This window comes from Thamnophis sirtalis, unplaced genomic scaffold, assembly GCF_051295495.1.
Source record: "Thamnophis sirtalis isolate CommonGarterSnake01/CBP01778 unplaced genomic scaffold, rThaSir2_p1.2 scaffold_1, whole genome shotgun sequence".
Taxonomy (NCBI): Eukaryota; Metazoa; Chordata; class Lepidosauria; order Squamata; family Natricidae; genus Thamnophis; species Thamnophis sirtalis.
Window position 1 is genome coordinate 178,832,295 of NW_028261381.1, and position 72,089 is coordinate 178,904,383.

General features: G+C 41.4%; 1 protein-coding gene across 1 annotated transcript; it reads right to left on the reverse strand.

The window, feature by feature from the left end:
• Window positions 1-12,224: 12,224 nt before the first annotated feature.
• LOC148049931 (vomeronasal type-2 receptor 26-like) lies at window positions 12,225-43,060 on the reverse strand. The gene is made up of 8 exons (XM_087705518.1): window positions 42,958-43,060; window positions 39,758-39,785; window positions 27,039-27,330; window positions 25,772-26,608; window positions 24,474-24,671; window positions 15,034-15,044; window positions 13,338-13,629; window positions 12,225-12,302 (listed from the first exon to the last, which is right to left on the reverse strand). Exons 1-8 carry the CDS (start codon window positions 43,058-43,060, stop codon window positions 12,225-12,227), a joined length of 1,839 nt encoding a protein of 612 aa, XP_087561644.1.
• Window positions 43,061-72,089: the final 29,029 nt, after the last annotated feature.

The following is a 72,089-nucleotide window of genomic DNA, read 5'->3' on the forward strand; positions in this document are numbered from 1 at the left end:
CAAGCCCAACCCAGTTCCACTGGAAATACAGGAGCAGCTGGACTAAACCCACATACTGAGGAGATTCCTTGGGATTAATCCGGAAGAAGGAAGGATAAACTCTTCTCTCTCCCTGAGAGAACTCAAAGCCAACACCGAGCTGGAGAAAAAGAGAATCCTCTTTCAAAGACAAAGTAAAAGTTTTATGCTGACTTTAGTAGTGACCATTGTGTGGTTGATGGCCTTCGCAGTCAGGCTGACTCACTTTGACTGGCAAACTTAATCTTCCCTTTTTAGCCATTTTTATTGATTGTGTTATATCAGAAGGCAAGAGAATAGATCAACAACCTGATACAGAGAATAAATGACACTAAAATGATAGCTACCATCATTTAGATAAAGAATTATCTCCGAGATAAAGAATTACAAGCTCATTATTTGTTAACCCATAAAAAACTATTTTTTTGTTTCATCTTTGGCTTCTGTGTGTATTTTGATCTCTGTCTATTCCATACTATATGCAGGAGAGCTCTCTTACCTGTGGGACCTTAAAGATGCTGAAGATGGAGGCCATCAGCCTTGAGGACTTGGCACTGAAACCACCAATGACGGACAGCAGAGTGTCTGGGTGGTCACATTTGTAACCTGGAAACATTTGTGTTTGTGAGGAGAGCATGGAGAGGCTGTCTAAGGAAATATTAATCTCCCTCTCGTAATGGCCATAGATGTGGAAGCCAAGTGTGATGTTGGGGAGCAGAAGAAAATCCTTATTGACCTGGGAGACAGCAAACATCAAGGCAAGGAACTGTTGGTAGTTAATGGGGATGAGCCTATAGTGAGAAAAACATTGGAGAACATTACAGGAAAACTTGTGCATGTCTATAGAATTGGCTTTACTCTTCGGCAGACTTTTGATGACAGAAACTCCCACATTTTATTGGATTGGGTTTTTCTTTCAAAGGACTTCCCTTGCCTAAACTTGGATGACTTTCTGAGATAGGAGACAAGCCTTTCTATAGACCTCATGGCCTCTTTTATACTCTCTATCATCCCTGCCATATTCACTTTGCTGCAGTGGCTGTAATCCTTTCCAACTGCTCCCCTTTCACCGTAATCATTTATGGTCTCTCTTGGAGCAGCTTCTTCAGGTAGGGAAAATATTGCTGAGCACAGGACTACAGTGGGAGTCACCTCATAGATACACTGAAGGACATTATGTAAGAACCATGCTGATTCCCAAACTGGGATTTATTTTCATCCCTGAACACTTGAAGGGTGTTGAGCTTTTATTTGAATTTTCTTCCACAAGTTACTGGTCAGATGAATATTATAATTTGACTTCTTCATTAGGCCAGCACAGCTTCCACCTTCATTTTTGTTGCTTATCATCTTTCTGATGAAGAGATTGAGATTTCCAGCCTATTTTAAAACCTTGCTGTTTTATTCAGAAAAGCTCAAAATATGCACTAAACTAGACAGTACAAAACACTAAAAGTATTTCTGAAAGGAGTCGCTGAATTTAAAGCAAAAAGTTTCTAGCTGAAACTTACAGACTCCCTAAACGAAGCATCATTGTATTAAACTCTGGAACATGAGTCTTGAAATTTATCCCCAAAGGCAAATTCCCACCAATAATGAGATCACCAGGCTTATAGTAGCTTTCATCTATGTTCATATAATCCTTGAACACACATATAGTTTTCAGCCTCTCCACTGTAGTTGGAGCCAGGAGCCAGAAGAGCATCACCCAGAACAGTAGCATATCTCCTGCCTGGTCTTTCGTGTCTTCTTCCCTCCTAGAACAGAAATGAAGGTTTATACAGAAACTGATTTGAAGGTTGCTCCTGAAATCTCACTGGAACTTTAGCAGACACCACCTACGCCATCTGGATGGCCCCAACACAGATTTATAGCAACCATGCTTCCTCTTACCTGTACTTTGGCTGTGACCATAAAGGAAACAAAGGAATGTAAGTCTCTTCCAACCCAGGAGTGAGCTCTTTGCAAGAGAGGCCAAGGTGACACATTCTCTCCCCCCAACTGGCGAACTCAGAGATATTTTAAAAGCAACTTTTATCATGGAAGATCTCTGTGTGTAGAAATCCATAGGGGATACATGAAAAAATATTGTTCTTCTGATAATTGCAGGGGAAAGCCATTGTCCCTTCCCCTTAGCAACAGCTACTCTTCATGCAGCAGAATGGAAAACATATTTGTGTCTCCTTGTGTAATTCATAGAGCAGATGGAGTCTGGGGAAGTTGTGTAGTTGACCTACATGAAAGTGACCCCTGCACACAAGTTGGATTTTGGCTTATACCCTAGTTTGGTCAAATAATAGGAGGGCTACTTGGGTATAATTGGCAGAAGGCAGAAATGTAAGTTGAGGAAGTATCTCAAGATATTAACTGCAAGATTTTTGGCAAGAGTTACAAATTTCTGTTTCTGTAGCCTAAGTGTAGCAATTGTCATCCGAGTGTCTCTTTTGGCCTTTTGGGCCAAATTACCAGGTCTGAAATTCTTTCCTTGAAGATTCATTCATAGGACCAGTTGGGATCATTACTTCTGTAGCAACCTTCCTGCTGCACAGCAACCTCCATGGGCGTCTGGAGGGCATTCCACAGTTGACTGATGGGTTTCCCTGACTTATGGTCTTGAGAGAGGTCCATTTGCCATTCTTGGGGCTGGCCTTAGAGGCTTTTCAACATGCCCACCATCATTCTTGGCTCAACTCAAAACAGATCACTTCCAACGTAATCTGAGGAGAAGCTATCCCTGTCTTCTTTGTCCTGGCCAGATCACAGCCTGATAACTTTGAGATTCTTTTACGCTGCCCCTCTCTGCAGGGAGGCCAGATCTATTTGACCAGTCCCCTCTTAGTGACTGATGGGGTTCCAAAGGGAACTGTGGATTATACCCCAGGCTCTGCTGCATGGTCCTTCTGAGGCCTTGGCTACTACCTGCAATAGGAAAGCTACTGAAGCCTTGAATGGGATCACTCGCATGCAACCTCTCTTGGTCCATAGTTCTCAACATGCCCATGATTCAATTGAGGGAGCTGAAAAGGATCAAGAGACATCCAGAGCTCTGCTGAAGGAACATGAGGGATGAATCTGACTCAACATAAGCTAGAGCAGAGGTGTCAAACTCTATTTCATTGAGGGCCAGATCAGGATTGTTGTTGGCCTTAGGGGAGCTAGGAGGGCATGGCTGGTGGTTGTGGGTGTCTGGGTGGGCTTGGCCAGGGTGGGCTTGACCAACTTGATGTCCCTCATGTTGGGTTGGAACCAAATTGATCCTCTAGAGGAGCCTCACTGACCCTCTCGGTCCACATGGGAGGTCCATGGATGGCAGCATGAGCCACCCAGGGCTCTGGGCATCAGGCAACTGACCCTTGAGCTCCTAGAGCCCAAGGACTCCACAGCCCAGCCCCACTTCTTTGAGGGGATGCATAGGCCCATTCGCCTCCTGCTCCAAGATTCTGCTGCTGTGGTCACTCTCCTTGCCCAGTGTGGGCTTCCTGGACCGTGAGGGGGGGTTGAGGGACAGTGCAGCTCCTGGTGGAGGGAAATGCTACTGCTGGTACCACTGCTTGAATGCAAGGCAGGGGTGAAGTGGGCGTGGTCCGGATGCGGGATCCTGATGTATGCTGTACAGGGCCTGTAGGTCAGCTGTGGGGATGGGCTCGGGCGAGGCAAAGTAGGGAGGGGAGTCCTAATTGCCTCTTGGGGATGGGTCTCCCTGCCCTTCCCATAAACTGGGGCCATTGCAGGTAGGGTGATGGGCAGGAGGCTCATTCTACGTGTCTGGGGGAGCCAGGGGGAAAGATTTGGATAGAACAGGCTGAGTTCCTTGGTGGCATCAACAGCAGCAGGTGGAAGCAGATGCATGGTGGAAGGCATGAGATTTGGTCTTCAAGGGAGCCATGCAGCCACCTGCCCTGTCCTAGCTGGGAAAGCCATGGGCAAGCAAAATCAAATGGTGGGACCCAGTGGGTGAGTGAGTGGGTGGCTACCCGGTGCATTCAGGAGGCCTGGTCATGTTCCTCCTCTCATGGCTCTGCCTCCGCCTGCTGCTTGGAGGGCTGGCCTGGCAGTCCCAGTGCTTGAACCCACTTGCACAGCATGGGCTATGGAGCATAGTGGGCTCTAGCGGGGTGCAGAAACTGCCAGACACTATTGCCCCCCCCCTGCACTCACCCCCTCCTGTGTTGGGGAGGAACGGGCCTTGTGTTTGACATATCTGAGAAGAGCTTCTATGAAGGCCTCCCTCATGGCAGTACAAGCTTCAAAATGGCAACATTTCTCCATTCTTATTGCATTTCTTATAGCACTGAGTGACACCCTATGGATTTTGTAACAATTATCCTAAACCTTCTGGGTAAGGGTCACATGTAGGTTTTCCTTCAGCCTCATAGAGGAATTCTTCGTGCATCTGGTTGATAAAATTACTTGGATCTGTTCCCTGTTCGAGGCCAAGCATGGTGTAGATCCTATGGGGAAGGCTATAGAAAGGATTTAGGAAGAGTTTGATCCTGTTGATACTAAGGAAATCAACAGAGTCCTTGGGATGTAGATGTGACCACCTCTGAACTAGATCCATGTCCCATTTGGCTGGTGAAGGCCACTTGGAAGGTGACATTTGGGTGGGTCCTAAGGATACTTACTTCATCCTTCAGGAAGAGGTTCCAGCATCCTTTAAATAGATGCTGTTATGGCCTCTCCTCAAGAAACCTTTGCTAGACCCCAACATGCTGATTATTTCATACAGTCTCCCACCTCCTCTTTTAAGAGAAGGGGATTGAGAAAGTGATAGGGCTGCACTTTAGGAGAATCCTGGATTAAGTGGATTATCTAGTCTCCATCTAGTCAGGCTTTAGGTTTGAAATGGGACAGCAACACCATTAGTCACACTTTTGTATGATCTCTGGTTGAAGTTGGATGACGGTCATGTATCCATTCTAGTTCTTGTGGTCTTTTCCATGGCTTTTGATATGATTGGCCATGTATACCTTTGGGTCGGTTCCAGGACTTAAGGGAGTGGAGTAGAGTTTTGTGCTGGTTCATCTCCTTCCTCCATGGCCAGTTCTATATCATGTCAAAGGCAAATGAGGTGTCCACAGGACTTGGTGCTCTCTCTGTTCCTGTTCAACATCTACATGTTACCATAGAATGAGATATTTCTATATGCAGATGATCCCCTGTTGTACATCTGTGTCTCAAGTGAACTAACAGGTACTATGGATATTTCTTCATGGTTTCTGAACACTTTGGGAATCTGGATGGGAAACAACAGCCTTTAAGTGAACCTTGGTAGGACGGAGTTTGGTTGTGGGTGGGTGGGTGACTCCTCTATCTGATCATTTATAACCTTTGGATTTTAAGGGGTTGCCATGCCTCAGACTGAGGTATGTATGTATGTATGTATGTATGTATGTATGTATGTATGTATGTATGTATGTATGTATTGTGTCACAACCCCTGGTATGCCCAAATATGGGAGGAAGCAGACTGCTTCCTTTCTCTGTCTATCGGCTCATCACAAGAGACCATCACGACAGAAAGACATTTAAGACATTTTTAAGACATTTTATTAAGATTTATAGGCCGCCCTTTTCCCTGAGGGGACGATTGGATGATTGTTACTGATTATGTAATATTTGTTATTAGTCACATAATGTTATCTTCAATTATTTAATGGACAACATTTTCTGGCATTTCATAGTTTATTTTAGAAATCAGATCAAGTAGAAAAATATCCCAAAATCGCAGCATCCAATCTCCACATAAGTCAATAATTCTTCTGCCTCATTATATTCTCTTTACGATTCAGATTGGGCCTCAGTAGGATAATGTAGCATTTGGGGGAAAAGATGCAAGCCAAGAGACCAGCCCCAGATGCCAAAATGGAGAAGATCTCCACAGCCACCATGGATTTCCCTTTGGTGCTCAGGTAGGTGGGGAGAAAGCTGATCCAAACACTACAGAAGACCAGCATGCTGAAAGTAATGAACTTGGCTTCATTAAAGCTGTCAGGCAATTTCCTAGCCAGAAAGGCCACTGTGAAACTCATAAAAGCCAGAAAACCAAGATAGACAAGGACAGCATAAAACATTAAAATTGAACCTTCCTTACATTCCAGGATTGTCTGTCCAACCAAGGAGTGGAAGTCCATGTTGGGAAATGGGGGAGAGGTTACAAGCCAGGTGGCACAAAAAACTGCTTGGATCAGGGGACAGGCTATGACAATGAAGATGGTCAGTGGTTTTTCCTAAGAGTTTCCTTGTCCTGTTCCCTGGCTTGGTTGCCATGAAGGCCAGAACCACCATGACAGTTTTTGCCAACACAGAGGAAACTGCAAGGGAAAAGAGAATGGCAAAGGCAGTTTGTTGGAAGAGACAGGTGAGCTTCCTGGGTTTTCCAATGAAGAGGAAGGAACAGAGGAAGCAGAGCAGAAGGGAAATCAGGAGGATGTAGCTGAGATGTTGGTTGTTGGCCTTGATAATTGGTGTATCATGATGCTTACAGAAAATCACCAGGACAACAGTTGTGAGCAAAGTAAAAAAAAGAGCTAGAGAAGCTAAAGCATATCCCAGGGGGTCTTGATAGGAAAGGAAGTGAATCTTCTTGGCAATGCATTGAACCTTGTCATTGTTGGGGTATTGGTCTTCAGGGCAAGGATCACATTCAGCTGCATCTGAAATCAAGAGTCTTAATGTAAGCATTAATCCTATGGCCAGCTGCCGAGTGATGTAATGGAATGCAGCACTGTACATTTCATGGTGGATCAAAAAAGTCCGAACCTTTTTCATTATTAATGATCCAGGGATACATTTGTTAGCAACATACATCTGCTGGCCTGGTCAATTTTCTGTGGGAAAAAAGGCACTTTCAATTCACTGGGAAGTCCCATGATTACTGTGTCTTTCAATGTGAGAGTGATGTTTTTTCCCCACTTCATACTGGAACTACAGAAAGACTGACATATCTTTCAGCCAGAAATCGTGTCTTTGTGTGTGTGTGTGTGTGTGTGTGTGTGTGTGTGTGTGTGTGTGTAGAGATTATTTTTTCATTGGTCCTGAGAATGTCCACAAGGCAACAGAGGAAGACATAAAAAGCTGCATTGAATATCATGGAAGGGAATGGTCTCTTTTCCCGATCCAAATTGATTTATAGAGAAATTACAAGAAGGTCATAGAATTGTGCACCAAGTATTTTGAAAAGTGAAAGAAGTGATTTACAGGGGAAACCCACAAATTGTACTCTGAAATGTAGAAGCATAACTATTCCGTGAACAATGATTTTACAAAAAAAATAAAACTTTGGTTTACGGAACGGTTCACTGATCCTGGAAGATCTAGATTTGAAGTCTGCTCTACCTGTCTGATCAGAAATGGTCCCTTCTGAACAAGGGGCACATTGGTAGCAGCAAACCTGCTTGCCCTCTGGGACACTTCTCCTCTCTCCTGCTTGGCATCTCTTCATGCTACACCTGGCAAAGGGCACCTTCTGAAAGAAAAAAGAGAAATCCTTGAGATGACTGAAGCAATTAACAGATTCACTTTTTTCATCTCCACATTATATTTCCATAATCAGACATAGTTCACCAGGGTCTTTTAGTTCAGTGGTACTCTTGGCCCACCAGTGAATGCTGGAGATTGGGGCACAGACTTTGGTATGCAAAGAAAGACTAATGACATTGAGCGACAGCTTTTATGAAACAATAAAACATGATAATCCAACTGAACAGTGTGAAGAAAAGAAGTTCTTGGAACAATTAGAGTGTGTTAGCAAAACAGAAACATAGAAGAAATTTGAAGTAATTGAGGCAACCATGAACAAAATTGGTTCTTAGTGTGATTTATCTATATATATTTATTTAATACAATACAATGTTATAATTTGTATTGAAGAGAGTAAACGGTAGGATGGCTGGGAATAAACTTGAGTTTACCAATCATGAACATCTATGTTTACATCCTACATCACCTGTTCATAGATTTGACTGTATCACGTTCTCCATCTGTCTTGAAATGTTTAATGGTGAGTGCACCATATGGCTTCCTGGAGGAGATCCCTCCGGTGCAAACTATTATTATTTTTTCTTTTAAAAAGTCCTGTGTCTTTTCAAAAATATTTTATTAAACACACAATAAAACATTGGATACAGTATAACCATCCTGGCTTTGTCTTTGCCATACATACTAAAATATTATTTAAATATCATAACCACCTTGCTTATTAACATTTGGTCTATTCAGTATCTACAAATATAAAGACATATTATTTTCAGTCCATATTACTTTCGATATTGTTTTATCCACTTTCACTCCGTTATAGTTACATAAATAATTCTAATTTTCCATTCTATAAATCCTAGTCATTTCTTATTTTTAGGTCCCTCTTTTCCGTTCCAACCATCGATAAAATTTATTCCAGATCTTATAGTATTCTTTTTCACCTTTATTCTACAATTCCCATATCATCCTATCCATTTCAGTGCAAGTCAGAATTTTCCTAATCAATTCCTCTTCTAGTGGAATTTCCCTGTTTTTCCAGTTTTGGGGAAAGACCATTCTTGCTGCCGTTATAATATGTATTGTTAAGTAAGTTACCCCATTGCTATATTCCTCATTTATAATTCCCAGAAGGAATAATTCTGGTTTAAATTCTATTTCCTCTTCGGTTAACTCTGTCAGCCATATTTGAATTTTCCGCCAATATTCTTTTGCTTTTTTACATGACTACCATATGTGGTAGTACGTGCCTGATTTATGATTGCATTTCCAACAATTTGGTGATAAATTTCTAAACATATTTGCTAATGTTGCTGGCGGAAGGTGTCACCTATAAAACATTTTATATACCATATTTTTCAGACTATAAGACACACCGGTGTATAAGATGCACCAAGATTTCAAAGAGGTAAGTAAAAAAAAATTGTCCTCCCTGGCCCTCAGGAGCACTCTGCAGCTTTCAGCAGGGCTGGGGTAAGGCAAATTTTCCCCTTTTTTCACCAAAATGGGGGCCTCTTTCACTTCTCCTAGTCCTGCTGAAGTCTGCACAGTGCTTTCGGGGAGAGGCAAAAACACTCCTGTTTTGGTGAAAAATGGGCCGGTTTTCACCAAAAGGGGGGCATGTTTCCCTTCCCCCATCCCTGCTGAAGCCTGCAGAGTGCTTCTGGGGGGAGAGGCAAAAACACCCCAGTTTTTGCAAAAAATGGCCCATTTTTCATAAAAATGAGATGTCGGGGTGGGGTTTCGGGAGGCAAAAAATGGCTGTATTCAGTGTATAAGACGCACCAACATTTCCATACTCTTTTAGGGGGAAAAAGATGCATCTTATATGCCAAAAATATGGTAAATTTTCTTTATATGGTATTGCCAATGTTATTTTTCTATTTCTTTCCCATAATTTTCCCATAATTTTCCAGTTGTATATTGTATCCAAAGGTTATTGCCCATGCTACCATTATTTCCTTAACCTTCTCTTCTTCCATTTTATAATCCAATAAAAATTTATAAATCTTCTTTACCATTCATCATTTGTCCCCAAATGATCTTATCTATTGTCGTTAGCTCCCTATTGATATCCCACATTTTCATGTCTTTCAAGTAACGATATTGAATTTGTAACTAGAACTACCATTCCAATTCTACCCCTTGTTCTTTTAGTTCTTTCCTCAATTTCAATCCCCCTTCTTTGTTCATTATATCCTTATAGGTAATCTGTTTTCCCTGATTGATAAAATTTGGGTGCACTAACGCTTCTAATGTGGATAACCAAATCGGAACCTTGCTATAATTCTGTTGCTTGCATTTATTCCATATCTCCAATAATGCCTGTTTTATAAAATGTCTTGATGTGCTACTTGTTTCCCATACCACAAAAATGTGTGCCATCCTAGTTGTAAATCGTTGCCCTCTAATGTTAGCAATCTTTTATTTTTTAACTTTATCCATTCTTTTACCCAGGTGAGCATTGTTTTTTGGTGATAAAACTCTCAATCTGGTACGCCAAACCCTACTCTTTCTTTTACATCGTGCAAAAGTTTAAATTTAATCCTTGTTTTTTCTCTCTTGCCAAATGTATTCTGGTGTCATTTTGGTCAAATTTCCAAAATACTTTTTATCCAATTTTATAGGGATATTTTAAAACAAGAAAAGTAATTTTGGTAGAATGTTCATCTTGATCACTGCTCTTCTTCCCATTAAAGAAAGTCTCAAATTTCTCCCCCTCTCCAAATCTTCCTTTATATAATTTATTAGCTTAACATAATTGTCCTCTTTGATTGATGTGTATCTTGCAGTTATGTAGATTCCTAAATATTTCACTTTCTTCACAATCTGTACGTTTATTCCCTTGGCCAATTCCTCCTCCTGTTTATCCATCATATTTTTAACTATCATTTTGGTTTTATCTTTGCTAATTTTCAGTCCAGCTGTGTATCCATATTCTTCTAATACTTCCATAAGCCTCAAACTTGAATTTAGTGGTTGTAAATTCTTAAAAACTAAATTGTCTGCAAATGCTTGCAATTTATAAACTTCTTTCCTAATTTCCAGACTTTTAATTTGTGTTTCTTTCTGTATTATCCTCATTATCATTTCTAAAGTTAATATGAATAACAATGGGGATAAAGGACACCCTTGCCTCCTACCCTTCTGAATTTTGATTTTTTTTTTGTCACCTCTCTATTCACTATTACTTTGATTTCTTGCTTAGGGTAAATCATATTTACTCTTGGAACATATTTCAAAATTTGTCACCGAATTCCATGTATTTTAATTGCTGTAGCATAAATTCCCATTTAATGTTATCAAAAGCTTTTGGGGTGCCTACAAATAGCAATGCCACCTGTGTACCACTGTGTATTGAATTGGTAAAATAAATCATTGCAGTGAGCCCTGATTATTAGGTTTTGAGTACTTAGAATCACTGTTGTCTGCTCTAATGGCCCACTGGGTTACAAGATGTTCTTCCCAATTGTGACACAAATCAGACCTCAAATGTCTTCCATGCAAAACACATTTTTCACCCAATATTGTGGTATCGAGCCTCAAGCCTGCCACATATTCAAACATAGCCTACTATGGGAAACTGGGATGGGGAATTGTATGGAGCTTAGGAGATGCATAGCCAAAAGAACATTCCTTCTCAGAAAGTCAAGGTCACCTCATCCCTGCACCTGGACGGATGTGAATGGGAGGAATCTTCCTTTGTAGAAATGACTGATTGGACCATGTGATGGACTTGTGGGTGTTGGGGCAGAGTCTTGAACTTTCAACTGGGTAGGGAAAACCTGGAAGCTTTCAGATTCAGGTTTTCCCAGATATACCAACATGGTTCTTATAATAAATTGGAGTTTTGAGGAACCTCTTGCTTTGGATTCTGATTTTATTGAGGATGCTATTTGGAACCCTGACAATGCATTCATGTTTGCTGATTCAATAGTTCTGTTTTCCATTCTGCATCCTCAGGAGAGAGAGAACTTTCTAGCTCACCTTTGTAGGCCAGACAATGGCATCTGAGCGAATGGTGACATCTTGGCCTGGGGGAGCCCTAGGATTTATTTGGCCAACTTTAAGAAGGATGATTGATCGATTGGGGAGGCGAATCCAATTGAAAAGGTCATAACAAGCAGATCCCAGACCTTTTTCTGAGAATGAGACTTCTTCTCCAGCACTGTTGTTGAACTGGATATTCATCAAGTAAGGAAGAAGCTGAAAGAAAAATGACATTCAGAAATTGGAGTAGTTGGTTGAAAGTAAGAGATAAGGCATTCTGGCTTCTATCATTTTGTGGATTCTCAGACACAAAACAAATTATGTAGAAAACACAGGGTCAGTCAAAAAGATTCAAATGTCTGTATACCAATATGAGGTATAAACAGGGTGAATGAGAAATCCAACAACATGAAGGCAGATATGATAATTTTGCCATCATGTAATTTGGTGGATGAAACCCATGAATGGAATACACAACCAGAGGGATTTAAGAAACAGAGTTAATAAATGAGAAAGTAAAGTTGCATTACATATAAGAAATAACTACATCTCTACAGAAATACAGCAAGATATTGATGAAAGCAACCTTGAATGCATTTGGATCAATATAAAAGTAAAAAAAAAAGAATGACATTGCCATAGGCGAGTAGTTCAGACCACCTAAACAAAGAGAGGAACTTTTTCCTAGATAGTTAAATAAAGTATGTTGGAAGTATATCACAATAATAAAGACTTTAACATCTAGGAGACAAACTCTGCACCTATTAGAAGATCAAACACATTCTTAGCAGAGAACATTGTCTCCTCAAAGGTAGAGAACTAGAGAGTCAGCCATATTGGAATTAATTCTCAGTAAGACAGATGAAATGATAGAAGGTGTTTAAGTTGCAAGAACCTGGAGTGGAGTGATAATAAAATATTGGAATTCTACATTATGCAAGCTCAAGCAATAGAATAAGGTCCAAAAAGGCAACAGGAATTAAGAGAGTTGATTTCAATAAAAAGCTGAAAAAAATATGAAAATTGTCTTCAAAAAACAAATGTAAACATTGATGGTGACTTTAAGGATTCCCATTCTGCAGTTTATTGACTCGATCTGTCAAGCTGAGTCATTTTGTGTTTTTTTTTCAAGTTTTTTTTTAAAAATACAAATTATACATATTATAGGAACAAAGTGTTGTCCAGGTCTTTTCTTTTATCTCCTCTCATTTCCATAGTCCATTTTACATCATGGTCCTGTTTTCACTTTCAGCCAAATTATTCTCTTCCATTATTTTTCAACTTCATAACTCTTTTTTCTTACTACCTAAACAATATCTTCAATTGCCCCTTAACAGTTTCACCAAATTTTCATTTCTTATTTTCTCCATTGATATATTTTGCTACAAACAGCGTATATCCTCTAATTCAATTTAAACCTAGAGAGCATTTCTTTCAGTTTTTTTCTACATTTAACAATATACTGCAATTTCTTTATTTCTTAATTAGCTACACAACCATAACAATCTTACTAGTATTCTCTTTAGACTACTAATGTAATTCTTTTCCCCTTTCTTCCTCTTTTAGCCATTTTCTCTTGTGCTCTCAGAGATTCCAGTTTTAATTCTTTCCCTTCTTCTTCCCCCTTTCCCCTAACAACTTCTTTTTCTTTTCCCTCTTTTTGTGATTGTTGTCTCTTTTCTTCAGGGTATTTCTTGACCCGTACAAGATAAAAATGAATCCAACTGTAGCATCAATTCACTATGCCATGTGCTATTGATGTACCCACTACCTTTTGGTGTCATATTGGACTTCTGTGTGTGCTTCATGAGGGTATCCAAAGGATCTAAAGGGTATCTAAAGGGCCCCCCTTACCTGTGGGATCTTGAAGATGCTGAAGATGGAGGCCATCAGCAGTGAGAATTGGGACTGGTCCCCTCCAATGGCAGAGAGGAGAATGTCCCGCTGGTCACATTTATAACCTGGAACCATTTGGTCACGGGTGGAAAGCAGAAGGAGACTGATGAAAGAAACCCTTCTCTTCCAATTGGCATTGTCATACATGTTGAAGCCAAGAGTGATGTTGGGGAGGAGAACCAGATCCTTGTTGATCTCAGTCACTGCAAACACCAAGGCCATGAACTGATGGTAGTTGTTGGGTGTGGGTCTATATTGAAAGAAACATTGTGAAACATTGCCACAAAGCTTGTGTCTCATGGTGGAGTTTGCCTTGTCCTATTTCTTTGTGGCATTTTCTTTGGAGCAGAAAGTCACAAATGTTAATTTTTTTTTTTGAAGATGCTTATTGTTAAACTTCGATGGATTTTTGACAATGGAGAAATCCTGTCTGTCCATATCATGGACCATTTTATATCCTTCTGTCATCCCTCCCTTCTTCTCTTTGCTTCAGTGCCTGTAATCTTACCCAATTTCTCCTCCAGCAATCTAATCAATTTTGATCTTTCTTGGAGCAGCTTCTTTGGATCTGAAGCAGAAGGCACCAGTGGAAAATACACCAAATATTCATTGAGGGCCATTATTCATAAGCACTGCTGATTCCAAAACTGATTTTTGGATTTTGTGCCATACCTCACACTGGAAAAGTGTTGCTCTTTTCCTTGAGGCTTCTATCCTAACTTTATATCCAAATTAACATTTTAAGTCAACTTCTTCACTACTCTAGTAAAATTCCTAAAGTTTTGTCTCTCCTTACTCTTTATATGGTTTATTGTCTTCCTGGTGAAGATTTCTAGAAAGATTGAAAATCTAGTCTATTTAATCAGTTAATTCAAATGATTCTCCAAAGCACCTGAGGGTAGGACAAGAAGCAATGGGTGGAAACTAATCAAGGAGAGAAGCAACCTAGAACTAAGGAGAATTTTCCTGACCGTTAGAACAATTAACCAGTGAAACAACTTGCCTCCAGAAATTGTAAATGCTCCAACACTGGAAGTTTTAAAGAAGATGTTAGATAACCATTTGTCTGAAATGGTATAGGGTTTCCTGCCTAAGCAGGGGGTTGGACTAGAAGACTTCCTTCCAACTCTGTTATTCTATTGTGATCAGTCTGGGTTTTTACTGAGAAAAGTACAAAGCTTTGAACTATACTGGGAAATTCAAATATTGCAAGAATAAATATTTCTGAGCAAACACAGCAAAAACCACCTAGATATTTGTGCTCCGAGTAAAACTTACAAATATGGGAGAGAAAATGGGTATGGGTCTTTGTTAAAGTCTAAGAAAGGGTTCCAATAATTCCCCAAGTGCAGATTCCCACCAATAATGAGATCACCAGGCCTGTAATAATATTCCGGAATCTTGTAACGTTGTGGAAGCACACAAAGGGTTTGCATCTTCTGAGCAATAGTTGGAGGCAGGAGCCAGAAGAGCAGCAGCAGGAGAAGCAGCCCAGTCATTCTTGTCACTTTCCCTCCTAGATCAGAAATCAAGATTGTGCAGAAGCTGAATTGCAGGCATCACTTTAAAATTTACCAGAGTTTTAACAGGATAAACCCAGCACATGCCCGCTGGATGGATTCAGGGTAGATATATTAAATATGCTTCCTCTTACCTGTGTTTGGGCTGTGACCAAAGGGAAAATTAAGGGCAGCTGAGTCTCTTGAAACCAAGGAGTTAGCTCTTTGCAAGACAAGGTGAGGTAGCATTGCCTGCCCCCACCTGGAGTACTTCAAGCATATTTTTGAAAGCAGGTTTTTATCTGTTTTGTGGCTTAAATCCACAGGGGATATATTGAGAATTGCTGTTCTTCTGATAATTGCAAGGAACAGCCCTCCATTTTGTTTCTTCAACAGAAAGGGAAAAATAGATTTGAATCTTTTGTTGCTAATCCACAAAGCAGCTGAACTTGACAATTGTGTAAAATGAAGCTGTCAGCCTCTGTTTCGCTACTTGCTTTCGGCTGCCATTGAAATGGGTTGGGGGAGGCCTGGTATTTGGGAAGGGAAGTTTTAATTACAGGAGAGATTGTGCAAAGGGAGTTTTGTTCTCACCATCTACTGCTCATGCTGGAGATAGTGATGGCAGCCGCCAAGGCCAACCGTCCTGCATACCAACCTGATGGTGCCTTTATGTAGATGGAACCCACATGACACCTAAGGGATTTGCAGATTGGACTAGGGGTTACCAGGGGGAGGGGGTTGGTCACGTATTGATATCTATGATTTCGTGCGCTTTTGCCTCAGATCTTGCTTTGCTTAGCTGCTATCTTTTCATAATCAGTAAAAGTACTCTTAATTCTGCGAAATGGAGTTAAGTGGTTTCTTTCTTGGTTGCTGAGGGAGGCTGGCTTGACATTAAGCAAGATCTCACTTTCGCACTCTTCCCAGAGCTAACACCTTCTGAGGGGAGTGTAAATAAAACCAAAACCTTCAAAATAATGTCCTACCCAGGCAGCGACCAGAAGGTCGACATGGGGGCAGCTGCATCGTCGTGTCCCTTGGAGATGGAGCGGATGGCGGATCTGAATTTGGAGGAATGATCTGTCCACCCCAGGTGGTCATTGGGAGTGGGACAGAAGTATGACCCTGAGGAAATTCCGGCTGGAGTTACCACAAGGCGATATCGGTGGGCAGCAGCTGCTTGGCAGGACACCGATGAGGAGAACCTTATGATGTCTCAGGCTATGAAACTCTTTCAAGAAGCTTGGGAGAGGTGACACTTACATGAGAATGGTCCCAAAAGAGAAGCTGATCTCCCAGAACTAGAGGAGAAAACTGCAAAAGCCCTCCTCCACCCAAGGGGGGCCCTGGGGGCTGACAATGGAGCTCATCAGGATGGAGAAGCCCTGGCGCCAGCAGCAGCAGCCACGAGAGCCCTTCCAAGATGGGGAGCAGCCCCCCACAGATGCTGGATGGCAAAGGTTCCTCCGCTTGGTATGAAATTTGGTGGGGAATCAAAGGACCTAGGATTTTTCCTGGTCCAAGTCTGGAATTTCATGCAACAGTTCAGAGAGGACCTCCCCACAGAAGAAGCCAAGGTGAGAGTGGTTACCATGGCGCTGGAGAACAAGGCAGCGGAATGGTTGGTTGCCCTGCATAACGATGACTCCCCCTACTGAGAGACTATAATAGGTTTATGGCCGCCCTGAGGAAACGCTTTGATGATCTGCTCACAGAGCGGAAGGCCAGAACCAGAATGAAAACCCTTACCCAGGGAAAGAGCCCAGCGGCTGATTATATACAAGTGTTTTGTGAATTGTCTGTTTCTATGCTGGGTTGTTTTGAAGAGGCTTTAATGGACAGCTTTATGGATATATACCATAACTGTCTAAACTGGGAGGAGGGGCGTAACTTGCAACTCTGGTATGAATTGGAACACATTGCAATAGTCCAACCAAGAGGTTCCCAGGGCATCTTTTCTCTTAGGTTGCGTACAAGTGGTACATAATCAAAGTTGTGAAAAGGCCCTTCTAGCAATCATTGTCACTTGATGCTCAAGCAGGAGTTGTGAGTCCAGAAGGTCCCCAAATTTCTTGCAGGGTCTGTTTGGAGCAATGCAACCCCACCCAGTACCATAGATGGTGTAATCCTAGAACTAAAGACACCCCAAAACTCAAAGCCATGCAGTCTTGCTGCTCCTTCGAAGCCTGTTTTTCCCCATGCAGACACAAATAGCCTCCAGACAGAAGGACAGGACATGCACAGCTCTGCTTAAATTATCAGAAGCACCAATGTTCAATTGGGTGTCATCAGCAAATCAAGGATATGGAGATGGATGAGCTTACCTTGAGGTATCATGCAGATGTCGAATAGGAGGGGAACAGCAGTGACCTCTGTGACACCTCACATAAAGAAGGTCCAGGGTGGGGTCTCTCCTCCCCCAGGTCTCTGCACATCTGCTGATCCTGCACTACTTTTTTGAGTTGTTTTAAGCTCCAGCTGGTATCAGCTTTGATAGTGTCCAGCTGTGTCTTTCTTTGGTGGACTGGTTTCCATTTACCACTAACTCTTCCAAACATAATTGCTTTCTCCGGTGAATTTCCATGCATGACATGGCCAAAGCATTGGTGGGATTCAGAATTTTTTACTACAGGTTCTGTGGACATGGCTTGGTGGGCATGGTGTGGCTTGGTTGGGTGTGGCTTAGTGGGTGTTGCAGGAGAAAGATACTGTAAAATCTCAATTCCCTCCACACTCCAGGGGAAGGTTACTGCAAAAATCCCTATTCCCTCCCAATCAGCTGGGACTCGGGAGGCAGAGAATAAATGGGGATGGGGCCAGTCAGAGGTGGAACTCAACTACTCAAAATTCCTGCTACTGGTTCTCCAGGAGTGGTCAGAACCTGCTGAATACCAACTCTGGGCCAAAGTAAATGAGACTCAGTTCCATAATTTCCTTCCAGCAGCATGCCTGGTGATATATGCTCCTGTACTTGCTTGTTATTTACCTTTACTGTCCAAGAAGTTGTTTTATATATTATTCTAATAAATTAACTATATCACATCACAATACTGAGAGCCAAAGAAAAATGTTTTAATACTTTAAATTTTAAAGTACCAAATCTGAAATAGCAATAGCAATAGCAGTTAAACTTATATACCGCTTCATAGGGCTTTCAGCTCTCTCTAAGTGGTTTACAGAGTCAGCATATCGCCCCCAACAATCTGGGTCTTCATTTTACCCACCTCGGAAGGATGGAAGGCTGAGTCAACCTTGAGCCAGTGAGATTAGAACCGCTGAACTGCAGATAACAGTCAGCTGAAGTGGCCTGCAGTACTGCATCCTAAACACTGCACCACCTCGGCTCATCTGCAGATAGAAGGAATTTCAAACAGGAACTAAAAATGATTTGTATTTGGACAGAGATGATTATAAAATACCAATAGAACTTAGATTTATATATCACTTCACAGTGCTCTTCAGCCCTCTCTAAGCCACTTACAGAGCCTTTTCCCCCCAAACAATCTAGGTCCTCATTTTATTGACCTTGAAAGGATGGAAGGCTAAGTCAACCTTGAGCCACTGAGGATTGAACACTTGGCAATCAGCAGAATTAGCCTGCAATGTTGCATTCTAACCACTGAACCACCAAATATTTCCATGATTTCCAATTATTTGAAGGACAAGCCACTCTCTTATTTCATCATTGTTAAGAACCCACATCAAATTGAAAAAGGAACCAAAGGCAAAATAAAAGTTACTACTTTAATATAAATCAGATATTCTTGTGCCCCATTATATTTTTTCTCTGATTCAGATCTGGCCTAAATAGGATAATGTAGCATTTGGGGGAAAAGATGCAAGCTAAGAGACCAGCCCCAGAGGCCAAGATGGAGAAGATCTCCACAGCCACCATGGATTTCCCTTTGGTGCTCAGGTAGGTGGGCAGAAAGGTGATCCAAACACTACAAAAGACCAGCATGCTAAAAGTAATGAACCTGGCCTCATTAAAGCTGTCAGGCAATTTTCTAGCTACAAAGGCCACAGTGAAACTGATGAAGGCCAGGAAACCCAGGTAAGCGAGGACAGTGTAAAACATTGAAGCTGATCCTTCATTACATTCCAAGATGATCTCTCCTACCAAGGAGTGGAAGTCCCTTTTGGGAAATGGAGGAGAAGTTGCCAACCAGGTGACACAAATAACTGCTTGGAACAGGGGGCAGGCTATGACAATGGAGTTGGTCAGTGGTTTTCCTAAGAGTTTCCTTGTCCTGTTCCCTGGCTTAGTGGCCATGAAGGCTAGAACCACCATGATAGTTTTTGCCAACAAAGAGGAAACCGCAAGGGCAAAGAGAACGGCAAAGGCAGATTGTCGGAACAGACAGGTGAGCTTCCTGGGTTGACCAATGAAGAGGAAAGAGCAGAGGAAGCAGAGAAGGAGGGAGACCAGAAGGATATAACTGAGATCTCTGTTCTTGGCCTTGACAATTGGTGTATCGTGATGTTTAAGAAAAATCACCAGGATTGAAGATGTGGTCACACAGAGAAAAAGAGCTAGAGAAGCCAAAGTATATCCCAGGGTGTCCTGATAGGTAAGGAAGTGTATCTTCTTGACAATGCATTGGTCCTTGTCCTTGTTGGGATATTGGTCTTCTGGGCAGGGGTCACAATGAGCAGCATCTGAAATCAAGACTCGTTGTGAATTTAATGGTGAAGTAACAAAGGCAAATCATTCCATCCATATTGACAATGCTGGGAATATGTTAACCAGAAAAACGGATCTGTTCTCTGGCTCACTATCTCTACTCTCTGCTTCAAATCAAGTCATTCAATTTTTTTTGCAGGGAAGGATTAGCAAACATGGATAGATGGATCTATTGTTTCTCCAACAAGCCTTTGAATATCCTGGGAGATTGATAGTTATGAAAGAAGAACTATCCTTCGTCCTCAATAGAAATTAAAGCTGGAATCTTACATCACATTCTTTCACAAAAAGATTGAGAGCTGGTTTTTCTGATGGGATGTAAAAGTAGGAGTAGAGAGTCTAGTTGGGACCTTCTTGAATTGTGCCCTCAAACTAACCTGTATTAAATTTCTAAGAACAAGAAATGTGGCCTGTAGAGATAATAGCTTAGATTCATGAATAAGAGGATTTGCTGAAAAATATGAATATATTGAAGCAGGTAAACTCTAACACAAATGATAATAAAATTAATCACTTTTTCCCACTGAATGGCTGGAAGGTCAACATTTGAATGCCTGACCTGTCTGATTAGAAATGGTCCCTTCCGGACAAGAGTCACATTGGTAGCAGCAAACCTGCTCGCCTTCTGGAAGTCTTCTCCTCTCTCCTGCCTGGCACCTCTTCATGCTACATCTGGCAAAGGGCGCCTTCTAAAAAAGAGAATAGAAATATAGTAGGTGGCCCAAGCATAGAATGTGCTTCATTTATCTATTTCTACATTTCTGTTTTCATCTTTAGAATGTCTTCAAAAGAAATGGTTTACCAGGGTCTACCAGAGTGATAGGCTTCAGGGGAGATTCAGGCCAGTGGCAATCCTGGCCCATGAATGGATGTGGAGATTATGGGACCTCAAAATACGAAGAAAAGACTTCTTAGGGGTTTTTTACAGGGTTTTTTAAATCAGATTTTTTTTTAATTAAAAAAAAAATTAATTTTTAATTTGAAACAGGCACAAATAAACTTTGGTACATCTTCTCCACAGTCAACAAACATAACTCAAGCATTTTAACTCAGATATTCATACATATCACCATCATCATATATCCATTTTCATTGGACTGTGATTACTATTTAAAGATATTAATAATAATAATAATATTCTTAAACAATACATACCCACACCAGTGGGAAAAGAAAAAATCAAAAATAAAAAAAAATAAAAAAAAGGAAAAAAAAGCACACAAAAAAAAAGAGCAAAAAAGACAAAAAGAACAAAATATGAAGAAAAAACTTCTTAGGGGTTTTTTACAGGGTTTTTTAAATCAGATTTTAAGGGGAGGGCAGGGTGGGTTGATACGGATTGCTCAGACAGACTTTGGGGGGAGTCTGCCAGGGCACAGTCCAGAGCTAACTAATGGGTGCGGGTCAGGAGTGCTGGGAAGGGTTGGGATTCCGGAGGAGACATTAAGCCATTCCAATGGGGGGTTCACCATCTCTACTGTTTGTGGGAGAGGCAGATATGGTGGGGGCCGAGGGCCAAATTATGTTTGGGGGACGCGGGTCTGCTGTTTAAGAGCAATCACACGTTCTGACCCTCATCACCCTTCTCACACCCCTGGGTGCTCGGGATTACAGGACCCTGGTCTCAGGCTGGTGTCACTTAACGCCAGGTCTGTGGTACATAAGGCTCCCCTCATTTACGACCTCACACAAGATGGTAGAGCGGACCTGGCATGCATTACGGAGACCTGGTTGGGCCATGAGGGGGGTGTTACCCTTACTGAATTATGCCCACCAGGCTTCCGGGCATTTCACCAGCCGAGAGCCCAGGGCAGGGGTGGGGTGGTGGTGGTGATTATGAGGGAAAGTCTCAGACCTCAGGAGGTCACTGTGCCTCAGATAGGCGGGTATGAGTCCCTTTTTGTGAAATGGGGCCTTGGAGTTCAGGTGGGCCTTTTTGTTATGTACCTGTCTCCCTGCTACGTTTCATCGGCCCTGCCAGAGCTGCTGAATGTGTTAGCTGGATTGGCGGTTGATTTCCCCAGGCTTATGATCAATCTGCCTTCCATTGGTGAGACAGCTGAGTCAGCTCGAGAGTTCATGGCTTCCATGATGGCTATGGACCTAACTCCATTAATTCAAGACCCTACCCATAATGGGGGACACACGCTCGACCTGATTTTTGTTTCTGGGCAGTGGATGAATGATCTAGATTTAAGGGATATTTCTATCCAACCCTTGTCATGGTCGGATCATTTCCTCATCAGGCTTGACTTCCATACTGCTAACCCTCACCACAGGGAGGTGGAACTGACTAGATGGTTCCACCCCAGGTGCCTAATGAACCCTGAAAGGTTCCTGATGGAGCTTGGGACTTTTTCTGAATCCCTTGCTCACAACTCGACCGAAGCCCGGGATAGGACAGCCACTGGGGCTTTGGATTGTGTTGTGCCTTTGTGGCTTCTGACCCGGTGTCGATCCCGGGTAGCTCCCTGGTTTACCGAGGAGCTCCGAGAGATGAAATGCCAGAAAAGACACCTAGAGAGTGGTTGAAGGGCCAGCCGGTCAGAATCTGATCGAACAGTAGTAAGAATTCATATTAAATCCTACTTAGTGGTGATAAAAGCGGCAAAACGGCAACATTTTTCTGCTCTTATAGCATCCGCAGATAACTGCTCAGCTGCCCTGTTTAGGGTGACCCGCACCTTACTTAACCAAGGAACTGGGAAAGACCCCTTGCAGGGTAGGGCTGAAGAATTTGTTCAGTATCTGCAGGATAAAATCGCTCAGATCGGACAGGCTTGGACTCTGAGCGGGGACGGGGATGAATCTTGTGGAGACCATCTGGGATGAGTTTGATCCTGTGACCCCTGAGGGCATGGACAGGATTATGGGGAGACTCAGTGCTTCCACTTGTGTGCTGGACCTGTGTCCCTCTTGGTTAGTCTCGGCTTCCTGGGAGGTGACACGAGGCTGGCTCCAGGAGATTACCAACACTTTGTTGAGAGAGGGATTCTTTCCCACTGCCTTGAAGGAGGCGGTGGTGAGGCCCCTCCTTAAGAAGCCTTCCCTGGACCCAGCTTCTTTAGCCAACTATCGTCCGGTCTCCAACCTTCGCTTTGTAGCCAAGGTTGTTGAGAATGCGGTAGCACGTCAGCTTCCCCAGTCCCTGGATGAGCCTGTCTACCTGGATCTGTTTCAGTCGGGTTTCAGGCCCGGATACATCATGGAGACGGCATTGGTCGCATTGGTCGATGATCTCTGGCGGGCATGGGACAGGGGCTGCTCCTCTGTTCTGGTCCTATTAGACCTCTCAGCAGCTTTTGATACCATCGACCATGGTATCCTACTGTGATGACTCAAGGGGTTGGGAGTGGGGGGCACCATTTTACAGTGGTTCTCCTCCTACCTGTCAGATCGGTCACAGTTTGTGTTGACTGGAGGGCAGGGATCGACCCCAAGGCGCGTCACTTGTGGGGTGCCCCAGGGGTCAGTTCTCTTACCCCTCCTGTTCAACATATATATGAAACCACTTGGTGAGATCATCCGTGGTTTTGGGGTACAGTATCATCAATATGCTGATGATACCCAACTTTTCATCTCTACCCCAAACCACCCAAATGATGCCCTCGACGTGATGTCCCGATGCCTGGAGGCTGGGTGGATCTGGATGGGGAGGAACAGGCTCAAGCTCAATCCCTCCAAGATGGAGTGGCTGTGGTTTCCGTCATCCCAATTTGTGCATCTTGTTCCATCTTTGATGATAGGGGGAGAAATTTTAGCCCCCTCAGAGAGGGCCCGCAATCTGGGCGTCCTCCTGGATACGCTGCTTAGTTTAGAAGAACACCTGATGGCCATGACCAGGGGGGCCTTTTACCAGGTTCGCCTGGTATGTCAGTTGCGCCCCTTCCTGGATTGAGATGCTCTGTGCACAGTCACTCATGCCCTTGTCCTTTCTCGCCTGGACTACTGTAACGCTCTCTACATGGGGCTGCCCTTTAAGAGCACCCGGAAGCTTCAACTGCTCCAGAATGCGGCTGTGCAGGTTATCATGGGGGACCTAGGTGCTCCCATGTTACACCCCATTTAGGTGGCCTGCACTGGTTGCTGGTTGTCTTCCGGGTGCAATTCAAGGTACTAATTATGACCTTTAAAGCCCTCCATGGTTTAGGCCCAGGGTACCTGCGAGACCACCTACTGCCACCGGTAGCTTCCCACCGTCCAGTGCGATCCCACAGAGTTGGCCTCCTCAGGGTACCGTCGGCCAGACAGTGTCAGCTAGTGACCCCCAGGGGGAGAGCCTTCTCTGTGGGAGCGCCTTCCCTTTGGAATGAGCTGCCCCCCGGAGCTTCATATAATCCCCAACCTCCGGTCCTTCCGACGCACCCTAAAAATTTGGCTTTTCCAGCAAGCCAGCCTGGCCTGAACAAAACAAAATAAATTATTGATCACTGTTAATTTTAATTCGATTTTTTTTAAAAAAAAAAACTGTCATTGTCAATTTTAATTGGGTTTGGGATATTCTATTTAATTTTTTTTAACTTTTGTATTATGTGTTTCTTTTAATGTTGTATGCCACCCTGAGTCCTTGTGAGAAGGGTGGCATATAAATCTAATAAACCTAAACCTAAAAAGCAAAGCGACATGGAGCTTTTCTGAAAGAAAGAATTGTGAGGATCCAACTGAATGGAAACTGTCCATGGAAATCATTCTTGCTTGCTTTAATGGCATCCTGGGTTTCAAGCAGGAGGTCTTCCCATCTTACCCCATCTTGGACATTTCAGAAGTCAAATCTGAAATGTGTTAAATGCAAAACCAGGTTTTTCATCAAATCCCTGAATTAAACTGTTTCCCAGTAAAAACGGTGCTATGCATCCCCTGAAGTGAATGAATCCTTTGCTGAATTTACCATTCTTCCTTCCAGCTCACATCGGAGTTAATGGTGAAATCTCGTCCTGCGGAAGCCGTGGAATCCATTTGCCCAACTTTTATGGGGACAAAAGATTGATTGGGGAGGAAAAGCCAGTTGAGAAGATCATAACCAGAAGAAACCAATCCACTTTCTGAGAAGGAGATTTCCTCTCCAGCACTGTTGTTGAACTTGACATTCCTCAGATAGGGAAGAATCTGAAAGAAAAAAGACACATTGGCTGAATTCTGGTTTCTATCATAATGTGATGGCCATCAGCCTAGGAGATGGGTCTGTATATTTGAGAAGCTAAATCAATCAGAATAGAACTGAAAGGGATCTTGGGGTCTTTTAGTCTAAACCTGCTGCTAAAGCAGGAGACCCTATACCATTTCAGTCAGGTGGCTGTCCAGTCTCTTCTTAAAATATTCCAGTGATGAAGCACCTACAACCTCTTGAGACAAGATGTTCCATTGCATAATTTTCCTCACTGTTAGGAAGTTTCTCCTTAGTTCCATGTTGCTTCTCTCCTTCATTAGTTGAAATGAGTTCTCTTTGTGGAGATTTAAGCAATCAGAAGTAACATCAAATATTCAATTCCATCCCCAAAATGATAATACCTTCTCTTTATCATTGGGCATGTGTATCGTGGCTTCTTCAATTCCAGTCGTATAAGAATGATAGCTACATACAAACATTTTAATCTATATTCCAAATTATATTGTGTAGTTTTCCGTTGTGACACTTGGCAAGCTACATTTTTTAATGGCAAATGCATTTTAAGAATGATTAATTATTTGTCCTAATTGCTTGGTGCTCTCTGAGTGTGTTTTTTTTCCTTGCAGACATTTCATAACCTAAACTAGGTAACACTGATAGTGATATCACTCCCTTCTAGCACTGATAATGCTACCTAGTTGGGTCATGAAATATCTGGAAAAAAAACAAAACCTCAAAGAGCACTAAAGACCCTTCATTTCAAACTTGAGGTATAATAGCTCCTTTATTAGTAAATACTTTCTATCACAACATTGTACAATTCCACTGACTTTCTCTAGCTGATGGTCAAAGAGAATGAAGATTGAAGAAGTAGATCTGACCAAGAGGGGCCACGTGGAAAGTTTATCCTGCCCTGGTTTGTCACTTCATTGTCCAGAGAAGAATAATGCAGCCTTTGATGTTGAAAGACAAATGCTATTTTAATCTCTTCTTAGATACATTCATACCATACAGATATTTAATCAGTTATTCAAGAAATGCATATGGGAAGCTTTCTTTCTAAGGATCTGTGGACTAGACAAAGAGTCACAGAGATTACCTGCCATGACTGAACATTTGAATTTCTCTTTTCAATCCTTCTCATGGCTGCTTGCCCTCTGGATCCATTTATTGCCTGTAATGCTTGGGCTACAGCATAAATGGCATTGTAGATGTTGTAACTTTCACCTTCCATGCTTGTTTCAAAAATGTAAGAAGGTAGATTCTGTAAATTCTCCTTTCCCGTACATGGTTTTACCCTCTTTGGAAGGATCCTGCCTGGTTTGTCCATCATGCAGCCAAACAACATTTCCCAACACAGCAGGAGAAAGACGTCCCCTTGTGGCTTCAGGGGGTCTAAAGACAGGAGGAAATGACTGAATTCTGAGATGTCCCCAGTGTGGTGCCTAAAATGCAGAGCCCCATGGAAGGGCTTTACTACTTTCATTATATCTTGATTCGTTTGCACACTAGGTTTCCAATGGGAAGTTAAGACCCAAACTTTCCAGAATGATGTCTTTCTCAAATGTTCATAGACACTCATTGCTGCCTGTACATTTATAATAATATTGGGGTCTCCAAACAGAATAATCACTTCAGCTTTAGACCATGTATCCACACTATGAAGTAATTTCAACATTGAAGTATGAAGAAAATCCAATTTCATCATTTCAGTGAAGGCCAGGCAGATCTCCTTCTCCTTCAGCATTGGCATCAGAGATGAGAGGAAATGTTCTCCAATGTTACTGTCAGGGGCCAGAAGCCCAACCCAGTTCCAGTGGAAATACAGGAGTAGCTGGATTAAACCCTCATACTGAGGAAATTCCTTGGGATTAATCCAGATGAAGGAAGGATAAACTATTCTGTCTCCCTGAGTGAATTCAAAGCCAACGCCTAGCTGGAGAAAGTGAGATTTTTGGTAAATTTTAGGTGTCACCATTATGTGGATTACTGTCGCACCTGTTTGGCTGGCTCACTTTGAATGCAAAACTTACTTTTTTTGCCTTCTTGGAAAGAAGGATTACATATTAGGAAGAAGAGGTTATCTATTTTCTCTGGAGATAACATCTCAGAAGCCAAGGGAACCATACTGCACTAAAAGGATGGTTAGACTTTTATTAAAAATATGCTTGGAAGGAATTTTATTTTTGAAAGTATATCATTTCAGATTTATCTAATTATCTATTACTCCTGAATTCTATAAAACCATATCTTGACAAGCACAAAATATAAACATATGTCCCAAAAAAACACCTTTGTTTTCCACCTTTGGCTTCTCTGCTTTGTTGTTTGTCTATCCAACACTATATCCAATAAAGTGCCCTTACCTGTGGGACCTTGAAGATGCCGAAGATGGAAGCCATCTGCCTTGAGGATCTGGGGTTGAGATCTCCAATGACAGAGAGCGGAGGGTCCTGATTGTCACATTTGTAACCTGGAACCATTTGGCCTCGGGTGGAGAGCAGGGAGAGGCTGATTATGGAAATCTCCATCTCAGTCTGAGCATTGCTATAGATGTGGAAGCCAAGGGTGATGTTGGGGAGGAGAATCAGATCCTTGTTGACCTCTCTGACTGCAAACACCAAGGCTATGAACTGCTGGTAGTTCTTGGGTGCCACTCTACAGTAAGGAAATCATTGGGGAAATTTTAAGGAAAGCTTGTGTGTGTTGATGGAGTTTATCCTGCTCCCCTCCCCACAATGTTGCTTGTAGCAGAAAACCACAAATTCCATTGGGTTAGTTTTATTGTTAAGGCTGTTTCCTGATTAACGGCCTTGTCAGAAAAGAGAAAATCCTGCGCATCCATATCACAGATCATTTTATACCTCTCTATTGTCCCTCTCCTCCTCACTTTGCTCCAGTGGGTATAGTCCAATTGCTCCTCTTCCACCCTAATCAATTTGGTCATCTCTTTCAGCAGCTTCTTCTGATCTGGCAACCGTTGCTGAGTACAAGACTTCAGTGCAGGTCAGAGATCTGATTTACTGAAGACCATTATTCATGAGCAATCCTGATTCTGAAACAGAGGCACTTCTTCAAACTTCTCCACAGTGTCAATGCATTGATTTCATCTTTGAGTTTTGCATCAGGATTTTCTGTCCAAATTAATATTGTAAGTCAACTTATTCACTAGGCTAGCACAGTTTCTAAGGTATTGTCATTCCTCCCCTTTTTAGTGGTTTATTTGCTTCCTGTTCAAAAGTCCTGGAAAGATGGAGAATTCTAGCATATTTCATGAGTTCGGTTCTTTATTGAGAAAAGTACAATGATCTGAACTATGCCAGGGCATTGCAAACATCACTAGAACAAGTATTTCTGAAAATAGTCCCTGAAAACAAAGCAAACCAAATAATTACTTACATCTTTCCCCTTTGGCTGAAACTTACAAAATATTATCCAGAAGTAGATACGGTTTTTTTTTGAAGGACTGGATGTTGAATTTATGGATAGTTCCCAGGGGAAAATTCCCACCAATAATGAAATCACCAGGCCTGTAAAAGTCTCTTCTCTTTTGTAAAGTGTTTTTCAACACACACCCAGGTTGCATCCTCTTAGCAATAGTTGGAGGCAGGAGCCAGAAGAGCAGCAGCAGGAGAGGCAGCCCAGTCATTCTTCTCACATTTCCTCCTGGATCCAAAATCAAGAGGTTATGAGTTGCTATTTTTTTTTTTTTTGCAGAAGTTGAATTGCAGGGAGTCCTTGAAACCTCAACAGAGCTTTAGCACAAGAGACATAATATGTGCTACCTGGATGGCCCCAAGCCAATTTATGTGCAACCCTGCTTCCTCTTACCTGTGTTTGGTTTATGACCAAAGCGGAATTGAAGGCCAGATAAGTCTCAGCAAACCCAGGAGTTGGCTCTTTGCAAGACAAGGCAAGGTGACATGCCCTGCACCCACCAGGAGAACTCCAAGTATCTAATTTAAAGCAGCTTTTATCTTGGAAATTTTTTTTGTGTAGAAATCCATAGGGGATGCATTAGAAATTACTGTTTGATAATTGCATGGAAAAGCATTTGTCCTAGTTACTGAGTAATAATAGCTGCTCTTCATACAGCAGTTAAACTTAGTCAAGTTAAATTAAACTGGTAACGAAAAGGAAATAAGCGGTGAAATTAAGCATTATTGGACAGTGTGTTATCTTTTTTTATTTTATTTTTTTCTATGGATGGAAATTTTGTAAATATTTTTTACTTTTTAAAGTGGAAGTATCGGATTTTCTTCTTCTGTTTCTTTTTTTTAACCTATGGATTAAATCTTTTCCTTTATTTCTACAATACTGGTTGGTTTGGATTTTTTCTTTTTATTTTGTGTCATTTAAGAATTTTGTTTCTTCTAAACCTGAAACATAAAGAAGATATAAAAAGAATATAAAGAGGGTAATAATCTTAGAGGGAAAAGAAGTTACACTGCCACTTGGAGGTTGAAGGTTGAGACCTGGAAACCTTGCTTTTTCTTTTTTCCCTTTGATCGTTTTGACCTTGCACTTCAAAGGCTTCAGCTTGTTTATAGAAGAAATAAGGAGAAGAGCATGGGTTGTTTACATAGGTGCTCTTTGGATGCTTGTTGGTAGCTGGAAAGAAGTGAAAACAAAGATTTGTTTTTAAACCAGAGTGACAGTGTTTACTAATTGGAAGGATGGCACAACAACAAAAAGAAACCATAACATTACAACAGATTATGTTTGAAATTCAAAAATTATAAGAAACAACAGAGAGAATTGAGAAGATATGGGAAAATATTGAAAATATAAATTGTAATGTGGTAAAGCCTGATGGAAAAATGGAAGATATCCAGCAAATGGAAAAAGTGGACGCTAGAGTCCCAAAATCCCAAGGGAAAAAATGAACAAAGAGGCAAGATAACCATGGATATTGGCAGTGAACTGAGTGTGGTTGGAGATGGAAGAGTGGATAAAGGAAATGGAAGATAGATGGAAAGGTGCTTTACTCCAGATTTCAAGGTATAGAAGAAGAAAAAAGAGAAGAATTGATGGATTTAAGGAGAGATACCTTGCTAAAAACACTACTGATAACCAAAGATAAGCTGATTAAAGAAGCTGATGGAGGGTTTCAAGATTTTACAAGACATGTAACAAGCAACAAGTTGTGAAGAGAAATCCAAACAAATTTGATTAAGGAAATAACCAGAAGACTAATTCCACAAATGACAAAAGAAATAGGACTACACTATTACTGGAAAGACACAGGTTGAGATATGAAAATTAATAATAAAACACTAGTTAAATTTAGTTAAAATTAAAGCATTATGTTAAAAATGTAGTGATATTGGATAGAGTTAAATAAATAATTGATAATGATAACAATGTATACATATGTATTGGCTTGATAAGAGGAAATTTGGTATAAATTTTAAATGGTGAAAAGGAGGGAAAAGTAAGTTAAACTTAGTCAAACTATTGTTAAATAAATGACTGAATGATAATAATGTAATAATTTGTATTGACATGATAAAAGGGAAATTGTATATAAATTGTAAATAGTGATTAAGAAAAGAGGTCTAAAAATTTGTTATCAAACATAATTAAATTTTATTTTGAATGTGTTCTAAAGATATAATGTGGCTGGATGATATTGAAAATAGATAAGGCTATATAACGTGGAGTTGATATGATAACTAACAATTGGATATGAGAAAACATCTTTAGATTATACATAAAGAGTATTAACTACAATAATTATCACTATAAAAAAATAAAATAAAATACATACAATCAAATGTTAATCAATACTGGGAAAATGTTATGATATATGATATAATTAAATATTATGGATGTCCAGCTAAAATAGGACATGAGGATTTGATGATAATAGAGGATTTTACAAATAAGTAAATGAATTGTCAGCATGTGTTATGGATTAATTCTTTAGCATAGCTAAGGATGAAGGATGTTTAAATAACCATAGGTAATTAAAACTGGAGGTATAATGATGTTGATATGGTAAATATCTGAGTTAAGATATTTGAATTAATATGAGTTAATGGAAGAGAAGCACCAAAGCATGTTGTAACCAGTTGATATACTTCTTTTTTTTTCATAATAGACACCTGTGTTTTGTTTTGTTTTCCTGCCTTGTCCCTTGTCGTTTTTGTCTTTTTTTGTATTATTTTTAATTTTTATTTTTTATTTTAATTTTAATTTTTTATTTGCCCTTTTTTTTTTGATCCTTTCTTTTCCCACCGGTGTGGGCAGGTATTGTTCAAGATTATTACTTTTATTAATATTTTTAAATAATAATTACAGTTAAATGAAAATGGATATATAATAATGCTTGAGTTAATATGAGTTATGTTGGTTGACTGTGGAGGAGATGCACCAAAACTTATCTGTAATTGATTGATACATTTTCTACAGATGTAAAGAAAGATGCTGTACCTGTTTTAAATTAAAATTAAAAAACATTTATTAAAAAAAATAGATAAGGGAATGCCATTATGTGGTTTTGTTTTAAATTTTGGAATGTTTGTTATAAAGGGACATTAAAGCAACTATAGTCATATGAAGGATGAAGGATGATGATTTTTGTATTTGTATTTTGTATTTATTGGACATTTATAGGCTGCCCTTTTCCCTGAGGGGACTCAGGGCGGCTTACAATCAAAAAGGAAAGGGAGTGTAGGACAGTACAAAAAGAAATGTGAACAAAAGTAAATTAAACAATAAAACTCAACATTCACTCAACATTCGGGAGGGGCGAAAATAGACTTATCCCCAGGCCTGACGGGCTAGCCAGTTCTTGAGGGCTGTGCGGAAGGCCTGGACGGTGGTGAGGGTACGAATCTCCACGGGGAGATTGTTCCATAGTGTCGGAGCCGCAACAGAGAAGGCTCTCCTCCGAGTAGTCGCCAGTCGGCACTGACTGGCGGATGGATAACGGAGGAGGCCAACTCTATGCGATCTGATGGGACGCAGGGAGGTAATTGGCAGAAGGCGGTCTCTCAAATAGCCAGATCCACTACCATGGAGCGCTTTATAGGTGGTGAGTAGAACCTTGAAGTGCACCCGGAGATCGACAGGTAGCCAGTGCAGCTCACGGAGGATCGGTGTTATGTGGGCGAACCGTGGTGCGCCCACGATCACTCGCGCGGCCGCATTCTGGACTAGCTGAAGTCTCCGGATGCTCTTCAAGGGCAGCCCCATGTAGAGCACATTACAGTATTCCAGCCTGGAGATCACAAGGGCTCGAGTGACTGTTGTGAGGGCCTCCCGATTCAGGTAGGGCCGCAACTGGCGCACAAGGTGAACCTGGGCAAATGCCCCCCTGGTCACAGCTGAGAGATGGTGGTCAAAAGTCAGCTGTGGGTCCAGAAGGACTCCCAAGTTGCGGGCCCTTTCTGAGGGGTGTAAGTTTTGTCCCCCCAGCCTGAATGATGGTATGTTGGTCAACTTTTTGGGAGGAAAACACAACAGCCACTCGGTCTTGTCTGGGTTGAGTATCAGCTTGTTTGCTCTCATCCAGTCTTTAACGGCTTCGAGACCCCGGTTCATCACGTCCACCGCTTCATTGAGTTGGCACGGGGCGGACAGATACAACTGTGTATCGTCCGCATATTGGTGATATTTTATCCCGTGCCTTCGGATGATCTCGCCCAGCGGTTTCATGTAAATGTTAAATAGTAGGGGGGATAGGAGCGACCCCTGCGGCACCCCATAAGTTAGGGGCCTCAGGGACGATCTCTGCCCCCCCACCAACACCGACTGCGACCTGTCCGAGAGATAGGAGGAGAACCACTGCAAAACAGTGCCGCCCACCCCTATCTCCCGCAGTCGTCGCAGAAGGATACCATGGTCGATGGTATCGAAAGCCGCTGAGAGGTCCAGGAGAACTAGGATGGAAGCATGGCCTCCATCCCTAGCTCTCCAGAGATCATCGGTCAATGCGACCAAAGCGGTTTCTGTGCTGTAACCGGGTCTGAAGCCAGACTGGAAGGGGTCAAGATAGTTAGCTTCCTCCAAGGTACGCTGAAGCTGGAGAGCCACCACCTTCTCAACAACCTTCCCTACAAAGGGGAGGTTGGAGACTGGACGATAGTTATTAAGAACAGCTGGATCCAAGGACGGTTTCTTCAGGAGGGGTCTTACCACCGCTGTCTTAAGCGCGGTGGGGAAGTACCCCTCCCGAAGAGAGGCGGTAACAACCGCCTGGATCCAGCCTCGTGTCACCTCACTGCTGTTGGCAACCAGCCAGGAGGGACATGGGTCCAGTATGCAGGTGGAGGCACTCACAGCTCGCATAGCCTTGTCCACATCCCCAGAGGCAACTTCCTGAAACTCAACCCAGAGATGGTTTGCCAAGTCTTCTCCTTGTGTCTCGGCTGGATCTACTGGGGTGGAGTCCAGGTCCGCTCGAAACCGGGCAACTTTGTCCGCCAAGAACTGGACATACTCCTCAGCCTTACCCTGTAGGGAGTCCCCCGTCTCCCTCCTATTTAGGAGGGAGCGGGTTATCCTAAACAGGGCGGCTGGGCGGGACTCGGCAGACACTACCAAGGAGGCAATATATGTTCTTTTTGCTGTTCTTAAAGTCCGAATATACTCCTTGGTGCATGCTGTTAAAAGTGCCCGTTTCGACTCGGACCTATCGGACCTCCACGAGTGCTCTAGGCGTCTCCTCCGGCGCTTTACCTCCCGGAGCTCCTCAGTGAACCAAGGAGGCCTCCGGGGGCCGCTGACCCAGAGGGGCCGTAGCGGCGCAATCCAGTCTAGAGACTCCGAAGCTGCCGAGTGCCAGGCAGCGACGAGAGTCTCCGCCGAACTGTGGGCGAGGGTATCAGGAATAACCCCAAGCTCCGTCTGGAACCTAACAGGATCCATCAGTCGCTTGGGGCGGAACCAGCTGGTCGGTCCCTCCTCCCTACAGTGGGGGTTTGGCCTCCGGAAGTCTAGCCTCAGTAGGTAGTGGTCTGACCACGACAGGGGTATGATCTCATTACCCCTCAGACCATGATCGTAACTCCACTGCTCCGAGAGGAATATGAGGTCGAGCGTGTGACCCGCTGAGTGAGTTGGGCCTCGGATTACTTGAGTCAAGCCCATGGATGTCATGGAAGCCATGAACTCCTGCGCTCCATCAGAGTGTTCACCGAGCGAAGGCAAGTTGAAGTCCCCCAGAACTATAAGTCTAGGGAACTCAACTGCTAGCTCGGCTACTGACTCGAGGAGCGAGGGGAGGGCTGCTGCAACGCAGTTGGGAGGCAGGTACGTAAGCAGCAGACCCACTTGACCCTTGAGGTCCAGCTTCACCAGCAGGGACTCACACCCGACAAGCTCCGGAGCAGGGATCCTACGAGGTACTAAAGACTCCCGGACTACAATAGCCACACCGCCACCCCTTCCCTGGGCTCTCGGCTGATGTAGCACCTGAAATCCGGCTGGGCACATCTCAACGAGGGGGACTCCTCCCTCCGTGCCCAGCCATGTTTCAGTAATACATGCCAGGTCTGCGCCCTCATCAGTTATCAAGTCCCGGATGAGGGGGGCCTTATGAACGACAGACCTGGCATTTAGCGACAGCAGCCTGAGACCAGGGTCCTGATTACTTGCGCCATCTGACCTTGGAGTGGGACTCCTAGGGCCGGAAGGAGGGATCTCTATGACACAGCGAGCCCTCCTTCCCCGGTAATGGCCAGCCCTAAAGTCCCCGCCGTATCTGCCTCTCCCTGTTATGACCGCAATGCTCCGACCCTCTCCCGTGGGCGTAGTCCCCCCAACCACCCCAATGGCCCCCACTTTCCCCGGCAGGTCCTCCGAATCAGACATACTCATTCACTCACCCAAGCAGTCCCCACATAGAAGTTAAAACATATAAAATACAATGGTAACAAAATGGTAAAAGTGGGATCATTCATTCAATCACATACAATCCCATGCACTCATCATACCAATTTAAAAAATTGCGCAAGAGAGGAGAAACTTAATGTTTTTGAACTTCTCCTCTGTGGAGATAGCACATCATTGTGTCCAATGATAGCAATATATATATAAATATATTTGATGTAAAATATGTAACTTGATATGAATCATATGTGATGACTGTGGAAGGGATGCACGAAAGTTCTTTATAACCAATTGACACAGTTTCTACAATTTGTAATGAAAGATGATTTTAAGGTGTTTGTGTTTATTTAAAAAATAAAAAATATTTAAAAAGCTATTATTTTGGGAGACCCCCTTTAACTCCCTCCCACCATGACAGTCTCCTGCTAACATGTTTATTTTTCATCAACTTGATTCCTCACAACAGAAAATCCTCTATATTCCTAAATTCATTTGCATGCCTATCTATCTATCTATCTATCTATCTATCTATCTATCTATCTATCTATCTATCTATCTATCTATCCATCCATCCATCCATCCATCCATCCATCCATCCATCCATCTTCATAATAGTTGGAAAGAATAAATAATATATAAAAAGCAGGGGCCAGAAAATATCAATAATATAGCATATACTTCACATGATCTTATTTACATTCTTGCTATCCTTACAATTTATATTGATATTGATTGTTTCCTGATTGCTTATGTGTACCCTATGACTATCATTCTGTACCTTATGATTCTTGATAAATGTATCTTGTCTTTTTTGTACACTGAGAGCATTTGCACCAAAGACAAATTCCTTGTGTGTCCAATAACATGGCCAATAAAGAATTCTGTTCTATTCTATTCTATTCTATTCTACTCTATTCTATTCTATGAAAAATTTAGCTTTCTCAATTAAGTTAACAGAAATTAAAATAGTGTGGTTCATATAAACACTATACCTTTTTAGAAAAAAGGTAATTTCAGTAATCTGTTGAAACAGACATTCTTAAAAACACTAATAGTAAACACAATACAATATATTTTTTACAGCAAATCAGATTTTAAAAAGGACAACCGCCATGTCAGAAAGTAATAATTTACATTACATTTACATTATTATCATTTATTTCCAAGTTGATCATGGGGCCTCTCTGGAAAGAAATGGCATTAATAAAAAATAAAAGGACGGGTGTTTTGTTGCTGATTATTAGAAAGTTTGTGATTAGCACCTCACTTGATTTCCAATTATTTAAGGAAAAAGCATCATTTCTCATTTCATTTATTTTAAAAATCAAAAATAAGAAAGTCAAAATTAAACATAAATCCCCATATACATCAGAGATTCTTATGTCTCATTATATTCTCTCTACAATTCAGACTGGGTTTAAATAGGATAATGTAGCATTTGGGGAAAAAGATGCAAGCCAAGAGACCAGTCCCAGAGGCCAAGATGGAGAAGATCTCCACAGCCACCATGGACTTCCCTTTGGTGCTCAGGTAGGTTGGGAGGAAGGTGAGCCAAACACTGCAAAAGACCAGCATGCTAAAAGTAATGAACTTGGCTTCGTTAAAGCTGTCAGGCAATTTCCTAGCTAGAAATGCCACTGTGAAACTGATGAGGGACAGGAAACCCAGGTAAGCGAGGACAGCGTAAAACATTGAAGCTGAGCCTTCATTACATTCCAAGATGATCTCTCCTACCAAGGAGTGGAAGTCCCTTTTGGGAAATGGAGGAGAAGTTGCCAACCAGGTGACACAAATAACTGCTTGGAGCAGGGGGCAGGCTATGACAATGGAGTTGGTCAATGGTTTTCCTAAGAGTTTCCTTGTCCTGTTCCCTGGCTTAGTGGCCATGAAGGCTAGAACCACCATGATAGTTTTTGCTAACACAGAGGAAACTGCAAGGGCAAAGAGAACGGCAAAGGCAGTTTGTCGGAAGAGGCAGGTGAGCTTCCCAGGTCGACCAATGAAGAGGAAGGAGCAGAGGAAGCAGAGCAGGAGGGAGACCAGGAGGACGTAGGTAAGATCTCTGTTGTTGGCCTTGACCATTGGTGTGTTGTGATTCTTACAGAAAATCACCAGAACTGCAGAGGTGGTCACAGAGAGAAAAAGAGCAAGAGATGCTAAAGTGTATCCCAGGGTGTCTTGATAGGAAAGGAAGTGGATCTTCTTGGCAATGCAGTAGTCCTTGTCCTTGTTGGGATATTGATTTCTGGGGCAGGGGCTACAACAAGCTGCGTCTGAAATCAAGATTCAGTGTATACTTTATAGTGAATCAACAAGGGCAAATCATCTATCTATACTGACAATGCTGGGAATGGGTTAGCCAGAAAAATGGATCTGTTCTCTGCTTTATACTTCAAATTCACCCATTCAAACCATTTTGCAGGGAAGGGTTAGAAGACATACTGTAGGTAGATACATCTGCTCTGTCTCTGACACGTCTATGAATTTAGTTTAGTTTACTTTATTGTCATTGCATCTCATACAATGAGATTGAATGCCATCTTCAGTGTACATGATACATTAAAAAATAAAACAAAATCACACACCCTTCACATTTTATACAATTGAATTGAAAACCTCTGATATTGCATTAATATTGCACTGTATAGTAGAATTCAACATTGTTACTGCACTGGGATAGAAGCTGTTTTTCAGTCTATTCGTTCTTGTTTCTATTATCCTGTACCATCTGCCAGATGGTAATAGTTCAAAAAAATGGTGCCCAGGATGAGACGGATCTTTAAGAATGTTTTGAACTTCCTTAAGGCAGCAGGAGCTATAAAGCTGTTCAAAGGAGGTTGAGAGGGCAATGATGTTAACCTCCTGGAGTGCTGTCTAGTGGTTGGTTACACATTTCATTACTACTGCTAAACCACATGCTTGTGACCTCTGTGCATATGCTCAGCCTTCTGTGCATGTGCTTTGCTTGGAACGCACCCTCCGCGCATGCACCTGGTCTCAAAAATGTGCCTAAATAGGATGGCATAGAGCCGGGGTGGGTGGGCAGGCCCACCTATGATTTCTGCTACCAGATCAGATAGAACAGGTCCGAACCAGCTGAATACCACTTTGGGTGCTTCCTATCTGCCACTATGCAATTGGCAAACCATACACAACCATTGAAATACTCTTTAAGGCACAGCGGTAGAAGGTCACCAGCAGTTTTTCATTTAGTTGTTGTTTCCTGAGAAGTCTCAGGTAGTATAATCTCTGCTGGGCCCTTTTGACCAGTGCTGCAATGTGAACACCCCAGGTTAGGTCCTCTTTTATGATAAAACCCAGAAACTTAAAACTGGCCACTTGCTCCACTCGGTCTCCATTGATAAGCAAGGGCTGGATGTCTGATCTATTCCTTCTGTAGTCCACTACAAACTCCTTAGTCTTATTGGTGTTAAGGACCAAGTTATTGTCTCCACACTACGAAAGCAACTGGTCCACCTCATCTCAATAAGCAGATTCATCCCCCTTCCTCCCGGAGATGGGTCCCAACACTGAGGTATCATCTGCAAATTTAATAATAGTATTACTGGCATGAATGGGAATGCAGTCATATGCATAAAGAATATAAAGGACTCAACACGCAACACTGTGGTGTACTAATGTAAAGAATAAGAGCTGAGGAGATAAGATTACCTAATCTGACCCTCAAAGAGCTGCTAGAAAGGAAATCCATAATCCAAATTTCCTGGTAGATCGAGTGTTTTGATAGAAGAAGAAGGTCCTTAATAAAAATCAGAGCCATTTTTGACTGCTTCAGTGTTGCCACACTGGAGGTGAGGGATAGGGTGGGGGAATTTTAGATAGCTGCGATTTTGTAGCCAAAACAAAATACTTTCTCTTGGGAACAAAGGACATTCTCACACATGGTCAGAGGAAGGTGGAATGATGTTACCAGGCAACCAGACAGCATTGTGATTGGACCATGTGACTGATTGTTTTGAGAAAGTGACAAACGTTTACTTTTAATTAGGTGAAAACCATGGGAAACTTCAAAGTCTGTTTTCACCAGATCTGTGCCAATATGATATATGAAACAAAGCTATTTGTCAGGGTTCCAAATAGCATCCAAAAGTAAATCAGAGTCCAAGGCAAAGTGTTGCTCAAATTTCCAATTTATTAAGAGAGCCATGTTGGCACATCTGGGAAAACCTGAATCTGAAAGCATCCCAGTTTTCCCCACCCAGTTGAAAGTTCAATATCTTGCCACTACACCCACAAGTCCATCACATGGTTGAATCTTCCACTGCCATTCTGTCACCTTCCACACATCCAGTTCCTGTCAGGTGCAGAGGTGCAAAGACAAAGGATGACCTTGGCTTTCTAGAAAGAATGTTGTTATGGCTACATATCATCTAACTTTGTGCAATGCCCTCTCCCATTTTCCCACCATAGAAAATGCATGGTAGAAAAATAGAAAGTGTGGCAGGCCTGGGATCCAGAAGAAATTATGGCTGTAGGCCTGACACTATTCTTTGAGGAATCTACCTGCCTTGGAGTTTTGCTTGATATGAATGTATTATTTGGAACCCTGACAGCAACGTATATTAAATTTCTGAGGAGCAAGAAAAGTGACCTGTGGGGTAGTACAGTTTAGATTCATGAATTGAGATGGTCTGCTGAAAGGTATGACTATATTGAAGCATATAAATACTACCAAAATTGATGCCAACAATCAACATTTTTTCCAGTTAATGGTTTCTTTGATCCTGGAAGATCTACATTTAAAGGGTGTCTACCTGTCTCATTAGAAATGGTCCCTTCTGGACAAGGGTCACATTGGTAGCAGCAAACCTGCTCTCCCTCTGGAACTCTTCTCCTCTCTCCTGCATGGCACCTCTTCCTGCCACACCTGGCAAAGGGCACTTTCTAAAAAAGAGAAGAAGATATAGTAGGTGGCCTCAGCAATGAATATTCTTCATTTATTAATTTGTACATTGTTTTTTCCATCTTTAGAGCCTCTTCAAAAGAAATTTTTTACCAGAAACCAGGATAAGCTGCTGGGGGAGTCAGGCCAATGCAATCCTGACCCTCCAATGGATGCTGGAGATTGGACCTGGGACCTCAAAATGCAAAGGAAGCCTTGTGACATGGAGCTTTTCTAAAAGAAAGAATTGTCAGGATCCAACTGAATGGGAACGGTCCATGGAAATCATTCTTGCTTGCTTTAATGACATCCTGGGTTTCAAGCAGGAATTCCTCCCAATCTTACCCCATCTTGGACTTTTCAGAAGTCAAATCTGAAATGTGTTAAATGCAAAAGCAGGTTTTTCATGAAATTCCTGAATCTGTTTCCCAGATAAAAAGATGTTATGCATCCTCTACAGTGAATGAATCCTTTGCTGAATCTATAACATTTCCTTCCAGCTCACCTTTGTGGCCCAGATGATCACATCAGAGTTAATGGTGAAATCTTGTCCTGGGGAAGCCATGGAATCCATTTGCCCAACTGTCACGGGGACAAAAGATTGATTGGGGAGGAAAAGCCAGTTGAGAAGGTCATAACGAGCAGACACCAATCCACTTTCTGAGAAGGAGACTTCCTCTCCAGCACTGTTGTTGAACTGGATGTTCCTCAGATGAGGAAGAATCTGAAAGAAAAAAAAACACCGGATTACCGTATTTGTTGGAGTATAAGACGCACTGGAGTATAAGACGCACCAAGGTTTTGAAGAGGCAAATTAAAAAAAAGTAGGTAGGTAGAGGGATAGACAGGGAGAGAAAGAGAGAAATACAATAGGCAGGTAGGGAGAGAAAGAAAGAGTAGTTAGGTAGGTAGGTAGATAAAGGGAGAGAAAGAGAGAGAAATAGAGAGAAATAGAGAGAGAGATATACAGCAGGGAGGGAGGGAGAGAGAGTGTGTGTGTAGGTAGGTAGAGCGATAGAGAGATGGAAATAGAAAGAGATAGAGAGAAGTGAGGAATGGAGAGAGAAAGAGAGTAGGTAGGTTGGTAGGTAGAGGGATAGAGAGAGAGAAAGAGAGAGAGAAATACAGTAGATAGAGAGGGTGACAGAGAGAGAGTAGTTAGGTAGGTAGGTAGATAGGTAGATAAAAGAATAGATAGAGATAGAGAAATAGAGAGAAATAGAGAAATACAGTAGGCAGGCAGGCAGGCAGGTAGATAGGTAGGTAGGTAGGTGGAGAGAGAGAGACTGTATGTGGGGGGTAGGTAAATAGGTAGGTAGGTAGATAAAAGGATATATAGAGAGAGAAATAGAGAGAGATAGAGAAATATGGTTGGTTGGTAGGTAGGTAGGTAGGTAGGTAGGTAGGTAGGTAGGTAGGTAGGTAGAGAGAGAGACTGTGTGTGAATGTAAGTAGGTAGAGGGATAGAGAGAGAGAAATAGAGAGAGAGAGAGAAATAAAGTAGATAAATGGGTGTTTCTGCTGGCACAGCACTTCATCAATGTAATTCTTATCAATCAGTTAAAGAGCTTTCCGAAAGGGAAAAAAAGTTTTTGCACTCTGCAAACCTCCCCAAAACAGCCCGTTTTTCACAAAAATCGGCCTGGTTTTTTTCAAATAAAAGGCATGAATAGACTTGGGGGGGGGGGTCTTGCAGAGTGCTCCTGGCGGGGGCAAAAATGAGCAAAAACAGCCCATTTTTCACAAAAATGGTCCCATTTTTTGTCAAAAAAATTGCATACATAGCCTTATAGAGACTTATAGAGTGCTGCTGGGGGCTGGGGGGCAAAAACACCCAATTTCTTTGCTCATTTCAACCCTCCCCAGCCCCCAGGAGCTCTCTGAAAGCCTCCATAAGGCTAAGCATGGCCATTTTGGTGAAGGGAGCGGGGTTTCTGGAGGCAAACATTGCTGTATTCGGTGTTTAAGAGGCACCCAGTTTTTCAGCCTCTTTTTTGAGGGAAAAAGGTGTGTCTTATACTCCAAAAAATACAGTAATTGGTTGAACACCACAGTCGACACATCCTGATTTCTGTCATAATGTGATGGCCATCAACCTAGAAGTCTGGTCTGTTTCCTAGAAGCTAAATGAATTCCCTTGATGGAGATCTTAGCAATCAGAAATAACATCAAATATTCAATCACATTCCCACATTCTCTTTATCGTTGGATATTTGTATCATGGCTTTTTCAATTCCAGTCTTTCAAGAATGATAACTACTTACAAACATTGTAATGCCATCTTCCAAATTACATTGTGTAGTAGATACTTGGCAAATAACATTTTTAATTTTATTTGGACTCCTAGTTTTGCAAATGACAAATGCATTTTAGGAATGATTCAATAATTTCTGAGGGATCCTTGGTGTTCTCTGAGCCTGGTTGTTTTCTTGCAGACATTTCATGACCTAAACTAGGTAACATTCAGTGATATCATTCCCTTCTAGCACTGATGATGCTACCTAGTTGGATCATGAAATGTCTGCAAGAAAACTACCAAACTCAAAGAGCACCAAGGACCCCCCCCCCCGTTTCAACCCTGAATTATAATGGTCTTCTTTATGTGGTAAATACTTTCTATCATAACATTGTACAATTCCACGGACTTTCTCTAGCTGATGGTCAATGAGAACAGAATGAAGAAGTAGATCTGATCAAGTGGGGGGCCATTTCACTATCTAGAGAGAAATAATTTAGCCTTTGGTGTTGAAAAGTCTGATGAATTTCAGATCAGGAACCCTTTAGGACTACATTGAATTCTTCTGCATATGCTGAGATTGAAAAGACTTAACACAATTAACCAAGCAGTACAAGAAAGGGCATATTAAGAGAATGGCATACTAAAAAAATGGGGTGGACACACAAAAAAATTCTAAGCCACAATAACCTAAACCAACATTAATATGAATTGAGTGTTTTTTTAATAGATTGGATTCAGGCTACCTACTGAGAGAAAACCAGGAGGTTCTGCAATGCTGACTAGGACTTCAACTGAGCTGCTGAAGCATCTTCCACAAATGCACTCAGATTAGGACCATGTTGGGCTCTTCTGCATATGCTGAGGTTGTCAGAAGCTTTACCCAACAAACAAAGCCGTTCAAGAAACTGCATACTCTCAGGCAACCATTGATGTCATTCCAGGGACTTCTAGGAAGATCTTTGCTCTTAGGAGCAATCAGTTGGGTTTAATTCTCTTTTTCCTCCATCTGTCCCTTTTCAACAAAAACCTCTCACTTAATTCAAATGACAGTTTTCAATAATTGCTATCTTAGATACATATAGATATTTAATAAGTAAAACAAGAAATGCATTGTTTTTACCTAGACAACTACCTACCATTAATCTGATCTGTGGATCAAATAAAAAGACCGAGATTACCTGCCATGACTGAATATTTGAGATCCTCTTTCCAAGCCTCATCCTGGCTGGTTTTGCTCCAGCTCCATATATAGTGTGTAATGCGTGTGCCACAGCATAAATGGCATTGTAGATGTTGTAACTCTCACCTTCCATGCTTGTTTCAAAAATGTAAGAAGGTAGATTCTGTAAATTCTCCTTTCCCGTACATGGTTTTACCCTCTTTGGAAGGATCCTGCCTGGATTGTTCATCATGCAGCCAAACAACCTTTCCCAACATAGCTGGAGAAAGATGTCCCCTTGTGGCTTCAGGGGGTCTAAAGACAGGAGGAAATGACTGAATTCTGAGACATCCCCAGTGTGGTGCCTAAAATGCAGAGCCCCATGGAAGGGCTTTACTACTTTCAAGATGTCATGACTCCTCAGCACACTAAGTTTCCAATGAGAAGTTAAGACCCAAACTTTCCAGAATGATGTCTTTCTCAAATGTTCCTGAACACCCATTGCTATCTGTACATTTGTAATACTATTGGGGTCTCCAAACAGAATAATCACTTCAGCTTTAGACCAAATCTTCAAAATATGCAGTATTTTCAACATTGGAGTAGCAAGAAAATTTGATTTCAACTTATCAGTGAAGGCCAGGCAGATCTCCTTCTCCTTGAGCATTGGTGTCAGAGATGAGATGAAATGTTCTCCACTGTCATCTTCAGGAACCAGCAGGCCAACCCAGTTCCACTGGAAATACAGGAGCAGCTGGACTAAACCCACATACTGAGGAAATTCATTGGGGTTAATCCGGAAGAAGGAAGGATAAACTCTTCTGTCTCCCTGAGTGAATTCAAAGCCAATGCCTAGCTGGAGAAAGTGAGATTCTTGATAGAGTAAATTTTAAGGGTCACTATCATGTAGATTATTGCCCCACCTATTTGGCTGGCTCACTTTGAGTGGCAAGCTTAATTTTCTGACCTTCTTAGGAAGAACGATGACATATTAGGAAGAACAAGTTATGTATTTTGCCTGGTGTTGAACATGTGTAAAAAGCCAAGGGAATGTCAAATTAATACAGAGAATATACCAACTACACTACTTTTATGAAGAATAGATTAGGAAAGATTTCCTCTTGGCAAGTACCACATTTCAAAATTACCTCATTATATATCAGTTTTGGCTTCTATAAAAAGAGATCTTGACACAAGCAATCTAAATTTATGTCCCCCCCCCCCCACAACATCTTTGTTTTCCACCTTTGACCTTTTTGTGTGCTTTGTTGTTACTCTATCCAAAGAGCCCTCTTACCTGTGGGACCTTGTAGATGCTGAAGATGGAGGCCATCTGCCTTGAGGAACTGGGGTTGAGATCTCCAATGACAGAGAGCAGAGGGTGCTTTCTGTCACATTTGTAACCTGGAACCACTCGGCCTTGAGTGGAAAGCAGGGAGAGGCTATTTGAAGAAATCTCCATCTCAGTCTGAGTATTGCTATAGATGTGGAAGCCAAGGGTGATGTTGGGGAGGAGAAACAGATCCGTGTTGACCTCTGTGACTGCAAACACCAAGGCTATGAACTGCTGGTAATTCTTGGGTACGATTCTACAGTGAGAAAATTGTTCGGAAATGTTAAGGAAAGCTTGTGTGTGCTGGTGAACTTTGTCATGTCTTTTTTAGAATGTCCTTTGTAGCGGGAAGTCCCAAATTCCATTGGGATTGTTTCATTGTTAAGGCTTTTTCTTGAATAATGGCCTCCAGGAGAACAGGAGAAAATCCTGTTTATTCATCACAAATCATTTTATATCCCTCCATCATCCCTCCCTTCTTCACTTTGCTTCAGTGACTGTAATCCTTCCCAATTGCTTCTCTTCCACACTACAGTAATTAATTTGTTTCCCTCTTGAAGCAGCCTCTTCAGGTCTGGAAACCATTGTTGAGCACAAGACTACAATAAGGGGCAACAGCATATATTTCCTGAAGGTCCTTATTGATGAGCAATCCTGATTCCAAAACAGATGGATATTTTACAACTCCTCTACACTGTAAATGGATTGACCTCATCTTTGAGTTTTGCATCAGGAGTTTCTGTCCAAATTAATATTGTAAGTCAACTTCTTCACTAGGCCAGCATAGTTTCTAAGGTGTTTTTTGCTGGTTTATAGCTTCCTGATTAAGAGCTCTGGAAACATTGAGAATTCTACCATATTTTATGAGTTTGGTTCTTTACTGAGAAAAGCACAAAGAAATGAACTATGCTAGGGCATTGCAAGCATCACTAGAACAAATATTTCCAAAAAGAGTCCTTGAACAAATCAAATAATTATTTAGATGTTTCCCCTTTAGGTTGAAACTTACAAAATATTCTCCAGAAATAAAGATGGGTCTTTTTTAAAGGATTTGAAGTAGAATTGATGTGTAGTTCCCAGGGGAAAATTCACACCAATAATGAAATCACCAGGTCTGTAAAAGTCTCTCTTAGTCTGTAAAGTGTATGTCAACACACACCCAGTTTGCATCCTCTTAGCAGAAGTTGAAGGCAGGAGCCAGAAGAACAGCAGCAGGAGGAGAGGCAGCCCAGTCATTCTTCTCACCTTTCCTTCTGGATCCAAAAATCAAAAGGGTCTTTTGTGTGTGCAGAAGTTGAATTGCAGGGAGCCCTTGAGATCTCAGCAGAGCTTTAGCAGAAGAGAAATAGTCTGTGCCATCTGGATGTTCCCAAGGCAAATTTATACCAACCGTGCTTCTTCCCATCTATGTATCGTCTGTGACCAAAGAGGAAACTAATGCTAGCTAAATCTCACCCAACCCTGATGTTGGTTCTTTGCAACACAAGGCAAGGTGACATGTTCTGCCACCAACAGGGGAACTCTGAGTATATAATTTAAAGCACGTTTTATCTCAGAATATTTTTATGGGTAAAAATCCATAGGGGATACATTAGAAATTATTGTTCTTCTGATAATTGCATGGAAAATCAATTTTCCTATTTACTGAGCAATATACCAGATAGAGAAAAATGAGTTTGTGTCTCCTATTGTTATTCCACTGATCATATGCACTTGACAATCAAGGTGAAGTTGGGTATTTGATTTATGTGAAACTGAACATCTACATACAAATGGACTTTGGTGCCTTCCATAGTTGTTTGGATATTATAAGTGTTTATGGGCAGGAAGTAAGTCTGGACAATGATACCAATGCATGGATGGAATAAGTGGCTTATAGATACCAACATGGTGGATGATGAAATTAGACACCACCTCTTTCTTTCCATAGAACTTAAAACTTGGCAGAAGCATCTCTCAAGGTATTAGGTTAATTTAAATTCTATAGGAAGGTTCTTCAACAATGATCAGAAAAGTTTGTCTGCTAGGTTTGTCTTGGTTTTCTCTCTGTCTAACCATGTTAGATGAAACTCCCACTTCTTTAGTTTTACATTTCAATGTCCGTTATCTCTTCCACCAATTCCCATGCCTTCAAAATTTCTCTTTTATCTCCCTGCATTACAGGTGTGGTCTTTGCTCTCTTAAAGACCCATTGAACACAATCCATAATCAAGGAAAACTCACACCAGCAGCCTTGCGTCTTTCCTTCCAAATGCGGCAAAGATAATCTTACTTTCTCCTTATGAACACTAACCCTAACCCTAACACTGACATAGTTTGCCTGGCACTGGCAGGTGAGAAGCCATCATCCCAATTCACACAATAAACCCCAATGAAACGTAGTTACATTTACAAAGAACCAGTTAGAAAGGAATTCATCCAGGAAAGCATTTCATAAATTCCTCATTGTTTATCTCTTTGCAATGTGGGTATAAAGATATAGATCCCAACAGAAAAAATATCAGTTCAAATGTTGAATGAATTCTCCAAATCATGTATTCCTGAATTTCCTCAAGTAACTTTAGCTTCATCTTTGACTTCTGTGTGTGCTTATGTTTTGTGTTTGTGTGGAAGAACTAATTTACATTTATTCTTCTATGGTAAGAGATGAAATTAGCAGCCCATTTCTCCATGAGGTGTAAGGTCTTGCCACTCCAATCTTCCCAGGAAAGCAGGACTCTTGAAACTGCAACTGGTTCTAAAAGGAGCTTTTATTGTAAAGTTTGTGATAACAAGAAATCAAGGCAAGAACTGAAGCTTCTCACTTAAAGCCAGCTGTTTAAAGAAATGCTAATCAAACCCCTCCCACACTACAGCATTGCAGGGAAACAGAAACTTCATATATAGACACTCCATTCCTCCCCCCTTCCTCCCACCAAAATGCCAACATCCCTGTAGAGACCTGACTGGGACCGGACATGAGGTGAGGTACTTGAGATGTATGGCCAATTTAAACTCTGCTGGCGTGTTGCCTAACAACTGGTTAAAGGCTGGGGAATTTGTCTGCTGTCAGCTGGTGGAGGAAGAATACCATCAACCATGATAGAGTTGGCCAGTGGTTTTCCAGTGTGGTCCCAGAAAGCTGGTTCTGTCTAGCATGCAATTCCCAATGAAACACACACTGAGATTTTAAAATGTTTTATTCTGTACAGGAGAAAATACACAGGAGGATCATTCCCATTGAACCTGTGCAAAGGGGCTCCTTCAACAGCACAGTTTTTATACATACTTCTCTGGAAGCCCACCTTAAGCCAAACTTTTTGAGATTAACCTATGACTTTATCATTGTTTATTGATAATGCTTAGCTTGCATCTGCTTTGTCTAGCAGCAATCAGCACATTTGCCTCTAATTTCCAGGAACAATTAGTACACTGTGCCATAATTACCTGTGTTTCCCCAAACGTAAGACTGGGTCTTATATTAATTTTTGCTCCAAAAGACACATTAGGGCTTATTTTCCAGTTAGGTCTTATTTTCAGGGAAATACAGTACTCAATGCATCCATCTGGCTGTCGATCTTAACTGGGACTTATTTTTAGGATAGGGCTTATATTACAAGCATCCTGAAAAATCATGGTAGGGCTTATTTTCCAGTTGGGTCTTATTTTTTGGAAAACACAGTAATATAATGACCCCAAAGTTCCTCTTTTGAGAGAGCGGACAGACCTGAGTGAAAACACTGTTGTATATCAGTAGTAGTAGTGTAGCAATTATATACTAGTAATAGACATATTTTAACATAGAAAGAATAGTAATAGATTATTCAATAGTGATAGAAATATAAGAAAATATACATAGAAAGAACTCACAGACTTAATCTTTCACTCTTGCACCTTAGATATTTTTTTTATCAAAATGAGACATCTCCCCAATGCTTATAGGAATTTATAAACATTGACCTGTCCAGGGTCCAGTGCTTTTGCTGATCTTTTGAGACTAGGATAATCTAATCAAATACATCTTAAAAGAGAACTCATAACAAGCTCCACTGATTTTCTAACATAGGAAATAGTGTTTTACATTTAAATATTTTCATATAAGCTATAATATTTTTAATGCAGACTTAATTTCTGCACTACTTGAAAATATTCGCAATCTACAATTGCATTGTCTGTTTTTTAAATTAGTAATCAGTCCTTTTGTGATTAAAGTGGGAAACTTCCCTGCTGTAAATTGGTGGGTTACGGGTTTTCTTTAATATTATGGATTTATTATATGATGGATTTTTACAAAATATTTTTTCAGCTGCCCAGAGTCACCTGAGTGTGAGTTGGGTGGCTAGACAAATTTGTTTAATTGATTAATATAAACATCTTTGATATCAATGTATATTACTTAGATGATCATTGGGATCTTACTAGGGACAATTGCAAAAATGCCCCAACACAAGTAAAATTTCCCAATCCCAGGACAAATCAGAGGTTCTTGTGCCTCATTATAGTCTCTCTGCAATTCAGATGGGGCCTAAGTAGGATAATGTAACATTTGGGGAAAAATATGCAAGCCAAGAGACCAGCCCCAGAGACCAAAATGGAGAAGATCTCTACAGCCACCATGGACTTTCCTTTGGTGCTAAGGTAAGTGGGGAGGAAGGTGATCCAAACACTGCAAAAAACTAGCATGCTAAATGTAATGAACTTGGCTTCATTAAAGCTATCAGGCAATTTCCTGGCCAGAAAGGCTACAGTGAAACTGACAAGGGCCAGGAAACCCAGGTAGGTGAGGACAGCATAAAACATTGAAGCTGAACCTTCCTGACATTCCAAAATGGTCTCTCCAGTCAAGGCGTGGAAGTCCAAGTTGGGAAAAGGAGGGGAGGTTACCAGCCAGGTGGCACAAAGAACTGCTTGAACCAGGGGACAGGATACAACAATGGAGTTGGTCAGGGGTTTTCCTAAGAATTTCCTTGCCCTGTTCCCTGGCTTGGTGGCCATGAAGGCCAGAATCACCATGACAGTTTTTGCCAACACAGAGGAAACTGCAAGGGCAAAGAGAATGGCAAAGGTAATTTGTCGGAAGAGACAGGTGAGCTTCCTAGGTCGACCAATGAAGAGGAAGGAGCAGAGGAAGCAGAGCAGGAGGGAGACCAGGAGGATGTATGTGAGATCTCGGTTGTTGGCCTTGACAATTGGTGTATCGTGATGTTTAAGAAAAATTGCTAGGACTCCCAATGTGATCATGGAGAGAGAAAGTGTGAGCAAAGCTAAAGCATGTCCCAAAGGCTCTTGATAGGCAAGGAAGTGAATCTTCTTGGCAATGCAGTGGTCCTTGTCCATGTTGGGATATTGGTCTTCTGGGCAGGGATCACAGCTTGCAGAATCTGAAATCAAGAGTACTTTACAATATCATGGAATATCAAAAAGAACAAATCATTCTTCAACATTGATTATTCTTGGAATTGGTTAGTCTGAGACAAGGATGTTTCCACCTTTTGGGTTCTCTACTTTGTATTTTGCATCAACTCAGATATTTATTTATTTATTTTGCAGGGAAGGGCAGTTAGACTGAGTTAGATGTATCTCTCTCTTCCCCAACACGTCTGTCTATCTCCTGGGAGACTGATAGTGTTGACATAAAAACACAGCCTAAATAATGAAAGTCAAAGGTTCAAACTCACATCCCACTGCTTCATGGAAAGTTTGGTATCTGGTTTTCCTGGATGTAGTTAGATGTAAGAGTAGGATGAGAAAGTGTAATAGAGAACTCATGAATTGTGCCCTGAACCTATCCTGCATTAAATTGCTGAGGAACTGGAAAGGTGGCTAGAAATGGGGAGAAGCCACTTTATATCCAATAACTCAGAGGTTCTGCTGAAAAGCATGAATACGTTGAGGAATGTCAATCTATTAAAAATGACAACAAAATTGATGTTTGTTTATACTGAATGGCTTCCTTGATCCTGTAGAAAGTTTGTTCTACCTGTCTGATTAGAAATGGTCCCTTCTGGACAAGGGGCACAATGGTAGCAGCAAACCGGCTGGCCCTCTGGAACTCTTCTCCTCTGTCCTGCTTGGCACCTCTTCATGCCACACCTGGCAAAGGGCACCTTCTAAAAAAGAAAAAAGAAAAAGAAATATTGTAGATGTCTTTAGCAATGCTTCACTTATTCATTCCTTTATATTTCTCTTTCTATCATTAGAATATCTTCAAAGGTGATGGTTAATCCAAGAGTAGCAGAAACCAGGAAAAGCTCCTGGGGGATTAAAGCTCATGCCACTCTTAACCACCAATGGATTCTGGAGATTGGAACTGGGGCTTGCATGCAAAAGAATGGTCATGAATAGATCTACAGCTTTTTTTTTTGAAGGAAACAGTGATGGAGATCCAACTTAATGGGAATGGTACAAGGGAACCATTATTTGCTGCTCTATCTGCATCCTGGGTTTCAAGCAGAATTTCTTGCTCAATCTCAATCCTTTTTGATCTGTCACAAATCAGACCTCAAATATGTTACGTACAAAACAGCTTTCCCATCAAATTGTTGCCAAATTTTTGATTCCGTAACCCATTCTCCAGACGGGAGATGTTTTGAATCATCAGAAGAGAATGACTCTTTTAATGGCTATAGTTTACCTTCCAGCTCACCTTTTTTGCCCAGACAATTGCATTGGAGTTAATAGTGAAACCTTGTCCTGCACAAGCCTCAGGATCTATTTGTCCAACTTTCATGGAGACAAAAGAATGATTGGGGAGGAGAACCCAGTTGAGAAGATCATAACGAGAAGACCCCAATCCATTTTCTGAGAAGTGGATTTCATCCCCAGCACTGTTGTTGAACTGGATGGTCCTCAAGTAGGGAAGAAGCTGAATGAAAAGAGACCTTCAGTAATAGCTAACACTTTCCACACCTCTAAGAATTTGTCTTCCTCGTGGTGCCTGCCCTGATTTGTGACTTCATTGGACATAGAGGTCCATTCTTTATGCTTTGATGCAGAAATAAAAGACAATTTCATGAATTTTAGACCATGTTGAGTCTTGTTCTGTGTGCTAAAGTTAACAGAGTCTGGTTTCACACAACAAACAGTTTAGTGCAACAAATGGCAAACAAACAAAAATGGGATCACACAGCATACTAAGCCATAGTAACATAAATCAGGGTTACAATGATTTGAGTCAACTGTCTTTCCGTTCAGGTTACAACTTGAAGGAAACAGAGGTCGTTCTGCAAATATGTTTACTAGGACTTCAGTTGACTTAAAAAGTTGTACACTACTCAGCTTACCACAAATAGAACCATAAAGATAGGTTAGGAATGCAAATTAAACTATGCCAAAATAAGGTAACAGAACACCTGTCAGCTTATGTGGTTCCCATTTTCAGAAAAAGAAAGAGGGGAAAAAACAGATCCTGAAAATTAAAGACCAATCAGCCTAACATAAATACCTGGGAATATCTTGGAAAAGATAATCAAGCAAGAAATCTGAAAACACCTAGAATGGACAAGGTTATAACCAGAATCCACAATGGAATCATAACAAATAGATCATACCAAACAAATTCTATTTCATTTTTTGACAAAGTGTTCACATTTGTAGGTCAGCAAAATGCTGTGGATATAGTATACCTTGCTTTCAATAAAGTATTTGATAAAGTAGACCCCAACCTATTTCTTGGCAAGCTAGTAATATATGAGATAGACAGCACAAGAACCAGGTGGGTTTTTACTGGCTTATAATTGTGTTCAACAAGTACCGTATTTTTCTGAGTATAAGATGTACCTTTCCCCCCCCTAAAAGAGGGTGAAAATTTGGGTGTCTTATGCACCAAATATAGCCCCACCCACCCATCGGCCCCCACCCTTTGGACTCTGCCTCCCAACAATTTACCTCCTTGTAGCAAACAGAGAAATTGGGTCTTGGGGAGGAATTCCTGCAGTCTGAAACAGCTGAACATTTCATAAACTAAAATTGAAAGTGAAACTTGCGGTTTGCTGCAACAAGGCAAATTGCTGGGAAGCAGAGGCAGATTTTTCTTCTTCTAATCAGGCTAAACTGAAATAGGCTGTTTGCGGCAAGGAGGTAAGTCAATAACTATAAATACCTATAGAATGTTCAAATTATTAGACTTATTTTTAAAAGACTTCTTTATTGTTGTTCTAGGCAATTTAAAATGAAGAAGCTTTTTAAAATAAGTGCTTGATCTGAAGAGGCCCAGTGCTATTGTATCTTCTTTTAAATAGCAGAGAATAATGTATACTTCCACATCAATTTTACCAGCATCTGTACAAGTATAGTCTGAAATGTAACACTACAAACATGTATATCTTCTGTACTGTTTGCTGTTTGGTGCAAGGAGGCAAATTGCTGGGAGGCAGGCAGATTTTTTTTCTTGTTTTCCTCCTCCAAAGCTAGGTGGGTCTTATACTTTGGAGTGTCTTATATTCCAAAAAATATGGTACTCCTCAACAGAACTACATCTACATGGAGAAACAACATTGTGTGGAAGCAGCCAAAAAAAGCCAATGCAATCCTAAGCCTGTATTAAAAGAGGGATAGAGTCAAAATCACATAAAGTTCTAATACCACTTTATAATGTCTTAGTAAGACCACATTTGGAATATTGCATCTAGTTCTAGTCGCCACAATATAAAACAGATGTTGAGATTCTGGAAAGGATGCAGAGAAGAGCAACAAAAATTATTAGGGGAAGAATTATGGGTGACAAGATATGTTCCCATAATTGAAAGGCTCCTACGAAGTTGAGGGGTTCAAACTATTTTCCAAAGTACCAAAAAGCAAAACAAGAAACAATGTTTGGAAATTAAGCAAGGAGAGAAGAAACTTGGAACTAAGGAGAAATTTCCTAACAGTGGGAGCAATCAACCAATGTAATAGCTTGCCTTCAGACATTGTGGGTGCTCCATCACTTGAGACTTTCAAAAAGAGACTGAACAATTATTTGCCTGAAATGATACGGGGTCTCCTGATTGAGCAGGGGTTTGGGTTAGAAGACCTCCAGTTCGGATAGGGCAAACTGGTAGTAGTTGCAGTGGGAGGCTCTGCCCACCTGCCCGGATGCTTCTGCATGCCTGAACCAGTAGTAAAACAATTGGCAACCCACCACTGCCTCCGAGGTTCCTTTCAACTCAATTATTCTATATTCTACACATGGGGAACTTCATCTCTATGTTGGCTTTAAGGAATTGTGGACTGGATGAGAAAACAGAGATTACCTGCCATGACTGGACATCTAAGATCCTTTTTCCACGTCTTATCTTAGCTGATCGAGCTCCTGATACATGCATTGTATGGAACGCATGTGCCACAGCATAAATAGCATTGTAGATATTGTAACTTTCACCTGTCATGCTTGTTTCAAACAGGTAAGTTGGCAGATTCTGTAAATTCTCCTTTCCTGTACAGGGTTTTTTGCCCTTTGGAAGGATCTCTCCTGGCTTCTGAATCTTGCAGTCAAAGATCAGTCTCCACCATTCAGGGAGAAAGAAATTCCCTTGCCGGTTGAAAGGGTCTAAAGACATGAGAAAATCTCTGAATTCTGAGACTTCTCTGGTGTGGTCCCTAAAATGCAAAGCCCCATGGTAGGGCTTTATAACAAGCAATGTATATTTAGAGTTTATCACATTAAGTTTCCAATTGGATGTAAAGATCCAAACTTTCAGTAATGATGCATAGCTCTGTTTTTCATAAGCAAACACAACTATCTGTACATTTGTAATAGTACTGAAGTCTCCAAAAAAAATGATGATTTCACCTTTAGACAAAGTTTTGAAAATATGATATACATTTATATTTTGATCAGTGTAAAAATTAAATTTCATTACTTCAGTGAAGACTAGGCAGATCTCCTTTTCCTTGAGCATTGGTATCAGAGATGAGACAAAACGTTCCCCACCATCATCTTTGTTGGCCACCAGCCCAACCCAGTTCCACTGGAAATACAAGAGCAGCTGGACCAAACCCGCATACTGAACAGATTCCTTGGGATTAATCTGGAAGAAGGAAGGATAAACTCTTCTGTCTTCTTGAGTGAACTCAAAGTCAACACCAAGCTGGAGAAAATGAGAATCTTCTTTCAAAAACAAAGTTAAATTTTAGAGTGTCTTTAAAGCTCACCATTCTGTAGTTAATGCCCCACAAGTCAGACTGACTCACTTTGAGTGGCAGGCTTCATCTTCCTCCCTTCTTAGAAAGAGTCACCAGTTCCCTTTTTTTGCCTGGTTGTCATAGGTCAGAAGTCAAAGGAACAAAATATCTACCTGATATAGAGAATAAACTGCACTGAAAGGTGTAGAAAGATGATAAACTTTTATGAAACTCAGGAAGCAATGACTCTTGGCAAATACAGCCTTTCAGAATTATGTCAATATCTTTTTGCAATTATTTAAAATGTATCTTGACATATAACATAGAAAAATGAATTCAACTTTAGGATGGATTATCTAAGTCATATGCCCCTATTTCCCCACCCCCAGCATCTTTTTTTTCATCCTTGGCTTCTGGGTGTGCTTCTGTGGTTTGTGTACTCCATACTGCATCCAGTGCAGCCCCCTACCTGTGGGACCTTGAAGATGCTTAAGATGGAGGCCATTTGCCATGATGATTTGCCATTGTGACCACCAATGACAGAGAGCAGAGGGTCCTGCCTGCCACATTTGTACCCTGGAACCATCCGTTGCCATGTGAAGAGCAGTGAGAAGATGCATAAGAAAATCTTCCTCTCCATCTTCTGATTTTCATAGATGCTGAAGCCAAGTGTGATGTTGGGGAGGAGAATTGGATCCTTGTTCACCTCCATGACAGTAAACATCAAGGCCAGGAACTGATGGTAGTTTTTGTGTAGGTATCTACAGTGAGAAAATGATTGGAGAACATTATAGGAAATATTTTGTGTGCTGGTGGAGTCGGCCTTGCCTTTTTGTGTGTGTTAAGTGACAAGTGACAAATTCCATTATGTTGTTTTGGCTTTTTAAAGGATGTTCCTTCTTTGTACTTGGATGGATTTCTGAAAAAGGTAAAAAGCCAGGCCACCCATATCCCACATCATTTTATACTCCTCTATTCTCCCTCCTTTCTTCACTTTCCTCCAGTGGCTGAAATCTTCCCCAGCTGCTCTTCTTCCTCCCTAATCAGTTTGTTTCTACCTTGGAGCAGCTTCTTCAGATCTGAGGAAAAGACTGCAGTGGAGGCACAGCTCAGATTTACTAAGGGCCATTATTCCTCAGCTCTGCTGATTCCAAAACTGGGGGGAGGGAGGTGGCAGTACCCACACTGGAAAAAGATTGGACAATTCTTTGAGGGTTTTTTTTCCTATGACATTATTTCCAGATTAATATTATAAGTCAACTTCTTATCTAGGCCAGCACAGTCTCTATGATGTTTCCCCTCCCTACCTTTACATTACTTTTTAATTATCCTGATGAAAAGGTCTGGAAAGAAGATCATGCCCACATCATATAATTTGTGTATAAACTGTTATTGTTCTCTGGAACAGTTCTGGAAAGACAGGGAATTCTAGCCTATTTCTTGAATTTGACTCTTTATTAAGAAAAGAGTTGAAGATCCCTAAAATGAATCTTTCCAAAAAGAGGCCCTGAATCCAAAGATAATGATAGATAGATAGATGATAGATAGATAGATAGATAGATAGATAGATAGATAGATAGATAGATAGATAGACAGACAGACAGACAGACAGACAGACAGACAGACAGACAGACAGACTCACTCACTCACTCACTCACTCTTTCCCCTGCAGGTAAAACTTACATGTAGTTATTAATAAACTGCAATGGATCACCATGAAAATCTGGTGATTTGAACTCCACAAAAGTTGACAGGGGCAAATTCCCTCCAATTATCAGATTACCAGGCTTGTAAAATTCCCACTGCCTTTGAAACTTTACATGTTTTTTTAATGGACACATGGTTTGAATCTTCTTAGCAGTAACTGAAGGAAGGAGCCAGAAGAGCAGCAGCAGCAGGAGAGGCAGCCCAGCCATTCTTCTCACCTTCCCTCCTAGATCAGAAATCAAGGTTTGAATTATGCAGAAGCTGGATCGCAGGGAGTATCTGAAATACCATCAGAGCCTTTAGCACAATAGGCAACTTCTCTGCCCTCTGGATGGCCTCAGGGCAAATTTATCTGATGTCTCTTTACATTCCATGTGTTGTATTTTATTTTTTAGAATAACAGAGCTGGAAGGGACCTTGGAGGTCTTCTACTTCAACCCTCTGCTTAGGGAGGAAACCATACACAACTTCAGACAAATGTTTATCCAACATCTTCTTTAAAACTTCCAATGTTGGAGCATTTACAATTTCTGGAGGCAAGTTGTTCCACTGATTAATTGTACTGTCAGGAAATTTCTCCTTAGTTCTAAATTGCTTCTCTCCTTGATTAGTTTCCACCCATTGTTCCTCGTTCTACTCCCAGGTCCTTTGGAGAATAGTTTGACTCCCTCTTCTTTGTGGCAACCCCTGAGATACTGAAACATGCTATCATGTCTCCCCTACTCCTTCTTTTTATCAGACTAGTCGTTCCCAGTTCCAGCAACCATTGTTTATATGAATAAAAAATAAAATAAAATGTTATTTTATTTTAATAAGGACACAAGACTAATCCATCAAATAAACTTCTATATCTATCATGCTTTTTTCTTACCTGTGTTTGGACTTTGACACAAAGGCCAGCAGAATATCACCAAATCTCAGAGTTAGCTCTTTGGAAGACAAAGCAAAATCCTCCAACACTGGGAGAACTCAGAGACTATTTTTTAAAGCAGGTTTAACCCTGGAAGATTTCTGTGTGTTGAAATCCACAGGGGATACATTAAGAATTACTGTTCTTCTAATAATTGGAGGGGAAAGCAGTTGTCTTATCTGTTGGGCAATGGATGTTTTTTGCACACCAGAAAAGGAAAAACATGTTTGTGTCTCTTGTTGCTAATCCACAGAGCAGATGGACTTGAGAGTCAAAGTGAAGTTGACTTTTTGAATTACCTGAAAGTGAACACCTGCACACAAGATGGAGTTTGTCTTGTGTCAAAGTATGTTCAGGTAGAATGGGTGCTAATGGGGCATGGTGGCAGTCAGCTGTACTGTAGCAAGTGTGAGCAATCGTACCAATGGTTAGATGCAATAACTGCTTTAATTATTGTTGAGATTGGATTGCTACAATGCTTGTTAGCTTCATCATTTTGCCAAAGAAAAGGGAGGAGGGAATGGAATGCCGAGAAGCCATTTCCAGACCACGGGAGCCTTCATCATAGCAAGGTCATTGATGCAGGTGCTCGATGGAGAGGTGAACTGTTCCCAAAACAAAAATAAATGTTACTGTTGGATAATGTGAACCCTCAGTGGGTGGGGGAATGGGAATCTAATGTTTAACTAAGAAACTTTTGCAGTAGAATTTTCTCAGTAGACCAGGTATAACTCCACTCCCCTGATCATCTTTGTTGCTCTTTTCTGAATATTTTAAGAAATGGGGTGACCCAAAAAAGATGTTGAGACTTTGGAAAGAATTTAAACTACTTGGATTAATTTAAAATTAGTTTAAACCGATTTAAACTATTTGGAGTCAGAAAATGTGTTCTGCTATGTTTTGAAGTCCAAGCAATGTTGTGAAGGTTTTGTCCTAGGTTGTTGGCTATGAAGAAACTCTCATATTTAATCCTAGCAAAAACCCAAACAAGGGATCTCCTTCCAATATTGGGACATATCCAGTTTTAAAATAAACAGAGAGAAAAATACTGGTTTAAAACAGAACTAAAAATTATGACATTTTATAGCATAGCATAGCATAGAATTTGAATAAAAATAGAATAGAATAGAATAAAAATAGGATAGGATAGGATAGAATACCAGAGTTGGAAGGGACCTTGGAGGTCTTCTAGTCCAACCTCCTGCCTGGACAGGAAACCCTAACACCACTTCAGACAAATGGTTATTCAGCATCTTCTTAAAAACGTCCAGTGTTGGAGCATTCGCAACTTCTGGAGGCAGGTTTTTCCACTGATTAATTGTTCTGCCAGGAATTTCTCCTTAATTCTAAGTTGCTTCTTTCCTTGATTAGTTTCCACTCATTGCTTCTTGTTCTACTCCCAGTTGATTTGGAGAATAGCTTGACTCCCTCTTCTTTGTGGCAACCCCTGAGATACTGAAACACTGCTTTCATGTCTCCCCTAATCCTTCTTTTCATTAAACTAAACATACCCAGTTCCTGCAAACCTTATTTACGTGTTTTAGCCTCCAGTCCCCTCATCATATTTGTTGCTCTTCAAATTTTGATGAAGACATCACATTTTAAGGTGAAGTAAAAGGTTAAATACCTTGAGGTGACATTTACAAATTCAAACTCTAACCTGTTCCAAAATAATTTTGTGTCTGTTTGGAATGAAATGCAAAAAGATTTACTAAGGGGAAATAAGTTGTGATTATCATTTTTGAGTAGAATTTCTGTAATTACGATGAAGGTTTTACCAAAGATGTTGTTTTTATTCCAGAAACTACCAATACTGGTGACCGATATTTCATTGAAACAATGGCAAAAGGCTATTTCTAAGTTTACATGGCAAAGGCCAAACAAATATGGAATATGAATAGTTGCAAGATGCTAAAGAAAGAGGAAGGTTTGTGTAGCCAGGTTTAAAACCATACTTTGACCCTTGTTGTTTGATCTTGGTGAAAGACCGGGTAGCCCTTTAAAATAAGATATCAGCTCAGGAAACTTCCTTTAGAAAAGAAATAAGGGTGAGACCAAACTAATGGACCTACAGTCAGACAATATATTTTAGCCAAACTTAACCTAAACTTAAGTCAAAAGGAGAATTGGAATAAGAAGAATGTGTTTCTCACAAACTCACACATTTACAATGTAAGAAAAGATTTAATTTAGGCAGGAAAGATGGATTTGAGGAAAAGTATAAAACCAGAGGTGACATTCACATTTTTTCCCTAACGGTTCTGTGGACCTGGTTTGGTTGGGGGTCCTATGACTGAGTGGGCATGGCCACTGCCCCTCAGTCACATGATTTGTCAGAAATGGTGTAGGGTCTCCTGCTTGAGCGGGGGTCAGATTGGATGACCTACAAGGTCCCTTCCAACTCAGTTAATCTGTTAAATTTAGTAGCTGGAGCAATGGGGTTCAGCTGTGAGCAAGAACACACACTGATGGTTGATTGGCACCAGAGGGCTGGTTCCTGCATGAGGCAATCAGCACTGTGATTGGTTACTCTGGGTGTGGAGGGGGAGTTTCCCCTTTTCCCGCCTTTTTTTTCTATGGGCCCTGATTTACCTCAGTTGCTCCGATTTGCCTAAATATCTAGTTTTCTGTACATATAGTTGTAAAATATATTCATTTTTAAATATAAATGTTTGTGTGTGTGTGTGTGTATGTATGTATGTATGTATCTATGTATGTATACACATATATATACACATAATTTTCAAACATACAAAATACACAAAAACAAAATGTAGGCATAAACTACATTTACACAATACATTGGAACTTCATGTTTCTTCTTATAGCAGTTTCAAATCAGTACAATTCTCCTTCTGTTAATTCTCCTTTTAATTTCGTTTGAGCTTCACCATTTTTAACTCTCTTATTTTACTCTTCTATCTGATATATCAGATGATTACCTCTAAGAAGCTTAAACTCTCTTGAGTGCATCTATACATAGTAATCCTCCTTAACTTCTACTTTTGGGCTTTATTGGCTTCTTTCATTGACCCTTGTTTCTTTCCTCCAATACCGCCCCCTAGAGTCAGGAACAATTACCACATATGTGCAAGGGGAACTTTTACCTAAAATATATTCATTTCTATAAAGCTAAAAGTTTGTGTCAGCATTTCTGACTCCATTGGGACACCGGCTGTGCAATTCCCTGACAAATACCAAAAGCCAAATACCCCCTATAAATTATGTAATGTAGTTTATATAATAAATTACATATGGTGATTAACTTTTGTGCTACATACACACACAGAGTATATATAGCATTCCATGTTTCTATTCTCTTGCTACATTCCCCTTTCTGTCAGAATTTATTTTCCTGATAGTGTTGTAAAACTCATCTGCAGCTTCCCCACATGCCAAAAATGTCAATCTCAGAGCTTTATGTGGTATCCCAGGACTATTATCAAAGCTACTGCCTATTACACTATCAGCTCATCCAATATAGCAGGATATCTTTATCAAAATAATAAAGGCAGGATACAAAGTAAGACATAATTTTGGAGTGCAGTTTTTCCCCAGTGCTCAGCTTCCTGAAGATGCTGATTTTGGCTCAGGGGTTTCTCTGTTGATGAAAATGTAACCAAATTTTGGTATCTCATCAAAAAGCTCTCAGTGCCATTTGGTTCTTTCTTTCCTTTCCCCCTGTAAATCAGGAAACTTTTCCCATTCAGAACACTTGGTGCATGATTCTATGTCCTTCTCTTTGTAACCAATTTCTTTGTAACGTACCTGCCTCCCAACTGCGTTGCAGCGGCCCTCCCTGCGCTCCTCGAGTCAATAGCCGAGCTAGCAATTGAGTTCCCTAGACTAATGGTTCTGGGGGACTTCAATTTGCCTTCGCTCGGTGAACACTCTGATGGAGCGCAGGAGTTCATGGCCTCCATGACAGCCATGGGCCTGACCCAGGTAATTCGAGGCCCTACCCACTTGGCAGGACATACACTCGACCTCGTATTCCTCTCGGAGCAGTGGAGTTATGATCTTGGTCTGAGGGGAAATGAGATCATTCCCCTGTCGTGGTCAGACCACTACCTACTGAGGCTAGACTTCCGGAGGCCAAACCCCCACCGTAGGGAGGAGGAACCGACCAGGTGGTTCCGCCCCAGGCGACTGATGGACCCTGTTAGGTTCCAGACGGAGCTTGGGGTCATTCCAGATGCTCTCGCCCACAGTTCGGCGGAGACTATTGCTGCGGCCTGGCACTCGGCGGCATCAGAGTCTCTAGACCGAATTGCGCCACTACGGCCCCTCCGGGTCAGCGGCTCGCGGAGACCCCCTTGGTTCACCGAGGAGCTCCGCGAGATAAAGCGCCGGAGGAGACGCCTAGAGCACCGGTGGAGATCCGACAGGTCCGTATCGAACCGAGCACTGTTGACAGCTTGCACCAAGGAGTATATTTGGGCATTGAGAACCGCCAAAAGATCACACATTGCCTCCTTGGTAGCGTCCACCGAGTCTCGCCCAGCCGCCCTGTTCAGGATAACCCGCTCCCTCCTAAATAGGAGGGAGACGGGGAACCCCCTACAGGGTAAGGCTGAGGAATATAGTCAGTTCTTGGCGGACAAAATTGCTCGGTTTCGATCGGAACTGGACTCCACCCCTGCAGATCCAGCCGGGACACAGGGGAATAACTTGGTAGACCATCTCTGGGTTGAGTTTCAGGATGTTGCCTCTGGGGATGTGGACAAGGCTATGCGAGCTCTGAGTTCCTCCACCTGCATACTGGACCCGTGTCCCTCTTGGCTGACTGCCAACAGCAGAGAGGTGACACGAGGCTGGATCCAAGCGGTTGTTACCGCCTCTCTTCGGGAGGGACACCTCCCCACCGCGCTTAAGGCGGCGGTGGTGAGGCCCCTCCTGAAGAAACCGTCCTTGGATCCAGCAGTTCTTAACAACTATCGTCCAGTCTCCAACCTCCCCTTTCTGGGGAAGGTTGTTGAGAAGGTGATGGCCTTACAGCTTCAGCGTACCTTGGAGGAAGCTAACTACCTTGACCCCTTCCAGTCTGGCTTCAGGCCCGGTTACAGCACTGAAACCGCTTTGGTCGCATTGACCGATGATCTCTGGAGAGCCAGAGATGGAGGCTATGCGTCCATCCTGGTTCTCCTCGACCTCTCAGCGGCTTTCGATACCATCGACCATGGTATCCTTCTGCGACGACTGCGGGAGGTGGGGGTGGGCGGCACTGTTTTACAGTGGTTCTCCTCCTACCTCTCGGACAGGTCGCAGTCGGTGTTGGTGGGGAGGGAGAGATCGTCCCCGAGGCCCCTAACCTATGGGGTGCCGCAGGGTTCGGTTCTGTCCCCCCTGCTATTTAACATATACATGAAACCACTGGGCGAGATCATTCGGAGGCACGGGATTAAGTACCATCAATATGCGGACGATACGCAGTTGTATCTGTCCGCCCCGTGCCAACTCAATGAAGCGGTGGACGTGATGAACCGGGGCCTTGAGGCTGTTAAAGACTGGATGAGAGCTAACAAACTGGTACTCAACCCGGAAAAGACCGAATGGCTGTTGTGTTTTCCTCCCAAAAATTTGGCTAACGTTCCATCAATCAGGCTGGGGGGGCAAAATTTATTCCCCTCAGATAGGGTCCGCAACTTGGGAGTCCTCCTGGATCCACAGCTGAGTTTTGACCACCACTTGTCGGCTGTGACCAGGGGGGCATTTGCCCAGGTTCGCCTGGTGCGCCAGTTGCGGCCCTACCTGAACCGGGAGGCTCTCACAACAGTCACTCGAGCCCTTGTGATCTCTAGGCTGGAATACTGCAATGTGCTCTACATGGGGCTGCCCTTGAAGAGCATCCGGCGATTTCAGCTAGTCCAGAACGCGGCCGCGCGAGTGATCATGGGCGCACCACGGTTCGCCCATATAACACCAATCCTCCGTGAGCTGCGCTGGCTACCTGTCGATCGTCGGGTGCACTTCAAGGTCTTACTTACCACCTATAAAGCGCTCCATGGTAGTGGATCTGACTATTTGAGAGACCGCCTCCTGCCAATTACCTCCCTGCGTCCCATCAGATCGCACAGAGTAGGCCTCCTCCGAATTCCATCCGCCAGTCAGTGCCGACTGGCGACTACGCGGAGGAGAGCCTTCTCAGTTGCAGCTCCGACATTATGGAACAACCTCCCCGTGGAGATCCGTACCCTCACCACAGTCCAGGCCTTCCGCACAGCCCTTAAGAACTGGCTATCCCGTCAGGCCTGGGGATAGGATTACTCTCACCCCGCCCGAATGTTGAGTGAATGTTGTGTTCTTATGATCAATTTTCTTTTAATCACGATTCTTTTCTTTTTAAGTCTTGTCTTGCACTCCCTTCCCTTTATTGTTGTAAGCCGCCCTGAGTCCCCTCAGGGAAAAGGGCGGCATATAAATTTCCAATAAAATCCTAAAATCCTAAATTAATTTGCATCAGGAAAGGTGACCATTTTCTCTCATGAAGTTCAGTGCATGTTTTTTTTCCTCTGCTACATTGTTGACATTCTCAGCACACATGAAAAGATAATGTTCAAATAGAAAAGAGTGAGATTTCTGGCTGATAGACATGTCAGTCTTTCTATAGTTCCAGTATAAAGTGGTGGAAAACTGTCACTCTGTCATTGAAAGTCACAGTAGTCATGCAAGTGTCCAGTGAATAGACAGGGCCTTTTTCCCACAGCAAACTGACCAGGCCAACTGGAGATGAAGAAATCTACGTCTCTTGGAAACCTATCCTGAGGTCATTAATAATGAAGAATGATTGGCCATTTTTGATCCACTATGAGGATTGGCCCTAGAACAAAGCACATTTGTCTGTTCTGAAAATCTCCTTGAAAGTTGGGAAAGTGACTTGATCTCACATCACCAATTTTTGTAGCCAAATGATTTTTCCCAGAGTTTCTGATTCTGGTTGTTGGCTGTAGGTGGGTCAGATGCAAAGGGGGGGGGGAGTTGCTGAGGAGTTTTAAAGACTACCAGGTACCAGGCTTGATGTGAGAAAGGTAAAAACAATCCTGCAACACTCTCTCCCCCAACTTTACAACAGTGCTGGACAGAAATTCCTTCTAAAAGGGAATGAAATCTTCACAAACATCCATCTTAATATATTCATATAAAGCTGCTCCAGGAGAAAAGAAGAATTACAGATGTTACAGAAGCTGAAGTGGAAGAATGAAAGACTGAAGACGGATAAGAAGATCAAATTGGAGAGGAAGAAAAAGGTAGAACCACTTGGGAAACTGAATTCAATGTTAGCCATAAAATCATTTAGATGTTCCCCATTTCATCCAGAGAAAATCAAGAGGTCAATAATATGTGTATTTTATTTTCTCATACACAGGGGATACTGTTAAGATGTTTAAATTTAGTAGCTGGAGCAGTGAGGGGTTCTGCAGTGAGCCAGAACACAGTGATGGTTGATTGGCACCAAAGTGCCAGCTCCTACATGAGGCAATCTGTGCTGTGATTGGTTGATGCGGAGGGGGAGGGGGAGTTTCCCTTTTTCCCCGCTTTTTTCTTCTGTGTGCCCTGATTTACCTCATGATGCTTCTGTTTACCTGGCTGTCTAATTTGCTGCATATATAATTGTAAAATAGATTCATTTCTATAAAACTACAAGTTCTTTGCCAGGTCAAGAGGTTTATGAGGAGTGATGATATCTTCCCCACAAAAGTCAACAATGAAGAAAACCCACTTCACAAGAAAAATGCAGTAGACAAACATTGCTGGCTCTAACTTGTTTTTGGATAACTCTCCTTGAGAGTTTAAGTGAGCCTGACATCTTAAGAAATCTTCCTGCCTCTTGCAAGAAAATGTTGTCCATTAAATAATTGAAGATAACATGATGTGACTAATCACAAAATATTTCTTAATCAGTAACAATCACCCATTCTTTTATTCTTCATTCTTTCTTGCTGTGCCCAGTATGGCCCCAGTAATAACAATAAAAGTAATCTTTTGTATTAAATATGTGGATATTACTTCCCAACAGGACAGTTCCTTGTTTCATTTCTTTTAATCCAAAGAGTCTTCATTTTCTCTAATTGGGTTCCTTATCCACATTGATAAGCATGTTCCCTATGAATGTTCTGAATAGGAGGCTGAAATGAATGAATGAATGAATGAATGAATGAATGAATGAATGAAGGAAGGAAGGAAGGAAGGAAGGAAGGAAAGAAAGAAAGGAATAAAGATGGGATACAAAAATCAATTTGTAGGAAAGGAGTAGAACTATTTGGAAACTTAACTGGATGTTAGCAAAAAACATTGCCCATTTCAGCAAGAGAAAATCAAAATTGTTTTATTTTTTCATATACAGGGTATACCAAAAACTACTTCCCTTTAATTGTTTCATATAATGTACATACAAATTATATAAGGGGCCAGAGTTTGGAATTATACAGAAACACAGAGAGACATTAAAACACACTGTTCATGCAACATTCCATATTTTTATTCTCTTTATGTGCTCCCCTTCCTTTGGGTATTTGTTTTCCTTACAGAGTTTTAAAACTCATCTGTACCGTAACCCTAAAGAAATTGAATTATTGGAAGTCCACTACAATTACAACAGATCCTCTTCCTGTGTCACACAGAACAGATAGGCCTTTTCCACTTTGATGAACCCCAAGGGGGTCTCATCTGATTGAAAGTCTTCTAGGAAATGGGCCACGGAAATTATCCATCTCTTATGTGCCAAATATCACTTCTCAGTCGAGTGCATAAATTAAAACAAATAGAGATTTAGAGGCTTAATGCCACAGACTATTATCTTAGTACAACAATCCTATATATTTGCAATAGCATTAGCAATTAGACTTATATATCACTTTACAGTGCTTTACAACCAATTCTAAGCAGTTTACAGAGTCAGCATGTTTCCCCCAGCAATCTAAGTCCTCATTTTATCAAGCCCAAAAGGATGGAAAGCTAAGGCAACCTTGAGCCGGTCAGGATCAAATTACTAACAGTCAGCTGACAGTCTGCAAAATTAGCGTGAAATACTGCGGTGTAATCACTGTGCCACCTCAACTAAGCTAACTTTGGGCAGCTTACAGACATAAAAAAAAACATATACATTAAAATTTGAATAAATATAAACCCAAAGATTTAAAAAAATCAAGGACATATGGGGATGGAGGGGTGGAGAATGAGGGAAGTGAGATCTGATGTTACGCAATCAACCACCTCCACAGTGCTGTTATCCCATTGAGGCCACAGGTCTTTAGGCCCTTATGAAAGGATAAGAGGGTTGGGGCCAACCTCACATGGGGAGCAAGATGTTCCAGAGGGTGGGAGCCACAGCAGAGAAGGCCCTTCTCCTGGACTATGCCAGCTGGAATAATTGAGCTAACAGGACCCACAGTATACCTCTTTTGCCAGCACAGGAGAAACAGGCCAATCCCAGTGGGGTCAAATGGTCCCTCGGATAATCTGGACCCATGCTATGTCACTTTCTTCAAGAAAGAATGATTATTTTAACAGAAACAAGCAAATCAGTGATGTTGTCATAGATTATTGAGGACCAGGCATTTCAAAGTTGCCCAATTCATACATATTCCTTTTATCTTTCTATTTTCATAATGCCTACATGATCCCCATTCACAAGATGGATTTTTTTTCAAATAAAGGGTCTGAACCATATGACGAACAATTGAAGGAATTGGGTATGCCTAGTATAATGAAGAGAGGGATTAGTGATGATATGATAGCAGTCCTCTGGTTCTTAAAAGACTTTCACAGGGAAGAAAGCATCAATTTAATCTCCATAGTAGCTGAGGGAATGAGAAGAAATAATGTGTAGGGTCATATCAGAGGGAGATTCAACCTGGAAATGACTAAGAACTTCCTGACAGAATTTATTGTTTATTTATTTATTTATTGAATTTATAGTGCCACCTATTCACACATAGTGACTCAAGGTGGCTTACAGAATACAAAACCTCGTTTAAAACAATAAAAATAATTTAAAAAGAATAAAATAAATTAAAATAATATAATAAGATCAATAAGAATGATTAATGAATGGAACAGCTTGCCTCCTGGACGTGTGGATTCTCAATGGCTGTTAACTATATAAAAAAAGGCTGGCCAACAATTTATCCAGGATTGTATATGGATTCTTATCTTGGGCAGGGAGTTGGAGTAGATGATCTCCAAAGTGCCTTCCAGACTTATGATTCTAATCATTGAAATGGCTTTCCTCCAGAAGTTGGGGGTGTCCAATCATTGGAGGTTTCCAAGAAGAGATGGGAAGGGAGATTGTATAATACCTCTTGGATGGGCAGGGCGTTGGACTAGAAAACCTCTAAGGTCCCTTCCAGCCCTATGATTCTGTGTATGTGTCTTACTAACATGCAGTTACTCATCCAAGAATGTGTTTTCCACTCAGATATCATCTCTATGCTAATGATATTCACGTGTACAAGCAGTCATATTTAATGGGCTCAAAGTTTGTGTCTGATAGTGCCTGAAAACTCTTGGAAGTGAAGGAACAGTATCAGGTTGAATCCCAGAAAAACCAAATACCATTTTATTTATTATAGTCAGTCTCCTCTCCTTCCTTATATCATGTTCTCTTAATTTTTGAAATGTATAAAATATGAATGCATCTCATTGTCTCCTTATCTGCAGAGGTATGTCTTCCACTATTCTATGGGAAAAGATCCATTTCCAATTTAGTAAGTAACACAATAGGAACATCCATCCTTCCATCCATTATCTGCTGAACTCAACAAAGAGACTTACTGTAACCAGTTTTCCCATTTGATAAACATTATTTATTGAGAATATTCCTCCTCTGTTATCATGAATTCAAAATGTCACCAGGTAGTAAACATGTCACCAAGATAAATATGAATGTTCCCCATGGCTGCATGAATTAAAGATTTTTGTTTCTTATTATATTTTCTCTACAATTCAGATCGGGCCTCAGTAGGATAATGTAGCATTTTGGGGAAAAAATACAAGTCAAGACAGCAGCTCCAGAGGCCAAAATGGAGAAGATCTCCACGGCCACCATGGACTTCCCTTTGGTACTCAAGTAGGTAGGGAGGAAGGTGATCCAAACACTGCAAAATATTAGCATGCTAAAAGTAATGAATTTGGCTTCATTAAAGCTGTCAGGCAATTTCCTAGCTAGAAATGCAACTGTAAAACTGATGAGGGCCAAAAAAGCTAGATATGCAAGGACAGCATAAAACATTGAATCTGAACCTTCATTACATTCCAATATGGTCTCTCCAACCAAGGAGTGGAAGTCCATGTTGACAAATGGGGGAGAAGTTGCCAACCAGATGGCACAAAGGACAGCTTGGATCAAGGGACAGGCTATGACAATGGAGTTGGTCAATGGTTTTCCTAAGAGTTTCCTTGTCTTGTTCCCTGGCTTGGTAGCCATGAAGGCCAGAACCACCATGACAGTTTTTGCCAACACAGAGGAAACTGCAAGGGAAAAGAGAATAGCAAAGGAAGTTTGTTGTAAGAGACAGGTGAAGTTCCCAGGTCGTCCAATGAAGAGGAAGGAGCAAAGGAAGCAGAGCAGGAGAGAGACCAGGAGGATGTACGTGAGATCTTGGTTGTTTGCCTTGACGATCGGTGTGTCACGATGCTTATGGAAAATTGCTAGGACTGACAATGTGATAAAAGAGAGAGAGAGAGTAAGAGATGCTAAAGTGTAGCCCAAGGTATCTTCATAGGAAAGGAAGTGGATCTTCTTAGCAATGCAGTGGTCCTTGTCCTTGTTGGGATATTGGTCTTCTGGGCAGGGGTCACAGCGAGCTGCATCTGAAATGAAGAATCTTTGTCTAAATATTTCAGTAGCAATCATAGTAAGAATTATACCTCCTGGCTCATATCTCAGATGTGACTCCTTTCCACATCGGTCAATTCAATAAGAAAGAGATGGAAGGACCCTCTGGGAAACTTTTTGTGCCGTGTAAAAATCAAAATGGTTTTGGTTCAAAATGAGTCTGGAGAATCAGTTGCTGAGAGATTGAGATCTCTGCCTCTGTAATCACCAGGCACCTGCAACAAATTTTGCATATTGTTTCCGAGAGGGAGAGAAGGGTTGGCACTTGAATTTTTTCCCACTTTGTATTGAAAATCTAAGAAGATTGAGCACTCTCTCAATCAAAAATCCTGCTTTTTACCGCTTAGTTTCATCATCATTTGGAGTTTTATAAAATCATAAGTTGACACACAAATGCACACCAACTCACACATAGAAATATTCATGTGTAATGGGATATGGTGGAGTGAATTTCTTTGTTTGAAGCCAGCATCTCCCATCATTCAATCAGAGGTTTTTTTGTAGAGAGAGCCTAGCTTCAATCCATGATAGATTGGTTGATTTCTCTGACATGCCTATAAGTTTCAAGGGAGACTGATAATCTTGATAGAAGTACTAAAAGTAATACCAAGTTTGAACACCAAACCAGGCTGTATCATTCATTTAGGAAAATGATCATAATTGGATTTCCGATTGGGATGAGATAAGAGGAATGGAGAGGACAGCAAGAAATGTGCAATTTTTTGTCTTGAATGCATCTTGTGGTAAATTTGGTGAGGAGAGCAATCTTGACAATCCTAGTTTCTCAGAGATGGGAAATTAGACTGGTGGGGAGACGGGTGTCACAACAACTTGTTTCTGTATTGTAAAGAATGTCAATCCTACCACAAATCATAAAAAAGTATCTTAATATTTTAATATATTGAATGGCTTCCTTGATCCTGGAAGATCTCCATTTGAAGGTTGCTCTACCTGTCTGATTAGAAATGGTGCCTTCTGGACAAGCGTCACATTTGTAGCAGCAAACCTGCTCACCCTCTGGAACGGTTCTCTTCTCACCTGCCTGGCACCTCTTCCTGCCACACCTGGCAAAGGGAACCTTCTAAGAGAGAAAAATAGAAAAGTTTGAGATGGTCTGTTCAATGGTCATGCATCATTTAACTTACACTTTGAGATCTCCATCTTCCAAAGTGCTTTTCCATCCACATCAACTAGGAAGAGCTCCTGGGGAATTGAGACTATATCATTGCCAACTATATCAAGAACCAGAATAGAGCTGGAAGGGACCTTGGAGGTCTTCTAGTCCAACCCCCCGCTTAAGTAGAAAACCCTATACCATTTCAAATAGGGGGCTCTCCAATCTTTTCTTAAAAATCTCCAGTGATGAAGCACCTACATATTATTAAATTAAGTTATTTTTTCTCACTGTTAGGAGGTTTCCCCTTAATTCTAGTTTGCTTCTCCCTTTGATTAGTTTCCATCCATTGTTTCTTGTCTTGCCTTCTTGTGCTTTGGAAAATAAGTTGACCCCATTCTTTGTGGCAGCCCCTCAGATAGCAATAGCTCTTAGCAATAGAACTTAGACTTACTGATTATACCACTTCATAGTGCTTTAAGTGGCATACAGAGTGGCATACAGAGTCAGCCTTTTGCCCCCAACAATCTGGGTCCTCATTTTACCCACCTCAGAAGAATGGAAGGCTGAGTCAACCTTCATACTGGAGCTTGAAACTGGAATACAGCTAACATGCCATCCCTAGTCCTTTTTTCCCCTAGACTAGCCATATCCAATTCCTGCAACCATTGTTTTGGTCTCCAGGGCTCAGCTTTACTCTGCACTTTAGCCACAACAACATTCCTCTCCCTGGGAGTCAAGGACAACTGCCATGCACCTGGATGGGAGTGACTGGTGGTTGCCTCTGGTTAGAGTGAAGAAGTGATTGGGCCGTGTGATGGACTTGTGGGTGACATTGACTTTCTTTTCAACTTGATCATGATGAATTGAGCTATGCCAGGCTATTTGAGAGGAAAATTTTGTCTATATAGGGCTATTTCCCCAGAAGAAAAGCACCATGAGTGACCTTGGGAAGAAATCTTTATGCATGTCCAGGAGAACATGAGCCTTTTTCTGAATTCAGGACATTTCCTTCCAGCCCACCTTTTTGGCCCAGATGATTGCATTGGAATTGATGGTGAAATCCTGGCCTTGGGAAACCCTGGGATCCATTTGTCCAACTTTCATGTAGACAAAAGATTGATTGGGGAGGAAAATCCAGTTGAGAAGATCGTAAGGAGCAGACATTAGTCCATTTGCTAAGAAGGAGACTTCATTTACAGCACTGTTATTGAACCTGATATTCTTCAAATAGGCAAGAAGCTGAAAGAAAAGAGACCCTTGGAAATTGAAGTAACTAAAAATGAGATAGCATGGATTTGATCACTCTCTGCTGACCATCATTTTAGGAGATAATTATAGATCTTTAATGTTAGCTTGGGTTATAACTGAGTGATGGGGAGCAGCATGAACTCAAAGGAATCTTGTATTGAAGAATTAGAGATTGACCCTAACACTTCAAAAATACTCCATTATCATGTGTGTTTTCTGGCTTCTTCAACTTCACTTTTAATAGAATAATGTTTACCTATAAATATTTTAATGCCCTGCTCCAGATGCAATTCTATAGCTGCTGAGATACTTATGCTTCCATTTTTAATCAAACCATTAACTTATTGTATCATATTTTAGAATATAATAGAATATCAGTGTGACCTTGGAGGTTTTCTAGGGTTTTTTCCCCTAGGCAGGAAACCCTACACTGCTTAGAAAAATGGTTATCCAACATCTTCTTAAAAACTTCCAGTGATGGAGCATTCACAAATTCTGGAGGCAAGTTGTTCCACTGCTTAATTATTGTTCTCACTGTCAGGAAATTTCCCCTCAGTTCTAAGTTGCTTCTCCCCTTTATTAGCTTCAACCCATTGCTTCTTGTTCTACCCTCAAGTTTTAATAATTGCTTTTTGCTTCTGTTTGCTATTTAGTAATTTACTTTGTTTTCAGATATAGGTATAAGTGTGATATAGACTTATTTAATAAATTAACCAAGAAATGTCAATGGAAATTTCTAAGGATCTGTGGACTGAATAAAATTCAGAGAAATTACCTGCCATGACTGAACACTTGTGATCCTTTTTCCAAGACTCATTATGGCTGGTTGTGCTCCTGATCCATGCATTGTATGTAATGCTTGTGCCACAGCATGAATGGCATTGTAGATATTGAAACTTTCACCTGTCATGCTCGTTTCAAACATGTAAGATGGCACATTCTTTAAATTCTCATTTCCTGTACAGTGTTTTTCCCCCTTTGGAAGGATCACTCCTGGTATGTGGATCTTGCAGCCAAAAATCCTTTCCCACCATAGAGGGAGAAA

What these genes read in the sequence shown, in the direction of transcription:
- LOC148049931 (XM_087705518.1), bottom strand. Translation starts at nt 43,060, where the DNA reads ATGAACAATCCAGGCAGGATCCTTCCAAAGAGGGTAAAACCATGTACG. An exon ending in GCATCTTCAAGGTCCCACAG is followed by an intron (nt 26,609 to 27,038) that starts GTAAGGGCACTT and finishes CACTTTCTCCAG; the next exon opens with CTAGGCGTTGGCTTTGAATT. An exon ending in GCATCTTCAAGATCCCACAG is followed by an intron (nt 12,303 to 13,337) that starts GTAAGGGGGGCC and finishes CTGACTCTCTAG; the next exon opens with TTCTCTACCTTTGAGGAGAC.